Source organism: Bubalus bubalis, chromosome 5 (genome assembly GCF_019923935.1).
Source record: "Bubalus bubalis isolate 160015118507 breed Murrah chromosome 5, NDDB_SH_1, whole genome shotgun sequence".
Lineage (NCBI taxonomy): Eukaryota > Metazoa > Chordata > Mammalia > Artiodactyla > Bovidae > Bubalus > Bubalus bubalis.
This window is the reverse complement of record NC_059161.1, coordinates 68654055-68726143: the sequence shown is the minus strand read 5'-3', so window position 1 is coordinate 68726143 and position 72089 is coordinate 68654055. Positions and strand designations below refer to the sequence as shown.

At 39.6% G+C, this 72089-nt stretch overlaps 1 protein-coding gene across 4 annotated transcripts; it reads right to left on the bottom strand.

The window, feature by feature from the left end:
• Nucleotides 1-34249: 34249 nt before the first annotated feature.
• RGS13 (regulator of G protein signaling 13) lies at nucleotides 34250-57562 on the bottom strand. 4 transcript variants are annotated; one of them, XM_006046814.3, is made up of 8 exons: nucleotides 57386-57562; nucleotides 56046-56116; nucleotides 55511-55555; nucleotides 51872-51945; nucleotides 51301-51369; nucleotides 48019-48080; nucleotides 35583-35749; nucleotides 34250-34435 (listed from the first exon to the last, which is right to left on the bottom strand). In XM_006046814.3, exons 5-8 carry the CDS (start codon nucleotides 51363-51365, stop codon nucleotides 34250-34252), a joined length of 480 nt encoding a protein of 159 aa, XP_006046876.1. In that variant the 5' UTR covers nucleotides 51366-51369; nucleotides 51872-51945; nucleotides 55511-55555; nucleotides 56046-56116; nucleotides 57386-57562. The 4 variants fall into 4 exon arrangements, with proteins under 4 accessions (XP_006046876.1, XP_044799143.1, XP_006046877.1 ...); XM_044943208.2 differs by having other exon boundaries at nucleotides 55511-56116; XM_006046815.3 differs by lacking the exon at nucleotides 55511-55555.
• Nucleotides 57563-72089: the final 14527 nt, after the last annotated feature.

The window sequence follows — 72089 nt, the reverse complement described above, 5'->3', positions numbered from 1 at the left end:
CGAGGCTCCTCTATCCATGGAATTTTCCAGGCAAGAGTACTGGAGTGGGTTTCCATTTCCTTTGCCAGGAGATCTTCCTGACCCAGGAATTGAACCCAGCTCTCCTGCATTGCAGGCAGATGGTTTACCGTCTGAGCCACCAGGGAAGCCCATTAATTCGTTTAGTGGCTACTAAATACTATTTTTTAATCCATGAAATGAGGGCTGATCAGTCTAGAAACCTTGTACAGGCTTGGCAGCTGTGGCAGAAACAAGGCACAGAGATCCCACGGATACATGCTGCGGATGATACCTGGGCTCAGGTTTCTGCACCTGACTGGTGTTCATTTGTTGAGCAGAGGATACTGTTACTCAACCCTGACCAGGTTAGTTGCATCCTGCCGTTAGAAGAGTGTACAGGGTGGAGAATCCCAGGGACGGGGGAGCCTGGTGGGCTGCCGTCTATAGGCTCGCACAGAGTTGGACACGACTGAAGCGATGCAGCAGCAGCAGAGGGTGGAAAGTGGAGAGATGCTGGTTGAAGGGTACACACATCCTGTTACAATCAAGTAAGTTCTGAGGACCTAGTGTACAGCATGGTGATTGTAGTTGGTACTATCCTATTATATACTTGAAAGTTTCTAAGAGCGTACTGTTCTCACCCCTCAAAAGAAATGGTAATTATATTATGTGAGGGAAGCATTCACTAACATAATGGTGGGAATCATTTTGCAATATATATATGTATCAAATCAACCTGTTGCACACCTTAAACTTACACCGTGCGGCATATGAATTATATCTCAATAAAGCTGGGGAAAGAAATAATGGGGTAGAATCTGCTTTAGGTGAACTTTCCGTACTGAACACCATGGAACACCAGGAAGAATAGAGGATGTGCCTCCACCAGCCTTCTGGGATGGGTGGCATGATTAATTTGGGATCAGTCACTGTTTGCATAGGTGGCACGGGCAGCTCTCAGACTTGCTCTCATTTTGGTATAACTCTGAGTGCTGGAGCCTTGGAAGGAAGACTTACAGCTCCATCTCCCTCTAACCACTGGTTGCTACTGAAAATGACAGAAAAGAATCTATTGTGTGTTACCAATGCATTTAGGTTGTTTTAGTGGTGTCAGGTTGCAGAACAACTTGGCAGTGAGGCACAAGAATGTATTCAAGCCAGGAACTTGAAGTGATGAGAAGTTGAAGTTCAGTTCACTTGCTCAGTCATGTCCAACTCTTTGTGACCCCATGGACTGCAGCACGCCAGGCTTTCCTGTCCATCACCAACTCCCGGAGTTTGCTCAAACTCACGTCCATCGAGTGGCTAATGTCCTCCAAACATCTCATCCTCTGTCGTCCCCTTCTCCTCCTGCCTTCAATCTTTCCCAGCATCAGGGTCTTTTCCAGTGAGTCAGCTCTTCACATCAGGTGGCCAAATTATTGGAGTTTCAGCTTCAGCATCAGTCCTTCCAATGAATATTCAGAACTGATTTCCTTTAGGATTGACTGGTTTGATCTCCTTGCAGTCCAAGGGACTTTCAAGTGTCTTCTCCAGCACCACAAAAAGCATCAATTCTTTGGTACTCAGCTTTCTTTATAGTCCAACTCTCATATCCATGCGTGACTACTGGAAAAACCATAACTTTCACTAGACAGACCTTTGTTGGCAAAATAATGTCTTTGATTTTTAATATGCTGTCTAGGTTCAGCATAACTTTTCTTCCAAAGAACAAGCATCTTTTAATTTCATGGCTGCAGTCACCATTTGCAGTGATTTTGGAGCCCCCGAAAATAAAGTCTGTCACTTGTTTCCATTATTTCCCCAACTTTTTGCTATGAAGTGATGGGACCAGATACCATGATCTTAGTTTTTTGAATATTGAATTTTAAGCCAGCTTTTTCACTCTCCTCCTTCAGTTTCATCAAAGGACTCTTTAGTTCTTCACTTTCTGCCATGAGGGTGGTGTCATCTGCATATCTGAGGTTATTGATATTTCTCCTGGAAATCTTGATTCCAGCTTGTGCTTCATCCAGCCTGACATTTCGCATGTGTACTCTGCATATAAGTTAAATAAGCAGGGTGACAATATGCAGCCTTGACATACTCCTTTCCCATTTCGGAACCAGTCTGTTGTTCCATGTCTAGTTCTAACTGTTGCTTCTTGACCTGCATACAGATTTCTCAGGAGGCAGGTAAGGTGGTCTAGTTTCCCATCGCTTGAAGAATTTTCCACAGTTTGTTGTGACCCACACAGTCAAAGGCTTTGGCATGATCAATAAAGCAGAAATAGATGTTTTTCTGGAACTCTCTTGCTTTTTCCATGATCCAGTGGATGTTGGTAATTTGATGTCATTCCTCTGCCTTTTCTAAAGCTTGAATGTCTGGAAGTTCATAGTTCATATACTGTTGAAGCCTCGCTTGGAGAATTGTGAGAATTACTTTGTTAGTGTGTGCTGCCGCTGCTGCTGCTGCTAAGTCACTTCAGTCATGTCTGACTCTGTGCGACCCCATAGACGGCAGCCCAGCAGGCTCCGCCATCCCTGGGATTCTCCAGGCAAGAACACTGGAGTGGGTTGCCATTTCCTTCTCCAATGCATGAAAGTGAAAAGTGAAAGTGAAGTCACTCAGTCGTGTCCGACTCTTAGTGACCCCACGGACTGCAGCCCACCAGGCTCCTCCGTCCAAGGGATTCTCCAGGCAAGAGTACTGGAGTGGGATGCCATTGCCTTCTCCTGTGTGTGAGATGAGTGCAATTGTGTGGTAGTTTGAGCATTCTTTGGCATCCCCTTTCTTTGGGCTTGGAATGAAAACTGACCTTTTCCATTCCTGTGACCATTGCTGACTTTTCTAACTTTGCTGGCATATTGAGTGCAGCACTTTAACAGCATCATCCAACATTCTCCTGTCAGTGGTTGTTCAGCAGTGAGTTGTAATTTTGGAGTTCTCTCACGAGAAGATGAGTGCATGTCCTTTTATTTGGCCATCTTGAAGATCCCTGGGGAGGTTGAAAGCAGGAGATTTTTAATTGCTAATGTCTATCACTTCATGGCAAATAGATGGGGAAACAATGGAAACAGTAACAGACTTTATTTTGGGGCTCCAAAATCACACAGATGGTGACTGCAACCAAGAAATTAAAAGATGCTTGCTCATTGGAAGAAAAGTTATGACCAATCTAGACAGCATATTAAAAAGCAGAGATATTACTTTGCCAACAGAGATCCATCTAGTCACAGCTATGGTTTTTCCAGTAGTCATGTATGGATGTGAGAGTTGTACTATAAAGAAAGCTGAGCGCTGAAGAATTGTTGCTTTTGAACTGTGTTGCTGGAGGAGACTCTTGAGAGTCACTTGGACTGCAAGGAGATCCAACCAGTCTATCCTAAAGGAAATCAGTCCTGATTATTCATTGGACGAACTGATGCTGAAGCTGAAACTCTAATACTTTGGCCACCTAATGCAAAGAATTGAGTCATTTGAAAAGACCCCGATGTTGGGAAAGATTGAAGGTGGGAGGAGAAGGGGACAACAGAGGATAAGATTGTTGGATGGCATCACTGACTCAATGGACATGAGTTTGACTAAATTCTGGGAGCTGGTGATGGACAGGGATCCCTGGTGTGCTGCAGTCCTTGGGGTCGCAAAGAGTCAGACATAATTGAGTGACTGAACTGAACTGAAGATGAAGAGGAAAAAATTGATTGTAAGAAAACCAGTGGGAAAGCTCTCAAAATGGGAGGTGTGAGGTGATGAATTAAGGCTCTGTTGGAGTCAGCAGCAGTTGAGAAGAGGCAGAATCTGAGAGACCTGTTGAAGGGATGAATAAGAAAAATAGCTAAAATCTGTAGTTCTCTATTTTTTACTTACTGTGCTTACCCCTTTTCACGTACTGTCTTAAACCCCTGAACAACTCTAAATGCTAGGTATTATTATCACCATTTTTGGGTGAGACTAATACAAGAGTTTAAATGTCTTCTTTATGACTTTAATACTATTAAGTGATGAGCCAGAACATTTGGGACAGATTAGCACAGGTTTTCTTGGTGAGCCTGGTGTGATGCCAGCTTCCAAAATGGATGTGTTGGAGATGGAGCCAGTTACCACAGGGAAGAGAAGAGGGTAGGTGTGGACCTGCCAGACCTGCCAGGGCAGAGTGTAGTAGGAGGTGTTGGCTTATGGAGGATCTACTGGAGGATCCATCGAAGCTGAAGCAGAATAGACAGAGCCAAAACACGATAATTCCATGGAGTTAAAGTGTCCTGTGTTCCTGGATCTGCTTGGGTTTCTGGAGTAGATTTATTTAGCTTTCAGTGCTTCAGTAATTCTGCATTGCAACTGCTGATGAGTTTTGGTTTGAGAGATGCTTTGGACTCTAAAGACTTGTATCAAGAAAACATTTATTCATGATTCTTAAGCATGCGTATATGATATTCAGACCTACTAAAATTCATCATTTACTAAATGATGACTCTCTGATGGTCTAAACCAGAGCTTTCTGCCAATTGTAGTTCCAGACACTTTGGGTTAACTAGAACTTGTAGCTTTTAAATTGTCGTCTTGATAGCTTCTGTTCTGTGATTTTGTTCTTGACCTCAGAAACTCAGAGAAAGAATCTATCTTCCTTAGGATTTTGTGAAAGATGGTTACAGATTAATTTATAATTTATACTATAATAGATTAACTGATTTAATCTATAGATTCCCTCCAAATTCATGATGGAAAAAAGGGTAAACCACTCCATCCAACCTTTCGCCCTCAAACCTGAGTACTGAAAAGCCAGTGGATATTTCCAGGGGTTCTTCCCATAGTGTCTTAGAGCCTTTGCTAGACATTTTACAAAAAAGAAAATTTTTATTATATTTCCCTCATGAATGACCTCCTCTACCATTCACTTCTCTAGCAACCTACATTACTTTAAAGGATTTGATCCATGCAATATCTTTTTGAAGCTTATTTTTCTTGCTGGAATAGAAGCTTCTTGAAGATAGGGAACTTGTCTCGTTTGCAGATCTACCTTCAGTGCCTAAATTAACGTCTGACATATTGCAGGAACTGAGAATTGAAACAAATTCTAGTTCCTATGTTAAATGATAATGGGGCCAAACAAAATGTATTGGTTTTGTTTGTTTCATTCCAGGAAGTTAAGACTATAGACCAGTTAAAATGGATATCATAGCTTGTCCCTCAGTATTGCTTCAAAAACAGCTTGTGTATCAGCACCCATCCCCAGACCTCACTTCACTGTGACAGAGTACACACAGTACTGTACAGAGTTTCTGTGTCCTTAATTCTGCCCAATCCTGGATGTTTCTCTGCTTTTCAGAAATGATCTTAAAGTTCTGCAGCATGGGTACTATAAGCAACCTTCCTTTATTTGTTTCCTTTGGAGATTTCTAACACTGTGTCAAGGTGGTGTCCTTATTTGCTGCAGTAAATTTAGGAAACTTCTTTTGATCAGTAAGCATTTTGGATTGTCTTCTTGGGGGATTTCTGCTGAGCTAACACTGGCCAAGGGATCACTGGCATTGATCCTTCTATTTAATAGGTATGGATGCTAAAGCTCAGAAGGGTGAAGTACTTGATTAAAGTAAGTAGACTGTGTGTTCAAATTCATTCAGTCTTTCTGCAAAGCACTATTTGCACATGGCTCTTCTGGGGTTTCTGTCTTCCTTCAAGGTTGCCTTGAGGTTGTCTGAACCTGATCCAGGGCTGTGTTATGGGCAGGAGAGAGGAAGGGGGTGAAGAGCATTTGTACCCTGTGTGTTGTCTTGACCACCTTTTTAAGGGGAGGACCTAGATTTGGGGTGTGCCTATTTCACCAGTTTGTATGGGAAACATGAGATATGGAGTAGCTCTGTGTCCAATGAGAATATGTAACTTAGACAATGAAGAGGTGGGTAGAATGAAGCCTCTGATGAACACAGTCTCAGCAGGGGTGATCTTGTTCCCAGGGGATGAAAACAAGTTCTTGGGGGATAAAGAAAATCTCAGGTGTTACAGGTTTGTGGTCCTATAAAGGGCCATAGTACATAACCAGCTATAGCGTATCTGAGGTATTAAAATCTTGTGAGGAGGGGACAATTAAGAAAAAAAGTCTAAAGGGGGGGTGTTAATGAACAAAAGGTTGAGAAACACACCTCTAGTGACAATTTCTTCTAGATGACCATGATTCAAAAGAAGTCAAATACTGTTCAAAGATTGCAAATCTAATATTGGATCTGGTGCAGCCACTCATGGACTCAGAAAAGGCATTTAATTTCTTAAAAACAAACCACATTTAAAAAGACATTCTTAAGTAGAAAGAAATAAAAGTACATACATACGGTGACTGGGATCTCTTAGCACCTCAGTAGGTTTGGTTCTGTATGCTGTTAATTCTGAAACTGAAGTGTGTGTGTGTGTGTGTGTGTGTGTGTGAGAGAGAGATACAGAGAGAGACAGATAGACAGAGAGACAAAACAGAGCAACTTTTCTGGTAGAGGACCCTGAAAACTTAGGTTCCGCTAGCATGAACTTCACTTGGTAAAGAGATTAAGTGGAGTCTAGCATCTCTGGCAGATTGCATAGCTAGCTACAAATGAAGCAAGTCATTAGAGACCATGATTTCCTAGCCCTGGAAAACATAACAAGCCCCAATATTTACTGTCGTCTATCACATTAACAAGATGTACCAGTCAAAATTAATCACAGCTGCTGGAAAGCAGATAATTAACATGTCTCATATTATTCAGCCTCTCAGCTCGTGGAGAGCTGATAATGGGGTCCCTTTGTGCTACTTGACTGTTTGCATTTAATTTGAATTCTAATCAGAAAATGCTGAAGGATTCCTGAAACATTAGATGGCATAATATACTAGCTTATTGACACAGGATCTAGTGTTTCTTCCTAAATAATCAGTTTCCAAGAAATATTAGATAATAAAATAGATAGTGTCTATATAAACATATTCCCTTGTGGCTCAGACAATAAAGAATCTGCCCACAATGTGGGAGACCCAGGTTCAATCCCTGGGTCAGGAAGATCGTTTGGAGAAGGCAATGACAATCCACTCTAGTATTCTTGCCTAGAGGACTCCATGGATAGAGGAGCATGGTGGGCTACAGTTTATGGGGTCACAAAGAGTCAGACACAACTGAGTGACCACATTTTCACATAACCATATATATTGAAATAAAATTATCATGAAAATTGGTCCTTCAAACACCTTGACATTGGTAGGTGTGATTTCAGAGAGAAGACTTAGTCCATAATATAATGTAATGAAGATCATAATAATCTGGATATTTATGAGGTTATTTTGCTTTTTATGCAGTCTTGGATGTAGGTTATTACTGTAAGCAATGCAGACTAGTAGGCCTATATCATTCTTCAGTTTGCAGACTAATGGTTACTGTGTTTCATACTTCTCAGGGGATGGAATCATCACATTCTAGGCAGTTAACACTAATTTTATTTAATTTTTTTAGGGCAGTTTTAGCTTCACAGAAAAATTGAGAGGAACGTATAGAGATTTCCTGTATGCTCCTTGCACCCCCATGCATATTCTCCCCCATTATCAACCTCCTCCACCATAGTGGTGCATTTGTTGCAACTGATAAAGCTGCACTGACGTATCTTAATTGCCCCGAGTCTGTACAATTCACTACAATTCACTCTTGGTATTATACATTCTATGGGTTTGGACAAATGTACAATGACATGTGTCATTATACTATCATACAGGGTGTTTCCACTCTCCTAAAAACCCTCTGTTCTCTGCCTATTCATCCCTCCTTCTTCCCCCAACTACTAGAAACTTAACCTTACTCTCTCCATAGTTTTATCTTTTCCAAAATGCCATATAGTTGGATTCACACAATATAAAGCCTTTTAAGATTAGCTTCTTTCACTTAGTAATCAATGCTTAGGGTTGCTCCATGTCTTTTCATGGCTTGATAGCTCATTTCTTTTTAGCGCTGAATAATGTTCCATTGTCTGGGTGTACCACAGTTTACCTACTGAAGGACATCTTGTTTGCTTCCAAGTTTTGGCAGTGATGAATAAAGCTGCTATAAATATCTGTGTGCAGGATTTTGTAAGGATATAAATTTTCACTAATAATACTTTTAATCCCTAGCCTTTCTTTTTGGCATCCCTACTTCATGAATTTTGCAATTGCATTTTTGGACAACTGCATTGTTGAGAAGTTTGCAAAATGACCAAAATATGTATACATTAAAAAGTATTCTTTGCTTATTTATTTATTGTAGACTCCTATTTTAGACTCCTGAATTTGTTTATTGTAGACTCCTAAAATAAGCATCTCAAGAGCTTATTTTAAAACATATACCATATATTATAATATACATTAAAATAACGTATTAGGGGTTGACAAGTGTTGTGAAGAATAATGTCAGGGAAATAGAAAGAGGTGGTGGTGATAATGTTATTTTAGGTAGGGTGACCTGAGAATGTCTTCCTAAGACATTTGAGCAGAGAACTGGACTGAGAGCATTCCAGGCCCAGGGATTAGCAAGTGCAAATGTCTCGGGGTATAGGGAGAAGAGAATGATGAGTTCATAGAAGAGCAAGGAGATCCCAGTGTCTGGAGCAGATGGAAGAGTGATGATTTTGCTGGTGGTGTTAGAGCAGTAGAAAATGGTAGGAGGAAGATTAATTAGGCTTGTTGTTGAGGTACTGGTGGGTCTCACTGTCCAAAGTAAAGATTCAGGGTTTTTTCCTGAGTGCTACTGAAATTGCTGGAGAATTCTGAAGAGTGACATAATCGGACACATTTTTAAAAGAATACTCTGGCTCATGCGTGTGTGTGTGTGTGTGTGTGGGTGTGTGTGTGTGTTGGGGAAATGATGGCAGTGAAGAGGTAGAAGCTGTATGGCCAGCTAAGTTAAGAGTCTACTGCAATAGGGCAGGCACCGTGTGACAATGGCTTTTGGTCAAAGTCGTGGCAAAGGAACTGATGACCAGACTGACTGATGCATTGCATGTGGGCTCTGACAGAAAGAGCAGAGTTCAGGAAGATTCAAGGATTGGGGTCGAAATTTATTATGCCCATGGATCACATTGATGATGATTACTGTGGGCACTCAAGAGGTGGGAGAGGGATAGTGCTCTAACCTGGAGTGATCATGAGGACTTTGGGAAACATGGTGGGATTTGAACTGGATATTGAGGGAGGTACAGAGTTTGTTTAAAGCCAAGAGGAAAGGGGCAGGAATTTAAGGCTAGTGAAACAGGGCCTGGAATAGGGGAAAGTGCAGAACTTGGAAAAGGCAGTGGTGTTTCCTGAGATGAAGAAAATTGGGAAGGAATAGGTTTTGAAAGACTATTGAGAATTCATTTTTGGACATATCAGTTTTGTAATGTCTTATTAAACATCTCAACTATTTTGGGTCCTTTCATATTTCATACTCTTTTTATGTATAATAGTTCTTTGTCAGAAGCAATAAACCAAGAACAGATAGTGTTGTACTCAAAGTACTTTATAATCTCCGTGTCTTTATCTTCTTTAGTTATGATTCACATGAAGATGATGTCACCAATTCCAGATCCCATTAGGAGGTTTAAAAAAAAAACACTTTTCTCTCTCACAGTGATTTAGTTGACAATAATTATTTTATTCCATGTTGAACTTCCAAACTGCCTAGTTGTTTTTCAGAATTATCATTAGCTCTAATGTTTAGAAAACTTTGTGTAATATTTATCAGTTCTTATTAGAGTTCTGGTTCATTATGTTTTCTTTTAATGTGATTTAGTTTTTGTTTTCCATGAAAATTTATGTCACTTCGTTAAAGCCATGAAATACCTTTCACAGCATGTACTTCTTACTTGTGGAAACCATTACGGAGGGCCTTCCCGTTGCTTTCAGATGTTATAGATACTGGAATGCAGATCGGCTTTTGATGAAGAGTACTTTTTGTAAAACAATGACATCAAAAAACAGATGATAAATTTTGTCCACCTGAGGAAGTCCTACATGTGGGTTCCTACAAGTAGAAATTTAACATTGAGGATAAAACTAAGTTATGATTTTTCTACTTCTACCTGTGTGGCCTAGAACAAGTTAAATGACTTAACACTTTGGACTCTAAAGCCTGTTTTATCTGTTAAGCAAAAAAGGTAATAATGGAACCAAATTCCTAAGTTTGTAGGAGACTTTAAGGAGATAATCCACATGAAGAAACTCGTACAGCACAAGGCACATAGTAAATGCTTAGTAAATTATTACTATAATCATCATCACCAAAGATAAAATACCATATCAAATGTGCTTTTAGTATTTACTGCTTGCAAACAAACCAGTGATGCAGTCTCTGGTGGATATAAAAATGGAAAATATGTTTAGTTCCCTCCAAAAATTTATACTCTAGTTGCAGAAATAAGAGTACTATTTTCAAGAAGAATATGATAATAAAAATATTAAAATGTAGTTCAATAAAGAAAACTTATGGCAAAATAGCACAAGATTTATGGCCCATGGATTTCATTGAGAATAGTGGTTGAGGGCATTCAGAGGTGAGAGAGATGGCTTTCTAGCCTGGGGTGATCATGAAGCACTTTAGGAAAACATAGTGGGATTTGAACTGGATATTAATGGAGAAACAGGATTTATTTAAAGCCAAGAGAAAAGGTCCAGACATTTCATACAGGTGAAATTTAACAGGGATAAGTACAAACTGAGAAGAGTCTATAGAGACAGTGTTCATAATATAGAGAGCTATGATTTATATCAAAGTAAAGTAGACTTTTCTGATGAGCTCTTTTTAAAAGTTCTATTGACAAAATAAAGTATAAAAACTAGAAAGAAAAGTGAATAGATGTATAACATAAACAAGAATTAAAGTTTTCCTTGCTAAAGACAGAAAGTTTCGAAAATGTCAGTAAAGAGTGATTCTCAGTTCAGTTCAGTTGCTCAGTCATGTCCGACTCTTTGTGACCCCATGAATTGCAGCACACCAGGCCTCCCTGTCCATCACCAACTCCCGGAGTTCATACAAACTCATGTTCTTTGAGTCAGTGATGCCATCCAGCCATCTCATCCTCTGTTGTCCCCTTCTCCTCCTGCCCCAATCCCTCCCAGCAACAGAGTCTTTTCCAATGAGTCAACTCTTCACATGAGGTGGCCAAAGTACTGGAGTTTCAGCTTTAGCATCATTCCTTCCAAAGAACACCCAGGACCGATCTCATTTAGAATGGACTGGTTGGATGTCCTTGCAGTCCAAGGGACTCTCAAGAGTCTTCTCCAACACCACAATTCAAAAGTATCAATTCCTTGGCGCTCAGCTTTCTTCACAGTCCAATTCTCACATCCATACATGACCACTGGAAAAACCATAGCCTTGACTAGATGGACCTTTGTTGGCAAAGTAATGGCTCTCCTTTTGAATATGCTATCTAGGTTGGTCATAACTTTCCTTCCAAGGAGTAAGCATCTTTTAATTTCATGGCTGCAGTCACCATCTGCACTGATTTTGGAGCCCCAAAAAATAAAGTATGACACAGTTTCCACTGTTTCCCCATCTATTTCCCATGAAGTGATGGGACCAGATGCCATGATCTTCGTTTTCTGAATGTTGAGCTTTAAGCCTTTTTCACTCTCCTCTTTCACTTTCATCAAGAGGCTTTTGAGTTCCTTTTCACTTTCTGCCATAAGGGTGGTGTCATCTGCATATCTGAGGTTATTGATATTTCTCCCAGCAATCTTAATTCCAGCTTGTGTTTCTTCCAGCCCAGCATTTCTCATGATGTACTCTGCATATAAGTTAAATAAGCAGGGTGACAATATACAGCCTTGACTTACTCCTTTTCCTATTTGGAACCAGTCTGTTGTTCCATGTCCAGTACTAACTCTTGCTTCCTGACCTGTATATAGGTTTCTCAAGAGGCAGGTCAGGTGGTCTGGTATTCCCATCTCTTTCAGAATTTTCCACAGTTTATTGTGATCCACACAGTCAAAGGCTTTGGCATAGTCAGTAAAGCAGACATGGATGTTTTTCTGGAACTCTCTTGCTTTTTCCATAATCCAGCGGATGTTGGCAATTTGATCTCTGGTTCCTCTGCCTTTTCTAAAACCAGCTGGAACATCAGGAAGTTCACAGTTCACGTATTGCTGAAGCCTGGCTTGGAGAATTTTGAGCATTACTTTACTAGCGTGTGAGATGAGTGCAATTGTGCAGTAGTTTGAGCATTCCTTTGGCATTACCTTTCTTTGGGATTGGAATGAAAACTGACCTTTTCCAGTCCTGTGGCCACTGCTGAGTTTTCCAAATTTGCTGGCATATTGAGTGCAGCACTTTCACAGCATCATCTCTCAGGATTTGAAATAGCTCAACTGGAATTCCATCACCTCCACTAGCTTTGTTCATAGTGATGCTTCTAAGGCCCACTTGACTTCACATTTCAGGATGTCTGGCTCTAGGTGAGTGATCACACCATCGTGATTATCTGGGTCATGAAGATCTTTTTTGTACAGTTCTGTGTATTCTTGCCACCTCTTCTTAATATCTTCTGCTTCTGTTAGGTCCATACCATTTCTGTCCTTTATTGTGCCCATCTTTGCATGAAATGTTCCCTTGGTATCTCTAATTTTCTTGAAGAGATCTCTAGTCTTTCCCATTCTGTTGTTTTCCTCTATTTCTTTGCATTGATCACTGAGGAAGGCTTTCTTATCTCTCCTTGCTATTCTTTGGAACTCTGCATTCAGATGCTTGTATCACCTCTTATTGAATCTTTTATTTACTTTTCTAATGGTATAAACACTATGCCTGGGTTTTCAAGACAACTATACAACCATTTGAGAGCAGAAAACTCTGTGCTTGTAGACATAAATCTTTAAATTTAAGGTCTTTGGCTTTACTACAAGTTTCAGGTCTTTATTTTAGAACTCAAAAGCCAAGACTTTGACCGTTTTGTTTTTGGGGCTCTGTTTTCTTGAGCTATTGTTTGCTGCTGACAAAATAGGAGAGGGCCATAGAAATGCAAGTAAAATGTATTTTTAAAAATGGAGATATAATTGATATATAATATTATATTAGTTTTATGTATACAACATATTTGATATTTATTTATATTGTGAAATGATCAGCATAATGTGTTTTGTTAACATCCATCACCACATGTAGTAACAAAATTTATTTTTCTTATGAAGAGAGCTTATAACATTTACTCTCTTAGCAACATTCAAATATGCCATACAGTATTATTATTATTGTTGTTAACTAGTCACCATGCAGTACATTACATCTCTGGGACTTATAACTGGAAGTTTATACCTTTGACCTCTTCACCCATTTCATCCATTTGTGATACCCACAAATTAAAAATCTTGGTTAATATCTCACATATTATTTTTTTTGCTACAAATGCTACCTAGCAATGAAGGTCAGTACTCTTGCCTGGAAAATCCCATGGACGGAGGAGCTGGTAGGCTGCAGTCCATGGGGTCGCTGAGGGTTGGACACAACTGAGCAACTTCACTTTCACTTTTCACTTTCATGCATTGGAGAAGGAAATGGCAACCCACTCCAGTGTTCTTGCCTGGAGAATCCCAGGGACGGGGGAGCCTGGTGGGCTGCCGTCTATGGGGTCGCACAGAGTTGGACACGACTGAAGCGACTTAGCAGCAGCAGCAGCAATGAAGGTCAGATCAACTAAAATGTAAAAATAATAACAGATAAGGTAAAATAATTGGTTATATTTAATGCAAGCACTAAATTTCCATATTTTGAACATGTAAAATTAGGTACATATATTTTAATGATTAAAAGTTTTATGCAATGGATCACATGTTTAAGGACTATCACTTTGTTTTTTATTTTTATTATTTTTATTGAAATATAATTGACACAATATTATATTAACTTCAGATGAATAACATAGTGATTCTACATTTATATATCTTACAAATTGATCACAATGTCTAGTAACTATCTGTTACCATACAAAGTTATTATAATATTACTGACTATAATTCAGTGCTGTACATTACATCCCCATGACTAATTTATTTTATAGCTGAAAGTTTGTACTTAATCTTTTCAGCTGTTTCACCCAATTCCCACACTCTCAGCCCTCTGGAAACACCCAGTTTGCTTTCTGTATCTGAATCTATTTTATTTTTTCTTTTGCTTTTTAGACTCTACATATAAGTATTGTATGGTATTTGTACAGTATTTGTCTTTGATGACTTATTTCACTTGGCATAAACCCTCTAGATTCATTCATGTCTCAAATGGCAAGATTTCATTCTTTTTTATGGCTGGGTAACATTCCATTGTTTGTATATATACCACATCTTCTTTATCTGCTTTATATATTTAAGTTGCTTCCATATCTTGGCAAGGAAATGGCAACCCACTCCATTATTCTTGCCTAGAGAATCCTGTGGACAGAGGAGCCTGGTAGGCTGATGTCCATAGGGTTGCATAGAATTGGACACAACTGAAGCGACTTAGCATGCATACATGCATTGGAGAAGGAAATGGCAACCCACTCCAGTATTCTTGCTTGGAGAATCCCAGGGACAGAGGAGCCTGGTGGGCTGCTGTCTATGGGGTTGCACAGAGTCGGACACGACTGATGCAACTTAGCAGCAGCAGCAGCATATCTTGGCTATTGTAAATAGTACTGCAGTGAACATAAGAGTACATTTGTCTTTTAAAATTAGTCTTTTTGTTTTCTTTGGATATATACCTGGAGATGGAATTACTAGATCATCCAGCAATTCTGTTTTTAATTTTTTAAGGAATCGCCACACTTTTTTCCCTAGAGGCTGCACCAATTTACATTCCCACTGGCAGTACCTGAGAATTCCCTTTTAATCTACATCCTCGTCAACAGCTGCTATTTGCTGTCTTTGTCTTTTTGATAATAGCCATTCTGTCAGGTATAAAGTGATATATCATTTTGGTTTTGATTTGTATTTTCCCGATGATTAATGATTGTGAGCATGTTTTCATGTGATTTTGACCATCTGCATGTCTTCTTTGGAAAAACGTCTATTCAGATGCTCTGTTTGCTTTTCTTAATATCGAGTTGTGTGTTTTCTTTATATATTTTGGATATCAACATCATTTCCCTTTCAGAAGCTGCCTTTTTATTTCATTGATGGTTTCCTCCATGGTGCAGAAACTTTTTGCTTTGATGTAGTCCATTTTTTAAATATTTGCTTTTGCTTCCTTTGACGGAGGAGACAGATCCAAACAAAATATTTCCAAGACTGATGTCAAAGAGCATACTGCCAATGTTTACTTCTAGGAGTTTTATGGTTCCAGTCTTAAAATTAAGGTTTTAGGTCTGTCTAGTCAAAGCTTTTGGAGAAGGCAATGGCACCCCACTCTGGTACTCTTGCCTGGAAAATCCCATGGACGGAGGAGCCTGGTGGGCTGCAGTCCACGGGCTCACTGGGAGTTGGACATGACTGAGCGACTTCACTTTCACTTTTCACTTTCATGCATTGGAGAAGGAACTGGCAACCCACTCCAGTGTTCTTGCCCTGGAGAATCCCAGGGATGGGGGAGCCTGGTGGGCTGCCGTCCATGGGGTCGCACAGAGTCGGACACGACTGAAGCGACTTAGCAGCAGCAGCAGCAGTCACAGCTTTGGTTTTTCCAGTGGTCATGTATGGATGTCAGAGTCAGACTATAAGGAAAGCTGAGCACCAAAGAACTGATGCTTTTGAACTGTGGTGTTGGAGAAGACTCCTGAGAGTCCCTTGGACAGCAAGGAGATCCAACCAGTCCATCCTAAAGGAAATCAATCCTGAATATTCATTGGAAGGACTGATGCTGAAGCTGAAACTCCAACCCTTTGGCCACCTGATATGAAGAATTGACTCATTTGAAAAGACCCTGATGTTGGGAATGACTGAAGGTGGGAGGAGAAGAGGAAGACAGAGGATGAGATGGTTGGATGGCATCACCGCTCAATGGACATGAGTTTGAGTAAACTCCGGGAGTTGGTGATGGACAGGGAGGCCTGGCATGCTGCAGTCCATAGCGTTGCAAAGAGTCAGACACCACTGAGCGACTGAACTGAACTGAATCTATTTTTAGTTTATTTTTATATGTGATGTAAGAAAGTGGTCCAGTTTCATTCTGTTGCTTGTAGCTTTTCAATTTTCCCATTGTTATTTGTTGTTGTTGTTATTTAGTCACTACATTGTGTCCAACTCTTTTGCGACACCATGGACTATATCCTGTCAGGCTCCTCTGTCCATGGGATTTCCCAGGCAAGAATACTGGAGTGGGTTGCATTTTCTTCTCCAGAGGATCTTCCTGACCTAGGGATTGAACCCATATCTCCTGCTTGGCAAACAGATTGTTTACCACTGAGCCACCAAGGAGCCCTTGTCATACATTAGTTGACCATATATGCATGATTTTTATTTCTGGGCTCCCAATTCTGTTGTTTCCATTGGTCTATGTATCTGTTTTTGTGCCAGTATCATATAGTTTTGATTACTATAATTTTGTAGTATAGTTTGAAATCAGGGAGCATGATACCTCAGCTTTCTTCTTCTTTCTTAAAATTTCTTTTTCTGTTCTTACTCTGTTTTCAATACAAAATTATGAATTATTTGTTTCAATTCCATGAAAAATACCATTGGCATTTTGAGAGGTATTAATTGAATCTGTAGATTGCTTGGAGGTAGTATGGACATCTTAACGATATTAATGCTTCTAATTCACTAGGACAGTATATCTTTCCATTTGTTTGGTTGTTTTCACTTTCTTTTGTCAATATTTTATAGTTTCCAGAGTATAGTTCTTCACCTTCTTGGTTGAATTTATTCCTAAGTATTTTTTTCTTTTTTATACAGTTGTACATGGGATTTTCTTAATTTATCTTTCTGACAGTTTGTTCAGTTCAGTTCAGTTGCCCAGTTGTGTCTGGCTCTTGGCAACCCCATGGACTGCAGCACACCAGGCCTCCCTGTCCATCACCAACTCCCAGCGTTTACTCAAACTCATGTCCATTGAATGGTGATGCCATCCAACCCTCTCATCCTTTGTCATCCCCTTCTCCTACTGCCTTCAATCTTTCCCAGCATGAGGGTCTTTTCCAGTGAGTCAGTTCTTCACATCAGGTAGCCAAAGTATTGGAGTTTCAGCTTCAGCATCAGTCCTTCCAATGAATATTCAGGACTGATTTCCTTTAGGATGGACTGGTTGGAGCTCCTTGTAGTTCAAGGGACTCTCAAGAGTCCTCTCCAACACCACAGTTCAAAAGCATCAGTTCTTTGGCGCTCAGCTTTCTTTATAGTCCAACTCTGATATCCATACATGACTACTGGAAAAACCATAGCTTTGACTAAATGGACCTTTGTTGGCAAAGCAATGTCTCTGCTTTTTTATATGGTATCTAGGTTGGTCATAACTTTTCTTCCAAGGAGCAAGCATCTTTTAATTTCATGGCTGCAATCACCATCTGCAGTGATTTTGGAGCCCCCAAATATAAAGTCTGTCACTATTTCCATTGTTTCCCCATTTATTTGCCATGAAGTGATGGGACCAGATGTCATGATCTTAGTTTTCTGAATGTTGAGTTTTAAGCCAACTTTTTCACTCTCCTCTTTCACTTTCATCAAGAGGCTCTTTAGTTCTTCTTTGCTTTCTGCTGTAAGGGTGGTGTCATCTGCATATCTGAAGTTATTGATATTTCTCCCAGAAATCTTGATTACAGCTTGTGTTCATCCAGTCCAGAATTTCTCATGATGTACTCTGCATATAAGTTAAATAAGCAGGGTGACAATATACAGCCTGACATACTCCTTTCCCAATTTGAAACCAGTCTGTTGTTCCATGTCCATTGTATAGAATTATAACAGATTTATGTATATTTATTTTGATCCTGCCACTTTATTAATTTATTTGTTAGTTCTAATAATTTTTTGATGGACTCTTTAGGGGGTTTTCTGTATATAGAATCATGTCATCTGCAGATTTACTGCTTCCTTTCCAATTTGAATGCCTTTTATTTCTTTCCTTTTCTCATTGCTGTGGCTAGGGCTTCCAGTACATTGTTTAATAAAAATGGAAATAATGAGCATCCTGATCTTTTTCCTGATTTTAGAGGAAATGCTTTCAGACTTTCACCACTGAATATGATGCTAGCTGTGTTTGTATACAGGTTTTATTATGTTGATACATGTTCCTTCTATGCCTAATTTACTATGTATTATTAACTTATTAAAATTTTTTTAAAAATCATGAATGGATGTTAAATTATATCAAATGGTTTTTCTGTGCTTATTTATATAATCATATGATTTTAATTATTCATTTTGTTAATATGGTGCATCACATTGTTTGATTTGCCTGTATTGAATCATCCTTGCCTCTATGGAATATAAATAATCACTTGATAGTGAATAATCCTTTCAATATGTTGTTGAATTTGACATGCTAGTATTTTGTTGAGGATTTCTGAATTTATGTTCCTCAGGGATTTTCACCTGTAATGTTCTTTTTTTTTTTTTTAACTTCTTGGATTTGGACAACTGTTTTCTTCACCAGGTTAGGAAGGTTTTCAGCCGTTATATTTTCAGATGTTTTCTGTTGTTGTTTCTTTTTTTCTCTCCTTCTGGGATCTCTATCATGTGACTGGTAGCACACTTGATGTTGTCCTGCTGCTGCTGCTGCTGCGTCGCTTCAGTCGTGTCCGACTCTGTGCAACCCCATAGATGGCAGCCCACCAGGCTTCCCCGTCCCTGGGATTCTCCAGGCAAGAACACTGGAGTGGGTTGCCTAGAGGACCCTTAAACTATCCTCATTTTTTGGATTATTATTATTATTATTTGCTCTTCCAGTAGATGAATTTCCATTTCCCTATCTTCCAGATTGCTGATCTGTTCTTCTGCATCCTCTAACCTGCTGTTGATTCCCTGTAGTGTAGTTTTCATTTCAGCTATTGTATTCTTCAATTCTGATTGGTTCTTTTTTGTATTTTCTATCTCTTTGCTGAAGTTCTCACTGAGTTCATCCATTCTTCTACAAGTTCAGTTAGAATCTTTATGAATATTTATTTTGACTCTTTACCTGGTAAATTTTATATTTCCATTTTGCTTAGTTCTTTTCCTGAAACTTTTGTCTTGTTTCTTTTGTTTGGAAGGTATTGTTTTTGCCTCCTCATTTTGCTTAACTGTTTGTGTTTGTTTCTATGTATTGGGCATATGAGGTATATCTCCCAGTCTTTGAAGAGTAGCCTTATGTAGATGTTGTCCCGTGGGGCCCGGTGATGCAGTCCCCTGGTCACCAGAGCCAGCTGCTCCCTGTGTATCCCCTGTGTGGGCTGTGTGTGTCCTTTTGCTGTGGTTGGACTGTGATTGCTGCAGGCATGCTGTTTGGCAGGCTTGGCCCTCAGGCCAGCTGGCTGAAAGGTCTGCATGTGATTGCTGTGAGCTTGTTGAAATGTGGGACTGGCCCCCACTGTGACTGGCTCTGAAGCCTTGCTATGGCTGTTGTGAACATGCTGTGCTGGGGGCTGACCCTCTGGAGCAGCAGCTGCTTTGAAGGAGCCACTGATGCTGGTAGAGGACACTTGCTGGGTGCGTGGGCTGGGAGCTGCTTTGGAGAGGCCCTCTGGGATGGGTGTGTTGAGCAGGAGAACCTTGGGAGAACACTTGGGCGGGAGCATTTTTTAACCAAGATGATGAAATGGCACCTGCCAGTGCCAGGCCAGGCAGGTAGAAAGAGAGCAAAAGAAAGTGGCACCCACCAGTGCTTCTGCCACGAAGAAAGTTTTACCAGATCCCTGCCACTCCAGCACACTGCCTAAATTAGTCAGTTGATCTTGTCTGACCCAGGCAGTTTTCAAGTTGCTTCTTCTGTGCTAAGACACAGCGCGAGTCTGTACAGACACTTCAGGGGAAGAATCTTGGTTTTCCACAGCCCTGTGGCTCTCCCTCAGAGAAGGCAATGGCACCCCACTCCAGTACTCTTGCCTGGAAAATCCCATGGGCGGAGGAGCCTGGTGGGCCGCAGTCCATGGGGTCGTGAAGAGTCGGACACAACTGAGCGACTTCACTTTCACTTTTCCCTTTCATGCATTGGAGAAGGAAATGGCAACCCACTCCAGTGTTCTTGCCTGGAGAATCCCAGGGATGGGGGAGCCTGGTGGGCTGCCATCTATGGGGTCACACAGAGTTGGACACGACTGAAGCGATACAGCAGCAGCAGCGGCAGCAGCGGCTCTCCCTGAAATAAGTCCCCACTGGTTTTCAAGGACTGATGTTAAGGGGCTCATCTTCCCTGTGCAGGTCCCCTGAGACGGGGACCCCTTGTTCCTCAGGGGCATCTGTGATTGTGTCATTGCCCGCCCCCACCCCACCCTGTGGGCCACTGCATCGGGAGTGTGTGTTGTGACTAGACTGCATCTCTTCTCTTTCTACCCATCTCCATACGGCCTTTTCTTTATATCCTTAATTGTAGAAAATCTGTCCTGTTAGCCCTCAGGTTGTTCTTAGAGATAGTTGTTCTATGTGTGGTTGTGGTTTGTTGTGTCTGTGGGGGGAGGTGCACTCAGGAGCCTCCTACTCTGCTATCTTGATTCACCAGACGTGAAGACTGTCACTTTAAAAGGGTGACAAATTATTAACCTTTGACTGGCCTTTTATTTTTATTTTTTTTAAATTTTATTTTATTTTTAAACTTTACATAATTGTATTAGTTTTTTATTTAGGAATGTATGAGGTTAGTAAATGGAAAAGGGCATTTCTTGTGCTGGAAACCGTACAGTGGAGAAAAGTCACATAGATCTAAGGGGCTTATAAGCATTTTATAATGGCTGGATCATATCCTTTGTGTATATGTGTTTGTGTGCGAACGTGCAGCTGTGGGCGGTGGAGAAGGGGGCGAGACGGAGGGAGGGAGAAGGCAAAAGAGAGCCAGTAAATGCTGAGGTTAGAGTGGTTTGCAAGGGTAAGAGCTCTGAAGAGACATGTATCATGGAAGAGGCGATGAATTACTGAAAAACTGGGCCACACTTATAGTGTTTTTGATGGGAATCACCTCAGAGAGAAGGGTGTTTCCATCATTCAGAAGAAAACTGTGGCAATCCAAGCAAGAGTGGCAGAAACCCATATCTAAGTCAGCCACGATGAAGAACTGAAGACAGCATCATAAGATATTTAAGTAATAAAGATACTTCATTACTAACAGGTCTTGGGGACAGGAGAGGAATGAATCTTGATTGACCTGTGGAGTTCTGGTTAAGGTGACTGGAAAGCATCATTTACTTCACAAATAATTATGTATTAGTGTGTCAAACTCTTTGCCAGCCTTTCTGAAAGGTTGTAGGCACACAAGGGTAACTGAGAACTTACTAGAAGAGAAAGGTAAGTGAACATACAAATATATTACAGTTTGCAAGTGATGCCATGCATCCTAAAAAGGAATCCAGGAGAAAAAGAAGGCAGAGATAAATTAAGGAGAAACAGTGGCATTCAGTTATAGACACAAAAAAATCAGGAGAGCTCTGGAACTGCTAAGTGGAAATTGAGAAATATACGAAGAGGCAGCCAGGACATGGGGCACAAGAATCCACCTTGGAATCAGAAATACCTGGGCTTGAATTGCTGCCTGGCTCCATCAGTTGTTAGGTTTATGACTTCAGGTTTCATCATCTGGTTTATGATTTTGGTTTCATCATCTGAAAAATGGGATTCAGGTCACCCCCCTTTCAGAGTTATTGAGGATGAGGGATAATAATCTCTTCCATCTTCAGTGCAGTAAGTGACAAAGAGGGTGCAGGGTACATGGTGGTTCTGAGGTGTGGTGGCCTTGCACAGTGCTGGTCTGCAGTCCAGGTGGGACTCTCAGCTGGGGGAAGCAGATGATTGGCGATGCTGCAGCAGGGGAGACCGCTCCAGAGAAGTCTAGCGAGAAGAAAGGGCATGACGATTGCTAAACATCCTTCTGTTTTCTGAATGGTTACTCAGTTCCAAAAGTTCAGATTATTCAGTTCAGTTTATCTGGATAATTTTCTTGCTTTGGGGAAGACAGGGAATTACTAAAGATAGTCATGTCTTTTAAAATTAAGTCTTTATGTTTTTTCCCTTAAAATATGCCCAATCAATCACTGTTCCATATTCCATACAAAGAACTCTCTAACTTGTCCATCTTTAGGATGATGAATGAGACCATCCTTACAGTATAATTTAATGATGACAGTATCTCGTTTGAGATTTATTTTTTAAATCAGTCATTTAGTCACAAAAGAGTCTCCTCAATTTCAGAGGCTGAGTTGTAAGCATGTGACTGACTGAAAAAAGTTGCAATTTTGGTCTTTAATCAGCAAAATCTTGTTTGATTTATGGGACAATTGGGTATTTCAGAGTCAGAATGTTCCTAGGTTTAGTTCTGGCTTGGTTTCCTAGTTCCTTGAGGGAACTTGGACAAGTTTCTAATCTCTCTGAACCTCAGTTTTCTCAAGCTTAAAATGCAGTTAATAATAACTTCATTGCACATTTATTGTAAGACTAAAATGAGACGAGAAGTGCAAAATGACCATCGCAGTGCCTGGCACCTAGTAGTGTCCAAGTTCTTTCCCTGGGCACAGCATGTCAGCAACTTTTTTTTTTTTTTTCTGTTTCCTCTTCTCAAAGAGTAAGTATCAATGTCACTTTTCACCAGTCCTTTGAGTTAATAATAACATTCCTTTGTGGCAACTCTGTAAACAAACTGTCACACTAAGACACAGAATCTGAGCTAGCACGTATAGCCAGTTTTAGGGTTAGTTGCTTTGGATGTAACTTGCGTATGAGTCACTGAAGGGCTGGGGTGGTAACAGCTGAACAGCAGGCTGTATTTACCTTGACTGTCGTTTATTATCCCTCTTACTAGCAGAGGTCGGTGATAAAGAACTCAGTTACTGCTGCTGCCAGAAAAACACATCTAAATGTCTAATAATATAGCTAAATGCATTATTAATTAGAAGCAACAAGATGAGCTATAATCCTATCAAGAAGTCAAATGATCCAGTAGGTTTTCCCACCTCCTAGGGAAGCCCTCTTTCTGTATACCATTCCTTTTAAAGAATAAGTTTCAAACTAAGTATGTTTATAGATCTGGAAGGTTCTTTTCTTGTATTGAAAAGTTTCCTTTCCTTATTAAGAGTGGAAGCTCTCTAATGAAGAGTTTATCACTGTTAGTGCTGCTTATTTACTATCATTGCACTTCTGCATACAGCTTATTTCTTCATTTCCCCCTCCTCCTTTCTGGCGTTTGCCATCTGAGACTGCTGCTCCCCTGCATTTACAACACTGCTTCTCTTGTTCTAATTTAGTGTGTTTCATTTTATTTTTCTTTAGCATTGCATCTGCAGCTTTCCTCCACTTTTGTTCTCACATGCCATTACTCTCTAAAATCCCACACTCTGTCTGAATAACACCCCTTTTAGGCTCACGGTGACCTGCCAGTTACAGTGATCTGGGCGTCTGATCCATCAACTCACTTCACACTGCACTTCTATGGGGCAGTTCCAGTTACTCCCTGCTACTGCATTTTTGTTTGCAGTTAGGACTCCTCGCCCCCAACTCAACCACAGGCCCACGTGCTCTTTGGCCCTCACCATTCTCCTTTTCTATACTTGAGGGGTAAAAATGCATCATGGTAGGATTGTTTTGAGGCACAAGTAAAATTAATGGATATCAATATTTTTCGTGAACTCTGAAGACGTCACTGATTATTGAAAAGGAGTTATTCTTTCTAAGCCATTCTGCCCATAAAGTGTTCAAATTTGAAAATACCACTGGTCAAATCCTTTTAGCAAACACATCTCTTTCTAGTTAGGTAAATGATCTAATCCCCTAAGTGACTGGTTCCTAGTTTTAAACAAAACCATAGGACACAGTGACTGTGATAGGTGCCAGATGTTGGGTGGTGTCTTCAGAAAGTGGCAAATGCTGCTGCATGTATGGCTGACAGATTTTTTTTTTTAAATGACCGCAGATGAGAAAGATGCTGCTTGTTAAAATAGATAAAATACACTCATGATTTCCTACTTTATTTTCTCTAAGTTCGTCAGCTGTAGAGCCTAGATTCCTTCAGCACTTTCTTTCTTTGGTTTTTGTTGTTTCTAAAGACATTTTTCCGGAGAAGGCAATGGCACCCCACTCCAGTACTCTTGCCTGGAAAATCCCATGGGTGGAGGAGCCTGGTGGGCTGCAGTCCATGGGGCCACTAAGAATCGGACACGGCTGAGCGACTTCACTTTCACTTTTCACTATCATGCATTGGAGAAGGAAATGGCAACCCACTCCAGTGTTCTTGCCTGGAGAATCCCAGCGACTGGGGAGCCTGGTGGGCTGCCATCTATGGGGTCGCACAGAGTCGGACACGACTGAAGCGACTTAGCAGCAGCAGCAGCAGCAGCAAAGACATTTTTCATTATTTGCCTACACCTGTTTCTCCAGGCTTTCAAACTGAAGATGCAGCTGTTACTACTGACAGGCAATGGCTGTGATCCTGAGCCTGGGTCTCCTGCTCATTTCCACCCAGGACAGTGGTGAGAGCATGGGATGCTGCACGGTGAGTACCATGACCTCCAGCCTCTTGCCAGGCTGATAACTTGGCTCCTCTTCAGTCTCCTGCCTTTGCTTTCATGAATATATGCTGACTACTCAGTATGTGTGTTTCAGTTCCTGGCTTAAACATTGTATTTGCTAACCAAAGAGAGGAGGTTTCCTCTTATTATTGGAACTTGGGCATCATTACATCAATCAGTTGCCTGGTAATTCTTCTTTCTGGAAGAGACCTAAGCCTCAGTGATGTTTTAAACCCACCTGTGTGAGTTTATTAGCAGCAGTGCCTGGTGATGGCTATGACAATGTGACAGTGATCTTCCATGTTAAAACTGTGTGTAGGTAATGGCACTTTATACCTGAATGCGTATTTTAATATATTTATTGTGCACTTACTTGCCATTTAGCTTGTTTGCAGGAGGCTGTACTTATTGTGGTTATGGTATTGGTTAGAAAAATCTGAAAAAGTTATTTAATTTCTCAGAACTTTGGAGTCAGCCTCAATTAGGGTTGTTAGGATGGAGGAGCACATGAACTGTATAGAGAAGATCCCCTGACCTTTCTCTAGCTGTCCCCGTCCTACTTATATCATATTATTTTCAGTCCCTTTCTTTGTAGCACGTGTCATAATCTGATGTCATATGCTTTATTTGTTAATGGTTTTGTTATACCAAGACGATGCAAGCGATAGCCATGTCTTCTGCTTGGCTTGTTGGTGAATCTCAGGTTCTCTCCTGAGAACCATGTTGACAATTTGACAGGTGCTCTGTGCCTGTTGAATGATGAATAATGTAACCAAACCCTTGGCACAATATCCACAGTATCCACAGAGTAACTCAATAAATGATCATTATCATTACTGTAAATATGATGAGCTTACAGTGAGAATTTAGGAGTCATTTGTATGTTATTTTTTTTCTCTAAGGTTTAGGTGAGTGCTTTGGGTTTCTACCCTCTGTTTCCCTGTTAAACAATCTCTGCTCAGGGACTCAGCCATACTAACAACGCCCAGATCTGCATTTCTGCCTCCCTCTGGATTCTTCGGTGTGGCTTGTGGACACTCATTCAGCAGGTCTCAGTCCTGCTCACCTTTCCCAGTCTGCCTCTCTCTGTTCATGGCACAGTACCAGCCCTGATGTTCAAATTAGGATCTTCAGATCAGCCTTGATCTTTCCCTGATTTCCCTTGTCTGACCAGTTCACAGTTTCTCCCTCAAAAACATCTCTCTTTTCCTCACTTGCCTAGCTCTGACTACATTGCCTCTCATCTGGACTTTGAAGGCAGTTTCATAATATGATTAAATTTTATTGAACACAGTGTCAAGACTTGATATACATTTAAACATAGAGAAGCCTATAAGGTGAATTTAAAGTGAAGTGAAAGTCGCTCGGTTGTGTCCAACTCTGTGATCCCATGGACTGCAGCCTGCCAGGCTCTTCTGTCCATGGGATTTCCCCAGCAAGAATACTGAAGTGGATTGCCATTTCCTTCTCCAGGGGATCTTCCTGACACAGGGATTGAACCCGGGTCTCCTGCCTTGGAAGCAAATTCTTTACTGTCTGAGCCACCAGGGATGGGGTATATGTTATTAATATTATCATTTTACAGATGCACAGAAAAAAAGTTCAGTGAGGTTAAGTAGTTTCTTAAATTCCCAGAGTCACTCACTGTTGAATTTGAGCTTAGATCTGATTTCAAAGCCTCCACCAGCTTTTATACCTTCCTCAGTGCTGCTGAATTCCCCATCCTGAGCCCTTGTTTCCGTCTACACTGCCTTTCCCCCTTCCTCTGAATGTTCCCTTAATCACTCTTCAAGAATCATCTTACACAGCATCTCTTCACCTCTTTCCAAATTCTCCAGGGTAGAAACAGATGCTTCATCAGGGTTCCACAGCACTATGATACATGTTAACCTTGGCCATCATTTTGCATTTTAATTGTCAGCTTACATGTCCTTCAGAGCAGAAACCTCATCTAATTAATGTCCGTATGTATAGTATCTGTACTCAGTAGGAACTGGATAGGTGTTTTGATTAAAGGAATGCTTCTATAAATACTATTTGTTGGGGAATATAATACTTGGTATTTTATTTTTATAGGCATGCTATTCATTTTTTTATATTAAAATGTGAAATTAACAGGAAATAACTGCCTTTTATTCAATCATTCAACATCTCTTTATTCAGTGGGAAATAGTATTTCAAAATAGCCTGTATAGGCAGATTTTTTCTCATATATTTTATTATTATTAATTTTTTTACTGAGGTATAGTTGACATACGGAGAAGGCAATGGCACCCCACTCTAGTACCCTTGTCTGGAAAATCCCGTGGATGGAGAAACCTGGTAGGCTGCAGTCCATGGGGTCGCTAAGAGTCAGACACGACTAAGTGACTTCACTTTCACTTTTCACTTTCATGCATTGGAGAAGGAAATGGCAACCCACTCCAGTGTTCTTGCCTGGAGAATCCCAGGGACAGGGGAGCCTGGTGGGCTGCCGCCTACGGGGTTGCACAGAGTTGGACACGACCGAAGTGATGCAGCAGCAGCATAGTTGACGTATGGAGAAGGGAATGACAACCCACTCCAGTATTCTTGTGTGGAGAATCCCACAGACAGAGGAGCCTGGTGGGCTACAGTCCGTAGGGTCACAGAGAGTCAGACATTACTGAAGCAGTTTAGCACAGCACAGCACAAGTTGACATAATATTCTATTACTTTCAGGTGTACCATATTAGGGATTCAAAGTTTTAATACATTACACTCCATTTGAAGTTATCATAAAGTATTGGCAATATTCTCTATGCTGTTCAACATATTCTTATAGCTTATTTATTTTATATATAGTAGTTTGTACCTCTTAGGAAATGACAACCCATTGCAGTATTCTTGCCTGAAAAAAATCCCGCTGACAGAGGAGCCTGGCAGGCTGCAGTCCAAAAGGTCACAAAGAGTCAGACACAACTGAGCAACACCACAGCACAGTGCAGTTTGTACCTCTTAGTCCTGGCTTTTTAAACTAACTCCCCTTCCCCTTTTGGTTTTCTATTAGCAACATAAGGGGATTTTAATAAGAAATTCTTTTCCACTTGTCCTCCAAGTTCCCACTTGTGTTTGGTATGTGGTAACCTCTATTTATCCTGATATCTTTGTGCTCTCAGCCTTTTTTCCCGTTTGACCTTATATGCCTGTGCCTATTTTCTCGGAGTTTTGCTTTCTTCTGGTCAACAGGTAATATGTCAGCACTAGTGTTTCATTCTTCACTTAAAAACTTGAAATCAGATGCCATTTTTAATCTTTTATGATCATGATGGAAATTTCAGGCCCTAGATATGGGAAGACTATTTTGGGGCTGTGGAATTGTATGATTTTCTTCAAATCACACCCTATTATGTGTTTGGAGAAAGCTTTGTACATTTCTTTTCTGTAATCATCCTTCTAAAATTGGTTAAAAAGTCCTCTGTAGTTGACGAAAGTATGGTGTGGCTGATATATTATAAACAGGAAAGTGTTCATCTCTGCCAAGATGCTTGAATCTGAATTGTACAAATCTTTGTTGTTATCTTTTTTGGAGAAGATAAGACTTTATTTTTTATGAGGAAACAATGAAGGCTTATCTTGTGTCTCCAAAATTTGAAAATATATATCTAAAAATGGGAAAAAATTATAAATACATCCAGGTTTTTACATCAGAACTTGAGTATATGTTTTAAATTTATTAATCTGAAAATACTACAGATAAAACAAATGTGTAAAAATGCAAGAACATGTCTACATAGCCATTTGAGAAATAACATCAATTTTTGAATTATTTTAATATGAAATATTTATTATTTTTTTGAATTCTGAGAAAAACAAGCAAGATTTAAAATATTAAGTTAAAATGGTATTAAAACTATTTTAACTATCAGTCACATGAAATATATACTTCCATATATTCTTGAATGGATGGCACTTTAAATTCTCTGTTCCTAAGTAAAAAAATTTAAAACTCCCTCAACTGGTGTTAAACATGAAATAGTTCGTTATCCACTTCCCCATGGATATGTCAATTTTTGGAGGAATTACTTTTCAAAATGACTTCAAACTTGAAGGAAATGATGAATACAGTAGTAATCAGATGTATTAAGGCATACTGCATGGGGTTCACTCCATCAACTAGTCCCGTTTATAGATGAGGAGACTGAGGGCTGTTGGTACTAGAGGTGCAGAGACTTCAGATGCAGGAACAGACACTAGCCCAGTGGCTTTGGCCGAAACTTTTTGTTTCTTGTTACCACATAGCATTGGGTTTCCCCAGCATGAGATGAACATGCTATGAGGGCTGGGCAGAGGGAGTGTATTTAGAAGGTAATGTCAGCACATAACAGCCTTATCCTGTATTGGAATACAAGGGGGAAAATAAGTAGCAAACAATGCTGATTATTCTGTTTGTTAGTCACATTAGTGTCTGGCTGATTTAGTATAATTGCATGAGAAGGGATCAAGGTGTCCTGAAACCACATGTCTCAAGGGCATGGGTGTATGACTTTTCTGATTTGTCCATAAATATATTCATTTGCCAGTGGAGTAAGTTGATGAGATTATTTGACACATGTGGAAGCATTTTTATTTTTCCTGGCTTCTTGTGCCTGTTGCAGTGATTTATTCACTCAGTTGTGTCTGGCTCTTCCATCACCCCATGGACTATAGTCTCCCAGGCTCCTCTGTCCATGGGATTCTCCAGGCAAGAATACTGGAATGAGTAGCCGTTTCCCTCTCCAGGGGCTCGTCCTGACCCTGGGATTGAACCCAGTCTCCTGCATTTCAGGTGGATTCTTTACTGTCTGAGCCACCAGGGAAGGGATCTATTGTGCCTAGGGATCATTATCAAGTTCAGATATCTAAGACTTAAATGTGAATTCTTGTATTGGTATTTTTAAAAGAATGGGGCTGGTACACTGGGATGACACAGAGGGATGGTATGGGGAGGGAGGAGGGAGGAGGGTTCAGGATGGGGAACACATGTATACCTGTGGTGGATTCATTTCAATATTTGGCAAAACCAATACAATATTGTAAAGTTTAAAAATAAAATAAAATTAAAAAAAAACATATAAGATCTGAAACTTGAAAAAAAAAAGAAATAAATTCAATTCAGTGGATTAGACAAAATTGGACTACTGTTGTAACACCTTCTACAAGCAAACTAAAGCCTCATTAATCAACTCTAAACTTTCAAAGAAAAATTTTTCTTTTGCACAGCTAAACCCCAAAGTTAGTAGAAGGAAAGAAATAATAAAAATCAGAGCAGAAATAGCTGAAAAAGAAATAAAGGCGATTACAGCAAAAATCAACAAGACTAAAATCTGGCTCTTTGAGAAGATAAATAAAATAGACAAACTATTAGCCCAAATCATCAAGAAAAAAAGGGAGAGGAATCAAATCAATAAAATTAAAAATGAAAATGGAGAAATCACAACAGACAACACAGAAATACAAAGGATCATAAGAGACTACTATCAGCAATTATATGCCAATAAAATGGACAACTTGGAAGAAAGGCACAAATTGTTAGAAAAGTATAACCTTCCAAAACTGAACCAGGAAGAAAAGGAAATCTTAACAGACCCATCACAAGCACAGAAATCTAAACCATAATCAAAAATCTTCCAACAAACAGAAGCCCAGGACCAGATAGCTTCACAGATGAATTCTACCAAAAATTTAAAGAGCTAACACCTATCCTACTCAAACTCTTCCAGAAAATTGAAGAGGAAGGTAAAGTTCCAAACTCATTCTATGAGGCCACCATCACCCTAATCCCAGAACCAGATAAAGATGCCCACCCACACAAAGAAAACTACAGGCCAATATCACTGATGCAATGGATGCAAAAATCCTCAACAAAATTCTAGCAAACAGAGTCCAACAACATATTAAAAAGATCATACATCATGACCAAGTGGGCTTTATCCCAGGGATACAAGGATTCTTCAGTATTCACATATCAATCAATATGATACACCATATTAACAAATTGAAAGATAAAACCATATGATTATCTCAATAGATGCAGAGAAAGCCTTTGACAAAATTCAGCACCCATTTATGATACAAGCTCTCCAGAAAGCAGGCATAGAAGGAACATACCTCAACAAAATAAAAGCCACCTCTGATAAACTCACAGCAAACATCCTAAATGGAAAAAAATTGAACGCATTTCCTTTAAAATCAGAAACAAGACAAGGATGCCCACTTTCACCACTACTATTCAACATAGTTTTGGAAGTCCTAGGAACAGCAATCAGAGAAGAAAAAGAAATAAAAGGAATCTAGATTGGAAAAGAAGAAGTAAAATTCTCACTGTTTGCAGATGACATGATCCTCTACATGGAAAACCCTAAAGACATCACCAGAAAATTACTAGAGCCAATCAGTGAATATAGTAAAGTTCAGGATATAAAAGTAATGCACAGAAATCCCTTGCTTTCCTATACACTAACAATGATAAAACAGAGAAATTAAGGAAACAATCCTATTCACCATTGCAATGAAAAGAGTAAAATAGTTAGGAATAAATTTACCTAAAGCAACAAAAGACCTAGATATACAAAACTAAAAAGCAGTGATGAAAGAAATCAAAGATGATACAAATAGATGGAGAAATATACTAGTTCATGGATTGGAAGAATCAATATAGTGAAATTGAGTATACTACCCAAAACAATCTATAGATCCAATGCTATCCCTATCAAGCTGCCAATGGTACTTTTCATAGAACTAGAACAAATAATTTCCCAATTTGTATGGAAACACAAAAAACCTTGAATAGCCAAAGCAATCTTGAGAAAGAAGAATGGAGCTGGAGGAATCAACCTGCCTGATTTCAGACTACACTACAAAGCTACAGTCATCAAGACAGTATGGTACTGGCACAAAGACAGAAATATAGATCAATGGAACAAAATAGAAAGCCCAGAGATAAATCCACCTACCTATGGACACATTATCTTTGACAAAGGAGGCAAAAATATACAATGGAGAAAAGACAATCTCTTTAACAAGTGGCGCTGGGAAAACTGGACAACCACCTGTAAAAGCATGAAACTAGAACATTTTGTAGCACCATACACAAAAATAAATTCAAAATGGATTAAAGATCTAAATGTAAGACCAGACCAGAAACTATAAAACTCCTAGAGGAAAACATAGGCAAAACACTCTCTGACATAAATCAGAGCAAGATCCTCTATGACCCACCTCCAAGAGTAATGGAAATAAAAACAAAAATAAACAAATGGGACCTAATTAAACTTAAAAGCTTTTTGCACAGTGAAGGAAACTATAAGAAAGGTGAAAAGACAGCCTTCAGAATGGGAGAAAATAATAGCAAATGAAGCAACTGACAAAGAATTAATCTCCAAAATATACGAGCAGCTCACGCAGCTCAATACCAGAAAAATAAATGACTTAATCAAAAAAATGGGCCAAAGATCTAAACAGACATTTCTCCAAAGAAGATGTACAGATGGCTAACAAACACATGAAATATGTTCAACGTCACTCATTATCAGAGAAATGCAGATCAAAACCACAATGAGGTACCATCTCATGCTGGTCCGAATGGTTGCCATCAAAAAGTCTGCAAACAATAAATGCTGGAGAGGGTGCAGAGAAAAGGGAACCCTCTTACACTGTTGGTGGGAATGCAAACTAGTACAGCCACTATGGAGAACAGTGTGGAGATGCCTTAAAAAACTGGAAATAGAAATTCCATATGACCCAACAATCCCACTGCTGGGCACACACACTGAGTAAACCAGAATTGAAAGAAATACCATGTACCCCAATGTTCATCGCAGCACTGTTTATAATAGCCAGGACATGGAAGCAACCTAGATGTCCATTGGCAGACAAATGGATAAGAAAGCTGTGATACATATACACAATGGAATATTACTTAACTATAAAAAAGACTGCATTTGAGTCAGTTCTAATGAGGTGGATGAAACTGGAACCTTTTATACAGAGTGAAGTCAGTCAGAAAGAGAAACACTAATACAGTATATTAACACATACATGTGGAATTTATAAAGATGGTAATGCCGACCCTGTATGCAAGATGGCAAAAGAGGCACGGATGTAAAGAACAGACTTTTGGACTCTGTTGGGAGATGGCGAGGGTGGGAGCATTTGAAAGGATAGCATTGAAACATGTATATTACCATATGTGAAATAGATGACCAGTCCAAGTTTGATGAATGAAGCAGGGCACTCAAAGCCGATGCACTGAAACAACCCAGAGAAATGGGATGGGAAGGGAGGTGGGTGGTGGGTTCAGGACAGGGGGACACATGTTCACCCATGGCTGGTTCATTTGTCAAAGTATGGCAAAAACCACCACAATATTGTAAAGTAATTAACCTACAATTAAAATAAATATATTTTAAAAAATAATAAAAAAAGAAATGAGCCCCTAAATATTGATTCTATGTTATAATAATTCTTTGTTTAATGAGAATGATTCCAGTTAATCCTTACTTTCATGTGATACAGCTTAGGTTTATAGGCATTTTATAATAAATGCTTTTGCAATCAAATTTGAGACCTGAGAAATACTTTTCCTACTAAAGCTAAAAGTCTCAATGAAAACTTTCCTACAGTTAATTCTTTGGAAAAATGATATTAAATATTTTAAGGAACTTATTCTCTATCAAAAGTAAAGAATGTTTATCCATTCCTATGGCACATTTATCTTGTGCTATGTGCTGAACAAAGCAAGTCAAACAGACATATGAGTTCTTTCTCTGGAATCTCCTGACAGAGTCTGAGAAGCTTCTATAATAGGGCAGATAAAACAGTCTTTTAGCTGGAAAAATAACTTGATCATGTCTTTGAAAAAAATAGCATACTTATAAAGTTTTTAGTTTATATTTGTATTTATTGATTATCAGGATTGTGATGGATTCACATTGTGAGGCAAAAAATCTCAAAATATAGGAACCAAATTTCCTACCCTATAGCAAGATAAGTATAGAAATAAATGAGGAAATTCATACATTTAAATAGCTTAGACTCATTTGGAATTTTTTACATGTGGAAGATATATATGATATAGAAGTAGAGTTATGAACATAATATCAGGAAAATTTAAAAATATCTTTCAAGAACACATCTTTTTATATTGCTCATGATATAATACTATTGATGATACTCTGAGCACCAGGTTTGTCTACTAGTTATTAATAAAGTTACTATAAGCACTCTGTATAAAGAATACATTTATGCTAGAGACACAACTCATACAGCTACAATTTTTAAAGAGCTGAACTATCTGTGCATTATGACAGCAAAATCTCATTAATTAAAAAATCCACTTAGTTGATTTGCATGGCAAAAACTTTATCATTTAGTTGATTTGTACAATAAAAACCTTATCATTTAGTTTATTTGTACAGTAAAATCCCTTTTTCATATTTATTTGTTATTTATGATACATATGTTATTTATGAAGAAAGACCTTCCTTCTCCGTATATATTAAGTGAGCTACATAGGTATGCCATAAGTTGTGTTATTCATGTTATAAGAGTTCTGTAGTCCATCCATTTCAGGATCTGTTTCTAGTTGAGAACCAGAAATCAATGTATGGCTTGATTTCTTCTATTTCTTTTCTACTATATTTCTGATTTTGTTTATTTAGTTTTATATGAGAAGAACAAAACCAATACTTTCTGTATACCATCTTCAGTTTAAACTTTTGAGTGGTGGTCAAGAATTGTTGTTGGCTTGAATAGTCTTCAGAAGTTTCTGGTACATTTCTGACTTCAGAAACCTGGGATAGGAATCCCTTTCCATGTGCATGTACACTATTTTTTGAGCCTCTTCAAAACATGTTTGAGTGGGTTCTTGAATATTTTTGATGATAGCTTCTCTTGTTGAACTGTCAATGTTAATCTGCAAAGTAAAATTACATGTGAAGCATAAGTAGGCATAATTGAAGATGAAAATAGAATGGAAAGGTTTAATTTATTTCCTGCTCTACTTTTCAGTGGACTAGGGTAATTTTGTCTGCACTTTCATAGACATCTTAAAAGACTTGTATGAGATAAGCTCCTTGCTTTTTTAAAAAATAAACATCCAACTCCACATCCCAGATTAAAAAAAAAAAAAAACCACACATACACACAAAACATGAAGCCCATGACCAGGGAAATCTCAGAAACCACTGCTTACTTAGGCGGATGCAAGTGGTTTGTTAGTGGAGTCTGCAAAGAAGGACGTTTATGAGATGGAGTCCTCTTTTAAAGGAAAGGGAAGTTGGTGCTATTTTAAAGTTTACCTTCCTTAAATAGTCATAGATGTTGATTTAACTGAACATCTCCTGAAATGGGAAGAAAGTGAAGAGAAATAGAAAAATAGGGGAGGGAAGTGGTTATTTCAATAAACCAAGTATTTTCCAGACAAGAGTTTTGAGGAACAAGTCAATTAATGTCGGACTCTCCTGAGAGACAGGAATCTCATAAACCATCTGTCCTCATCCTCATGATCAGAATTTTCACTCCTGGTTCTCTCTCCACCAGGAGGAGTCTCAGTGTATCTATTTCATGGTAACTCTATTTTCTTTCTGCAGTTGTAAGTGATGGGCAGTAATAACAGTGTGACCCCTCTGCTGGTTTTAAACTAAGCAGAGCGGGAGCCCTGGTGGGGTGGGCCAGACTCTGCCCACTCTGCCCACCCTACTAGGGAAGTCACCACTATGGTATGTGTATCTGTAGGTCTTTGTAGCACAGTCAACTCTTCTTACAAGGACTTCTTTTTATACTTTCCTGAGAATTAAGATAATTTAATGAGGAGAGGCTTTGGAGCCAGACAGGCCTAATTTTCCCTCTTAACTGCTGTGTGATACTGGAGAAGGTATTAATAAATTAACTTTTCAGATTCTTAGGTTTCTTATCTGTAAACTGAGGTTAACAATACCGACTTCATAGCATTATAGGAGGTACTGGGTGTAGACTGCTGGCACATATGTGTGCTTGACAGACACTAATTCTTTCCTGGGAGGTATTGATTTCCAGTTTCCAGCATAATCAGGTATGGTTACCTCTCTAGGGGACTGTGGCTGGATGTAAACCTTATAAAGCTTCTTTGCTCTGGAAGTTCTGCTCCACTGTGAGGCAGTTTTCTTATAGGTTTCACATGCCATCCAGAATTTAATATTCTCGTCACTGTGCTCTGTTTTTAAGTACGCTGCATAGACCACCGGGCCATCTAGAAGTAGAGGAGAAATCAGTTTATTTTCATGGGTCAAAATCATACAAAAAAAGTCTGAACAATATGTAGTACAATTTAAAACTAATGCTGAATCAGAGACCCCAAATTATTTAACAATATATTATATAATGATACACACACACATTCCACATCTCACTTAGTTCTATGCATCGGAAGCATGTTTTGACAACGCCAGTCAGTGGTGGGGTCATTCCTTCATCCCTTTATTCTGTGTAACTCAGAGCAAGATGCCTACTGGTGTGGCTGGGAGAGGTCACAGGGACCCAGAAACAGGACTTAAATGGGATCAGTGGGCAGAGCTCTGATCATGAAACTGAAATGAAAAATCTAAAACCTTGAGACAAACTAGAGGATAAGAGCAAGGTTTAAAGCTAAACAGGCCGGTTAAGGTTGAAAAGAAAATATCCAGTCCAAGTAGAAATGATAAAGTGATCAGGCTGTATAGCCTGGGATGTGTCTCATATGCAATTAAAGCAGGAGAACATGGATAATGAAATTGAACTTCATGTTCACGGTTTAGGGTTCACACCAGAAATGAAGGACTAGGCAATGACTGGAATTCAGATGGGGTGTTGGAAACTGTCCCAGAATCTACAACAGCACAGTGAGGATGTGCAGAACAACCATTAAGTGACACTTGATGCCAGAGATGGCCGTCCTGTGCTCTGGTCTTTTCTGAAGTGGGAAGATAAGAGCAGACACGTTGGAGGAACTTTCTCCATTAAGCCACTATTCTGTGGCTGCTCGTGTTTGAAGAAGAGAGTTAAGTGAGCTTTCACAAATCTAACACTTTAGTAAGAATCTTTGAGGAGATCAAGTATTGTGAAGATTAAAGATGAACACTCTGAGGAAAACATAAAACTTCTTTTGGTGGCTAGGAAGTCTCTTGGCACATCTGAGAAAATGAATTGCTAAATGTAGGTAATGGGGTAACTTTCCATTGATAGAAGAAGGCTATCAATGAAGAAGAAACATAGGCTTTTGATGAACAATAACTTAGAATCATTAACTGTTACAAGAAATAATAGTAATCAGAGGGAGTGGCTATGGTGAGTAAAATCATATTTTCCTAAATCTTCACATGAGACAGTGGATCTAATGAGTTTCCTAGCATAGAAACCAGGCTCCTTGACTCCTGGATTCTACTGCTTGTTAGCACATATACAAAAATGAAGATGACAATTAAGGTATTTTGTGTTCATGAGAAAAACTCAAATGGAGACAGATTTTAATAATGCCTTCTGAGGAAGCTTTAGAGTTCAGGAAAGTTGGTGATCTGTAAGAGGAAGCTTTAGAGTTCAGGAAAGTTGGTGATCTGTAAGAAATGTGCTACCCTAGGAAGACACAAAATTAGAGCTTAGTTCATTATTATTATGGAAGCAAGTGTAGCCTTCAGAACATTGGGTGGAAGATGGTTCAAAAGAAGCATGTTTGAATTGAGAGGACAGATGAGATGGGGGTAGGGCATATATGAAAATGTAACACAGGAAAGGATATGGGATTCAATATTTCTACCCTTTGGGGAATATACCTTAAACTTAAAACAAGAACGTTTATTTTCACAGCAGTTTAAGATGTGCCTAACCTCATCACAGGCACAGAAAACTGGGGTCAGAGAATACAGATGTAGCAACTGGCATTCTTGTTAGAGAAAGAGCTGAATGGGCAGGCACATCATGAAACAAAACAAATCAAAATAGAAAACCATTTCTGGCCTAACAAGTAAAGCTGGAAGCCAATAATTTGCAGTATGCATTGAAAGAACTGGAATTCTATTTAAGAAAATAAAAAGCAATTTTTTATACTCTGTACATGGAGAAATTTTGACTGAGTGCTTCATTAGGAACAGAAAATAGGATCCTAAAATAAACGAGTTGTGGAATAGGGGAAAAATGAGCTGCCAGATGAAATCTACAGACCCTGGTATGAGACTTAGCCACCAGGCTGGTTGCATGGGTTGAGTGGATGCAGTGGGGTAGGGGGATAATTTGGAAACCAGTATGAGATTCCATGTTATAGTATTCTGAATTTGTGTTTGTCTTTATGTTTAGTTTCATTTTATAGTGAAGAGTTTATTCTAGAACTTGCCTGCATCTGTGTCTTCCTTAACTTCCCTCCTGATTGAGCAGAGGAAGGGTCTTTTGGGGCCAGCTAAGTAGTTCAACAATTCTCAACATTCCCAAGTCCTCTGCTGATGAAGCCATCTCTGTGTTGCCACGTGTATTTTTCTAAAGGTATCTAATGTGGTAGACAGTGATAGTTCTCAACTATCCCTGCCCTTCTTGCAGGAGAACTGTACTTTCACATCCCCTTTGTACCAGCCCTGCTCACCGAACTTGTGTCAGCGATGCACAGAGCCATGTGCGGGTCAGACAGAAGGCTCGAGGCCCATCAGGCGGTTCCACCATTGCTCCTCTCCCCACTGTGGGCAGGACACATTCTGGGAGAGCTGCTCCTTTAGTCTGAACGCCAGAGTAAAGACCTGTACCAGAGCTACAGTTGACCCCAGTCATTGTGTAGTGTGAACAAGAAAGACATCTTTCTTGTAATAAATTAGGGGGTTTTCGTACCATGTGTTACTGTATCATAACCTAGTGAAAGCTGACTGGGACCATTTGAACTTGTCTGAGATTTCTGATATGATTGATGTGTAGAACAAGTACTCACATGATGGGTATGTTTTATAGGATTTTGTCTTTCATATGATAATTTTTTATGTTAGGCATGTTAAGCAGCCTACAATGCATTTGTACAAAAGAGTTCCAGGAATCCAAGCTATTGTTAAAGTCAGAACTGAGATGCTCACTTTAGCATTTTTGTTGACTCTACAACAGGAGGATTACAAGGTGGGAAAGCTTTTTCCAAATCAGGTGATGCAGCTCAGTGTGGCTTGTTCTGGTCCATTCTGAGCGCTCTGCTGCAGAGATCTCGATTCTGCTTGAGCAGACTAATAGGGATAAACAGCAGAACTGCTCATTAAACTGAGAAGATGAAAGAACTAGGCTTATCTCACATGTAGTGTACACTGTTTTCCTTGAAGAATGAGAGTGGTGTCTTTAGTACTCCCTAGTGTGTTCTTCATAAACTAGTCACCAAAATTAGTATTTCCACAATAACAAGGTGAGACATGCTGGTATCTCGATGTAAGAAACTAATGTGACATTGCTCTTGTCTGGGTCAGAATGGTGGCCCATCTATCCCAGGACCATTTTCTGCAAGGTGGCAAGGCTCATGGCATGCATTAAATCCTAAGAGTGAGCTGTGTGGCTGTCTGCCTTCGGAAATGTTTCTAGAGCAATATTGAATTCATTTTATTTTTTAATATAAACCACCAGGGAAAATGAGCTCCGTAATTCTACCAGCCTCTGCATGAAGTTTTAAAATAAGTCTGTTTTATTAAAATTCTCTGATTTGACTTCTATGACATTAATCATTTCTGGTTTTTCTCCTAACTTTTTTTAGCTGTATTATTGTACAGCAAAAGAACTTAAAGTACTATTAAGTGTTTTTTAAATACAGAATTTAACAACTTGATATACTTCCTTTTGCTTTCAGTCTTTTGCTCATGTTTAAGTTTCTATCTAAACAGTATTCATTCATTTTCATAGACACACTCTCAAATTACCTTATTGACATTATACAGTAACAGCAATTTTGTATCACTCTTGCAAACACTTTCTCTTTACTCCTTTATTTCTCCTGTTTACTCTTAAAATTAAAAGACCCTTGCTCCTTAGAAAAAAAGCTATGACCAACCTAGACAACATATTAAAAAGCAGAGGCATTACTTTGCCAACAAAGGTCCATGTAGTCAAAGCTATTGTTTTTGCAGGAGTCATGTATGGATATTAGAGTTGGACCATAAAGAAGGCTGAGTGCTAAAGAATTGATTCTTTTGAATTGTTGGACCATAAAGAAAGCTGAGTGCTGAAGAAATGATGCTTTTGAACTGTGGTGTTGCAGAAGACTCTTGAGAGTCCCTTGGACTGCAGGGAGGTCAAACCAGTCAATCCTAAAGGAAATCAGTCCTGAATATTCATTGGAAGGACTGATGCTGAAGCTGAAACTCCAATACTTTGGCCACCTGATGCAAATAACTGACTCATTGGTTGTCTGAGGAGGCCTTACAAATAGCTGAGAAAAGAAGAGAAGCTAAAGGCAAAGGAGAAAAGGAGAGATATATCCATTGAATGCAGAGTTTCAAAGAAAAGCAAGGAGAGATAAGAAAGGCTTCCTCAGTGACTGAACTAAACTGAACTCTTCAAGGTTGCAATGATCCACTGCAGGGACTTCTGCACTATATTATATTTATCCAGGTTGTCATTGTTGAATGTTTAGATTATTTACCCTTTATATGATGTAACTTGTACTACAATTGAACATTTTGGGTTATAAATCTTTACATCTCTAATTGTTTCCTTAGAAATGAAAGAGTAGAATTACTAGATTGATGATGTAATAGTTTTGGAGATTCCTGATACCCATTATAACATTTCTTTCAGAAAGATTTCATTATTTTTCATTAGTAACAGCAGTGTTACTCCTTCCATTCCAATCAGATTGTGTAAAACCAGTGACTTGTAATTATTTAAATTTGTATTTTAAAATATTAATGCCTAAGCATGTTTTCTTTCTTCCAGCTCATTTCTTTTCTTTCTGTGAATTTCAAATCTTCTGTCTAGTTTTCCTTTGCATTGTTAGTGTATTCTTGAATTTCTAGATCTTTTTGTATATTAAAGACACTATCTGTTTTATTTATGGCATTATCTTCTGTTTACTTTTATATGTTACTTTTGTTTATGATTTGAGGGGAGTATTTGTAAACTCTCTAACCTTAAAAAGTCAAGTTCATCCATCCGATCTGCTTTCAGTCTTTTCTGCACTTTTACTAGAGAAAAATCTCTGAATCAAAAATCTGGCCATGACCTGTTATTTACAGCCTTCAGCCTCTCCCATTGCTCTGATGGTAAGTCCCCACCTCTCCAGCCTCCTCACGTCACCCCTGAACACCGTCCTTGTTGTTCCTGGCCAGGTAGCGTGTGACCACCATGCTGCTGTGTATGCAGTTCTTTGTGGCGGGCTTTGTACCCTGATCTCAGACCCAGGTTCGGTATCTCAGTCTCCGAAAAAAAAAAATCTCTCTGAAGCCCCTGTTCCCCCATTAGGTTAAATAGGTACTTCCTGTCATTTGACAAATAGCACATCATCCACACTTATTTTCATTCTCATTCTATTTCCATCTGTGTCCGGGTTTATTCTGTTTGCTGGGTTACTTCTTACGCTCCCCTCATCTGCCAGCCCCTTGAGAACGAGGACTGCCCTGCCCTCACCTTTGCATGCCCTGTGCCAACCTGCTGCGTCATAGATAATGTTGGTCCCAATAAGGAAATGTTGGTCCATCCAGGCTTTTGGATCCCTCATGCGTCTGTATTTTAAAGAGACTGTCTATAGGTTTAGGAAAGTAAAGAGACCGCCTTTAATTACTTAGCATCCAGGAAGTACCAAAGACCAGAGGCTTATAGGAGGCACTGTTGCTACTTTTGGTTTATTGAGAGGGAAATAGAAGATGTACTAACTGAACAGCGAGGTCTAGAAGAGGCCAGGTTTTGTTCGATTGTTTTCCCAGCAAGGTGAGCATTTGCATGAGAAGTTAGAGAAACCTAAAGTGCCAAGCAGGAAGGACTGGGCGTGGCAGCATTGGGAGAATGAGCTTGAGGAGGGCGACCATTGGCAACCACAGTGGGTAGCGAAGCGGAGAATAAAGGATGGTGGAGGAAGCTGCCAGTCCCCAGGGAGCAGCACAGATGTGGAGAGCTGAGGGGACACCCAGGAGGGACGACAGTGTCCCTCAGTGACTTGCAGGGTCCACCCTCTGCCGTGATAAAGTTTCCCCAGCAGCGTAGGCCTTCACGGCGCGGAGCAGCTGCTGTGTCTCCAGCACTACGATAAGCCTGTGCTTTCCACCTGGCGTTTCCAAGGCTGTCCGCGGTGGCTGTAACCACTTAGAAACTGAGGGAAGCATTCAGTACTCTTGAGGATGATTTTGACCAAAATTAAGATTGATGCCATCTTAATTCAGAGTCAGAACACGTGCTGATCCAAAAGTGCTTAACTATGTGTCTCTTCTCGTGTTTGTGCCCCAGTGAACGAAAACAGGCCAAGGAAAAATATACAACGTGCTTTCTCACTTAAAATCATCACTGAAAAATTTTAAATGGGCACTCAGTATCACCCTGAGTGATAGTCATCCTGCTATCTTCCGCAAATATTGTGCCTTTCCAAAATCTCAAGAAACGATTTCCTACCCTTTTAAACTGATGCTTTTGAACTGTGGTATTGGAGAAGACTCTTGACAGTCCCTTGACTGCAAGGAGATCCAACCAGTCCATCCTAAAGGAAATCAGTCCTAAATATTCATTGGAAGGACTCATGCTGAAGCTGAAATTCCAATACTTTAGCCACCTTATGCAAAGAACTGATTTATTGGAAAAGACCCTGATAAGGTTGAAGGCAGGGTAAGATTGAAGGCTGTGTAAGATTGAAGGCAGGAGGAGAAGGGGACGACAGAGGATGAGATGGTTGGATGGTATCACCAACTCGATGCACATGAGTTTGAGCAAGCTCCAGGAGTTGGTGATGGACAGGGAAGCCTGGCGTGCTGCTGTCCACGGGGTCTTAAAGGGTCGGACACGACTGAGCGACTGACCCTTTTAAAATGCCAAATCATCCTCTCCTTAGTTTGCTGCCTCAGACTTAGCTGAGAACACACATTTAATTAGGTGGAGATTCCCTTATCTTCCCTCCAGCAAATCAACCAAGCCCCCTCCACTGTACCTGCCCTTTCTAACTCTCTTCCTGAGGGGAAGGATCCCAGCTCCTTTTTGGGTTGGCCAAACAATTCTTTTGTAGCTCCGACCTAATTCTGCTTTCTCGGTTACCTTGTGGTTCTCCTTTGCTCTTACAGTGGCGCCCCCCTCTGTTCTATGCCATCAGTTTCTTGCTCACTAACGGTTGCCGTCATCTGCAAACGTGCTGCTCTATTTCCCAAGTAAGACCAGGAACAACCCCGAGACTCCTCGAGTCAGGGCACCATTGATCTCCATGTTGCCACTCCCCATGGTCACCCTTCCTTCTGCCTCTTCCCTGACTCCCCTGCAGCCTTAGCCAGTGCACACCTCCAGAAGTGCTCTCTTCTTTGCCTCCAGTGAAAATAAGCCATCCTGGTCATCCTTCACTCACCTGACCCTCCTTTTGTACCTCCTTCACAAACTCCTCCTCATCTCCAGATTTGGAAATATTCTTGTGCACCTAAGCCCCTTGTCTGGATCTCTGCTGACCTCTCTGAACTCTCCCTCTAAGTGATCTCATGGCCCTGTGGCTTTGATTAACATCTATATGCTAATTATTCCTAGTTTTGTCTTCCCCACTGAATTCCAGTCCTAGTTGGTTTATTGAAATAGCCTTCTAACTAGTCTCTCAGCTTCTTTTTTTCAGAAGAGAACCAATGGGTACTTTTATTAACGTTTTAATGGACTTGTTACATTACCGTCAGGGATAAAACATAATGATTTGATATTTTTATAGATTGTACTCTGTATAAAGTTATCATAAAATATTGGTAATATTCCCTGTGTTGTACACTGCATCCTTGTATCTTATGTATTTTATACCTAGAAGTTTGTACCTCTTAATACCCTTTCCTCCCTTACCTACCCACCCCCCCAACAAAGGGTATTTGTAAAAGTACATTAATGCTCATTACTCTGCTGTTTAAGGATGTTCATGTGGCCTGTAAGGCCTTGTGCTCCTGTCCTACTAAATTTCTTTTGGTTGATTGAAGATGCTAACCTCACTCATATTTCAGGGCCTGTCTTCTGCTTGGGTTTCTCTGACCCCAGTGCTACTGGCGACTCCTCGTCATTCAGTTCTGAGCTCAAAACTTGACACCGTCCTACAGTTTGTCTCTGGGAGAAGGCAATGGCACCCCACTCCAATACTCTTGCCTGGAAAATCCCATGGACAGAGGGGCCTGGTGGGCTGCAGTCCATGGGGTCGCTAAGAGTCGGACACGACTGAGCGACTTCACTTTATTTTTTCATTTTCATGCATTGGAGAAGGAAATGGCAACCCACTCCAGTGTTCTTGCCTGGAGAATCCCAGGGATGGGGGAGCCTGGTGGGCTGCCATCTATGGGGTCGCACAGAGTCGGACACAACTGAAGTGACTTAGCAGCAGCAGCAGAAGCAGTTTGTCTCTAATCATGTCATTGAATTTCCTTCTTACTCCTGCCTTTCTTTGTCGTACAGCCTGGCTTATTCTCTTCAAAGCACTTAACTGCTTTCTGGAATTAATTGATCTATTGCGTGGCTTGCCTGTTTGTCTCTCTCCTCCCTCTAGAGGGTGCACGTGAGCTGAGCACAGTGACCCTCTGGGCCTCTCACTGCACTGTCTGGTGCCTGAAAGGGAGCCCAACACACGGAAGGATTGAATGACTCACCCAAGGGCATTAGTTGCCGTTTTAAACTTATTTTTATTTATGTTTACTCGAACACAAATAAACCTCTATCCTCACCTTTTGAGATTTGGTCAATAAATATATGTATGAGCCTTCTGCACTCTTTAACATTTTAATCAAAATAATAATAAAAACTTTGGTTAAACAAAAGTTTTGATTTTAATTCTTTTTCAGTCTTGACCTTCCAGCTTGTAGAGCCCTCAGGTTTTAGGTGACCACTGGCCCCCTGGTCTTTTCAAATGTACATTTCTGTGTCTTTTCTAGTTCTACTGGATTTAGCCTTCAGAAATACCCACAGGGTTGTCTTTCTACTTTACATCTTAGTGATGCCTCTCACTCTGGTAATAGTTTGGGGTGCAATGACATGTTTTAGGTCAGCTTCACTCAAGGAAAATCTTTGATAATACTCAGGTGTTTTTATGGGGCAGTGAGTAAATAGTTCAGACAAATTATTTCCTGATCCATTCAAAAAGTTACTACTTTTATGCCATTTGAAAATAATTTTTTTTTTCATAAAATCGTTGATGTTTGGAAACTTGAAGGACTTTCTATCCTCTTTTGAAGGGTACTTTCTATTTAATTCATTGTGGAGATTTTTTAATGAGACCAGTTTTCACAGCCAATCCTGAGGAATCCTATACCTTCATTGAAAGAAGCACTCATTAGTCTTTACTTCTAAAACTGTTCCCTATCTTTAACATACTTAGAGTCAGAACTCTTTATCAAATTACAAAAATTTGAGTCATTTAAGCCTCAGCTCAAAATTTGCCCCTTGAGAGAAACTTTGCCCTGTGGATTTCTGAACTACATGTTGTTAGAAACTGTCTTTTAATCTATATGCAGGCATCTACACGTCTTAGCTAGAGGAAGCATTTTACTCCTGTCCTTGGTTAATGTAAACACACTCTATTCTCTGGCACATTTAATGTTTATATTCTTAGTTTTATCTTTCTGATTGAATGTCTCAGAAAAGGATTTGTTTTATCAGCTTTTAATTGTGTGATTGTTGAATTTGTACATGAATTTCACAGTAATTCAAATTCTGGTAAGATTCCTACCCTGTTTTGGTGATTTCTGTAAAGAGCAGTACGCTGTCTCCCTCTGCTCATCTTTTCTTTAGATTTAGTCTCATGATGCTAGATCTCGAAATTGCAAAGTCTAGCCAAGATCCCACTTGAAATTTTTTTTCCAAGTAATTAACTTCATTTACTTTGTTTATAAGGCTGAGAAGACTGGCACAGAAACTCTTACATAATATGGTTTGGTGTTTTGATCTTTTCTTAGTAGCATTTGCCTCGTATTTATTCATTAAACATTTGTTGCATGCCCATTAGGTACAAAGCACGCTTTCAGGCTCCGGGAGGAAAGATGAAAGGTGAATGAGAAGTGATCTGTGCTCTTAGGAATTTATAATCTAGTGAGAAAGGGGATATGGGAAAAAACCCAATACACAAAACAGCTATAATTAGAAGCAAAGTAAATAATGATATTAACTAATAGAAGAGAGAGAAAAATATATTTCCAAGAGCTTTCCAAGAAGAGAAGGTGGCAGTTGAATGTTTCCTTTAAGGATGGGCAGAGTAGATAAGGAGCCAGAGAAGATTTAGTGCAGAGCTGGACCAGGGAGTCATGGATATAGAAGGTGAAACAGTCATCACATGGGCAGAAGAGCATGTATGTTAAGGGACAGAGCTGGAGGTCCGTGTTAGCAAGAACACTGGGGTAAGGTACAGAGCTGAATCAAGTTGGAGATTTTGGACTTCTGAGTAGGCAGCAGAGAAAAAGGAATGATATTCAAAACAAGCACTTTTTTACTAAGAAAAGTAACTCTCAATCACTGTGTGCCTCATCTGTATCAGGCACTGAGCGAGGGGGTGTATATCTAATCTGTGCAGCAATGCTGAAGGGAGAGGTGACATCAGACCATTCTACAGATGAAGAATAATAAACTCCAGGAGGGAAATTAATCTTGGCAATGTTGCACAATGTGGATTGCTGGTGGTTAGGACTGAACTCCAAATTATTAACAGAGGATTAGTCAGTGTAGTCAACTGAACTTACACCTTTGTCTCTTCCTCCTATACCAGTGTCCTAAAATTGACCAGAAAGAGTATCTTAAAATCAGCAATCATGCTGGCAAACTGGATCACAGACTATGAGGTCCCCCTGAAAAGTGAGAGGCGAGGGTGATGGCATTAGAGAAAGAAGGTGTGGGCTTCCCTGCTCACCAGGAAGGGCTGCTGCATCAGGTGGGCTTGGGGTGACAGAGCCCGGGGCCGTGGGTCCCAGCCCTACCGGGCTGTGAGAGCCAGGGCAGCTGGCCAAGGGTCCAGGAGGCGGGGCAGGCCTCCGCGCCTGTGCCGTGGCCCTGCAGGCCGGGCAGCAACAGCAGTCTCCAGACTAGGTGGGGCCCTGGAGTCAGAATAGCATGGTGAGCCCCTGGGGACAGGAAATACCCTGCCCAGAATAACTGCAGCATGCCAGGCTCCTCTGTCCATGGGCTTTCCCTGGCAAGAATACTGGAGTGGGTTTGCATTTCCTACTCCAAGGGATCATCCCTACTCAGGGATTGAACCCGGGTCTCTTGTGTCTCCTGCATTGGTGGCAGGTGGATTCTTTACCACAAGCACCATGTGGGAAGCCCAAATTGGAAGCACAGCCAACTCCACTTCTGCAGTCAATAGGTGTGAACAGATTCAACAGTCACAGAGAGGCTAACAGGGACTCTCAAGTAAGAGATATAAATCATTAGCAGACATTTGAGGGGAACAAATGGCATTTTGAAAAAATTGCCAAGTTCAGCAAACAAAGGAATTTTCTTTGCATTTCCCCTAATTGTTCTTTGTACCTGTCTTCTGTGTTTATCATTTCCTCTGTGTGTGTGTGTGTGTGTGTGTGTGTGTGTCCGTGTGTGTGTGTGATCAGTCACTCAGTTGTGTCCGACTCTTTGCAACCCCATGGTCAGTAGCCCACCAGGCTCCCCTGTCTATGGAATTTTCCAGGCAAGAATACTGGAGTGGGTTGCCATTTCCTTCTCCAGGGGACCTTCCTGACCCAGGGATCAAACCCACATCTCCTGCATTGGCAGGTGGATTCTATACCACTGCACCATCTAAGAAGGCCCTTATCATTCCCTGTAGCCTCCCAACTTTCCATCCAAATGCAGTTGACGGCTCCTTCAGTTTCCTGTGTTGAGCCTCTGACTTTATCTTTCTCACATCCACTGCTATCATCTTCCATTTATGCCATCTGAATGCTGACACATATAACTAAATATGGACTTATATAAAGTCTCACTTCAGTCAGACACTGATAAAGTTAGAAGCAAACTTTGAGGAGTTTTAGAACATCAAAACTCAAATTTATTCTACTTTTCAAGACACTGAGAACAGCAAATTGTCAGGTTTTTTTTTTTTTAAATTATAACTTTAGAAAGCTGGGGTAAGGCAGTATATTTCAGTATGTGTTACTATTTAAGCATATTTCCATGGGATTTTACACATATACCTGTGAAGAATAAACATTCACAGTGACTAATCTTGCTTTAATTAACACCAAAGAAAGTAATCGTGGTTGACACGACAAACTATTTTCAGGTTTCTTGTTTTAACTGGCCGTTGCCATTTAGAAGGATGTGAGAAGAGCAGCACATGTACAGCATCAAGTGCCTCCTTTCCTCCAAGCATAAAACTGACGAGTTATTAACAAATGACATACACAGGATACTCACATTTTGTAGCCATCAGTGTTTCAAAAGACTGGGCCCACTGTAATACCTCTTCCAGAGTAAGGCTTTGAAAAGAAACAAAAGGTTCTCATTGCACTAAAATATTCTCAAGTGTTTTTTTTTCTGTAAGTAGAAATACGGTATCTTGAAAATAATGTCACAATATAGTTGTACTCTCTTTTTCTATAGATTTGGATGGAAATTTGTTTCCCAGTGATCTTTTACATTTTATTTTTACTAAGTGGTTAGAATGATAAAAATATAAAAGTAGAATAAACTTGAAAATCTGATAAGATGTTTTAAGATGAATTTTAAAAGGATGAAGAATCAGTGTTCTACAATCTACAGTCTCTGTACCCCTAATTGCCATTGTTAATGTTTTGATGTATTTCTTTTTAGTATTTTGGTTGTAGGCATGTTTGTGTGCTTTTAACCAAGAAGTAATCATTCTGAGCATGTGTGTATGTGTGTTGTGTATGTGTGTGTGTGTGCGCATGTGCATGCTTTATGTGTGTGTGGGTATATATATACATGTACACATACATATGTATATACACACACACACCCTTTTAATCAGCCTTTTCTGTCTTCACAATTGTCTTAATAACCATTTATAGCATTATAATTTATAACTGTAAATTTATAATCACTGACAGTCACTATCCTTTGCAGTGACCATGCAAGGGGGCACTCCATAGTGTATGTAATTATTCTCAATGAGTGTTTTGATAATTTCTAATTTTTTTACCAATAAAACCAAATACGCCCCAGCTGTCATTGAGGCTTGCCATGCCCGCGGGTAAGGTAATTCCTTGCGAGATTAACAGGAGTAGAACCAATGCTTTAAAAAGGATCGTCGGTCTTGTGCTGTGGCCACCAGCCATGTGTTTGCCCACGTGTTTACTAGAATCTTAGAGTTTATCCACAAAACCTATTGGCCTGCATTCATGTGATAGGGTTAGTAACTTTGTATTTACTATGTATAAATATTTCTTGGTTGGTTATTTGATTTTTTAAACACATTGAGGGTTTTAGTTTTTATTACTCTGAATGATATGTCAAGTTACATTTGATCCAAACAATATGAGAAAAGCTATATACAGTTTTGAAAATATCCGTGGAAGATACTGGCTTCAGGACTTCATTTCTGTTCATTTTAGTGGGCTTTTTGAGGTGAACTGGTACGTGACTGTTCTTACCTGTGAGTCATTTTATTTCTCCCCTTTAAAATACTCAATGCATAAATTGCCATTCAGTTTATGATACATTCTTAATTTTCCTTGGTGTAATGACTGCATCTAATCAAAGGCCACTGCAGATACCAGCAAGGACTGCCCATCGGCTGTTACCTGGTATAGTTAGCTCAGTACTCAGTGTTGACGAGACAGCCATCAGCATTAGCAGGTACTTAACACAATGAAGGCAGATTAAAGAGGCTAAAAAAGTAATCTGGGACGTGGAAAATGCTGGGAGTCCTAAAATGGTCCAATATCCTTTGTTTTCTGAGCCTTCAGATGACATTTGCTAGTTCTAGATGGACTGTTTGCATCATTGCTGAGGCTTAACAGCACACTACCGTGGAGATCACTTTCAACAAACATTTCCATGAAATGGTGTCTGACTCATTGTTCTCTTATTAGAACTCTAAAAACAGAAGCCTAAAATAACCTTTTCAATCCAGTGAGATGAAAAGCGTTTGGCAAGGTGTAAAGCAGACCTAATCATCATGTAGGAAAGAAGAAGACCTTCATGATGGGAGGAGAGGCTGTTGCTGTCTTGGAGTAGCTCGGAGTTTGGTGTTGGTGATCGTTGGCAAGGGAATTCCTGTGCCTCTAAGGGGCATGAGATTTATGGAGATAGATCACGATTAGGGTGATTATGGTTAGGGGTAAAGTTGTGAAGCTAAATTTGGTTTTGGTTTAATCCCAGTTTTGCTTGTGGTTTTTCCTATTTCATGCTCTCCCATGGCTACCACTTTCCCTTATCGGAGTAATCCTAATCGGATTTGTTCCCTCTACCGAATTCTCTGATAACATGATCCACTTCTGTGCTCCCTCCTTCTTCTGGGTAGAGAGAGAGCAGGTACCAAACAGATACAGGAACATCTGAGCTGTTGCAACATTGTGCAGAGAGGAATGAGGAGTGTTTGGAGTCTGACAGTCCTTGGTTCTAATTCCTATGCTGGACTCAATAGCTATTAGTCTAAATTAAAATTTACAAGCTTCAGTTTTATTATCTACAAAGTTATCATGAAAATTAAGTCAGGTCAAGAATGTAAAGCATTTATCAAGTAACCGTTATGTCCTGGTTTGTGAGGAACATGAATTCTCTTTCCTTGGCCTTCGCCTTCCTGGAGGATGGGTTTCCAGGGGAGGTAGAAGGGAGCCAAGCATTGATGGTGATGCTCTATGAAAATTATCAGCAGAAGTGAAGGAAGCTGTCCCCAAACCAGCCTTCTCTTCTTTCTTCTCACACAGGTCTGTGCAGTTCAGCAGCGTCAGCTGGTCAGTTGAAATGCTGAGCTTTGGGTCTTCCCACTTCTCCCACCCACCACCAGAGACTCTCCATTCCCCATCAGTGTGGTAGTTGGTCAGCATCTTTGGATGTCTGGGCACTTCAGGGCGGGAGCCTGCACTCCAGGGTCTCCCATGGTAATGGGGATGGGGAAGTGTGTCCACAACTGAGTCTCCAATGCAGATGGTCGGGCTCCCTGGCTAACCTCACAGGGATCCTCCACCTGGGGTTTCTTTGAGGTGAGCAAATCCGCTCAAATGGTTTGTTACCCTCCTCAGGCATTACACTTTCCACTTTAGTGTAGCCACTGCCCCATCCAAACAGCTGTGTTTTGAGTTATGACAAAATGTAGAAGAGACCTGGACAGTTGATGAGCATTTGGTTATCCCTCCAGTCTTGCCTTTTCCAACCAGGGATAAGGTCTGGCACTTTGTAGATAAAGGACTGGAACTATGTAAATATTTTGGATCAAAGAATCTCATCTTAACATGTAAAGTTTTAGCTATATAGGACTTAAAAAAAAAACTAAGAATATTTGTTCATAATAGACTCTAAAAACATTAACTTGCTGAATTCTCAAGTGTAAACCATGAATAATGAAAATGAAACTTTAGTGTAATACATGATTACCCTTCTGGTGGAATTACTCATGTATAAATGCAAATTTTACTTTCTGAGCAAAATGTATTGACAGAAGTTGGATAAACATACACCTGCTTATCATGTGAAAAATATGCATTAAAATGGTAATAGAATTTACATGTGACTTACTTTGAAGGGGGTCTCTTAGATTCATCTCTGCACATCTTACAAATCCAACAATTCCGCCTGCTCATTTTTCTAGAGAAATGCAGCATTTACTTAGTATAATTTAGTCATTTAAAATTACTATATGTTAGAGTCTATTTCTAGAGAACACACAAAGTTTAATCATAAAAAATAAGGCTGGGCTCTTGAAGTTAATGGAACACAACTACTGTGGGAATGAGAAGGAGGGACGAGAACAAAATGACTCATAAATATGTCATAAATAATTTTGAAAATATAGGAATATACGCACTTTGAGTTGTGACTTTAGAAGCCATCTGGCCCACCTATTCTCTAATAACAGCTTTACAAAAAATACAGCTCTTCCAAAAAAATCTTTCCATGTAGGGCCTCCCAACAATGAATTCACCAACTTCCAAGTCTTCTCATGTCAAGTAATTCATTTTTATAGGAAGATCTCTCAATATATGGAACAAGAGCTGGCCTCTTTGTAGTTAACCAAATAAAACATTGTAAATAGCCAAGTAAAAAGTAAGATTTTTTAAGGGCAAATTCTGAGTGGAGTGTTGCTTACCTGACTTTCCCCACTCCGGTCAGTGTAACTTTGACTTTAAAATTCAGGTAGAGTTTAGTCAGCCCAGGCTTTATCTGACAATGTATTGCATAGAAAGTTTTTAATTCTGGATTTTGAGAAAAAAACTCAAACACTTGTTAATAATTAAATCTACACTTTATAATGAGGGCTGGAAATATTTTGCTAAATATATATTCACACTTAACTACAATGAGTTATTAAGAATAAACAGTTTTATATCAGTCTTTATTGACTCATGGGAATCCTCTGTTGAACACTTGTTATGTGTCAAGTTCTGGCTGCCAGGGGTCTACATAGATCCTGTCTTTCCTCTTCCCATCCTCACTCACAGGCAGTGAAAATTTATGCGGTGGGGACTCTGGGACAGAAAGTACAGGGCCCATGAGTACACATGGAAGCAGAACCTAACCAGACCTGAAGGTGGTGTGAGAAGGCACTGAGGAGAAGTGGAACCTAGGGGATGAGCAGGGACTGCTGAGTGAAGGAGAGATGCAGCTTGGGTCCAGGTCAGGAGGCAGTGGGTCAAATCCTCGCTGAGGAAATGAAAGGATGTGGTCACTGTGTGAGTCCACAGTGTGGCAGGGAGAGAGCTCGAAGAGGTTCTGAAGTGTTACACTGCAGCAGGAGCGTGGCAGGAGAGAAGTTATTAGGGAGGGAGAAGCCAAGCACCATAGGCCTTCCATACCATCAGTTTCATAATAAGAAGCTGGAAGTCAAGTGAAAGTTTGAAAATATGGAATAGGCGTGTTAACATTTGAAATTGGTTTTGTGAAAGAATGGATTGTAGGCTGGCCAGGGTGGAACTGGGGAGACCAGTTAGGAGGTGACCGCAGGAGTCCAGGGAAGGGACAGTATAGGCTTAGATGAGGAAGGCGGCATCAGAAATAGTGGGAAGGGATACATCAACATGTTATGGTAATTCCTCCTCCCAAACATGTTGATGTATTGGCTCTTCCTGGTGGGAGAAAGAAAGGAAAAAAGGTCAGGTAAGAGATTCAACCTCAAAGTAAACATGGGCAGTTTTCAAAGAACACATAGGAGAAGCCAAAAGTAAAGGGGAGATGGTCCAGGAGACAGTGTAACCTGAGAAAAGCAGGTGGCTCCAGGCAGATGAATGAACACACATATTTCAGAAGAAGACTGATAAAGAGAGGCTTACAGGAGGAAAATCAGAATAAGAAAGTGTCACAGAAACCAAGGTATGAACTATCAAAAGGGAAAAATGGCTAACTCTTAGAGATAGATGGGTAGAAATTCAGAAAACAAAGGGCTGAAACTGTCCATCAGCAGCAAGAAGGTCATCGATAACCCCAGTGAGTGTGGTTTCAGTGGAGTGGCAAGGGGCAGGAAGAAGGAAGAAAATAAGAGGAAATGGAGACCTGGACACACAGGCCTGCTTGTATAGACTATTTGCACTTTCTTTCCCTCCTTTCTTCCTTCCTTCTCTCCCTCCCTCCTTCTCTCCCTCCCTCCTTCTCTCCTTCCTTCCCTCCTTCCTTCCTTCTGAGAGCTGTAGATAGAAAGGCATACTGGAGATGAAGAGGCAGGGCTGTGTTGTGTGGCCATCCTGACCCACACATTTCTGGGGACATCATTCACAAAGTCAACACTGGGAGTGGTTCAGCCTGAGGCTGGCCGTGGTAACCATGGGCAGAAGATGAAGACATAGGAGAAAGAGAGAAAATCAGTAGAATTTCAGGTTTCTGGAAAATGAGGAGGAGGAGGGATTCAGAATGTGGGAGCTTGGACTTTGAGACGTCTTGGTGGAAGCACAGGAGGAAGTTACTCTCTCCTTGTAACTGGGAGGGGTGGGGAAAGCAGGAGCAAATCTGAGTATTCGCAGGTTTGGGTGAGAGCTTATGGATGCTGTGATCTGATGGACTCCACTATCTGTATGAGTCTCTGCTGTCAGGGGGACCAAGGGACAGATTGTCAAATATCTCTGTAGGATAGGACAAAATTAGGACTCTTGAGTGCAAATATAGATACATGCAAATTAAAGCAAAGGGAGAGTTTATTATAGGGATGTGTTTCCTCATGCAGGTAGATTCTGGATGGCCTTCAGTGCTGGGCTCTACTCTGTTGGTAGGAATAACTCACTGAGGACTTTAAATAATAGTGTGATGAAAATAAGTCTTTTTCTAGAAGAACAAATCTGACTGAAGATGACTAACACTGAAATAATGGAGGCTGAGAAACCATTGCCGTGACTGGCTGTACTTAACTGATCCTGTGTGTAAATCAGACAGACCCTGAACTATGTTAATGTTGTCCAGGTTTCAAGATTCTCCATCTCTGCAATGGCCTCTAAGACACAGATTCCCCGATGACTCTCTGCCTGTCTTGTAAGTGGGAGGATGGTGGAGGACTTTCTTCCTTTGTGTGCCTTTCCTGTCAGTGTTGCGGGTCATCTCTGCCTTCCACTGGCCTGGATTTATGATCCCAGCTCTACTTTACCCATAATTTTTATACCTCATTGTCGCCTTACTTGATCTACTGGCTCTATGTGCATACATTGGTGATCTGTGTTTCTAAAGTTCATGTCTGTTGATAAGTCATCCTATTTTCTTTTAAAAATTTCATGGACTTGTTTGATAAAAGCAAAGCAGTTCTAGTGTGTAACACCCACAATGTCAGAAGCACAGCAAAGGTTAATTTCCAGGCACACTGGCGTTTAGGGGGGTCCTGCAGCTCCTGAGAGGTGGCAGGGTGTATTAAAGTAATCCTGGGCTCTGAAGCCAGACAGACATGTGCTTGAGTTCAGGCTCTTACTAGCTGTGTGAACTTAGGTATATTAACTAAACTGTCAGTTGCCTAATTTCCTTTTCTCTAAAATGGAACTGCAAATATTAGGAAAAAAAGCACACATGCATAATCTTTCTGTTCCAGTTAATCTGATTGATCCTCCTTCGGCTTCTTATACCCTACCCCTCAGAAAGTATTTCCTAAGTCTTCTGCACGCGCAGGAGGCATGCGTTGTCAGACTGCCTTCCTTCCTCTTTGTAAAGTTTAGCTCAGACTTCCTAAATTGTTCTAGTTAATCTTATTCGTGTTTCAGGGTGTCAGCATACATTCCCTGTAATCTTCCTTTGTAAATATTTAGTGACAAAGTTATGTAGAAGATATATTTTACATAGAAAAATTCGATCACTAAAGCTGTGTTTGGTGACGTTTTCTGGTTTTCTAGTCCATTAAGAGATGGAACTTGTTGGTTACTGTCCTGGTGCCTGGAATCACGCTGTTCATCTTGTAAGATGCCTGGGACTGCATGTCCCTTGCATGCCTGTGTTCCCCCTTTCCATTGCTGCTGGATTCATTGTCAATATGCACCTCCACTTTGCTGGAGCATCACAGAACACTCCCCATGTCCTTGTAATGCCTTTGACGTTGAAACCAAGAGATAGATGCACAGATATTTAGTTTCTAGTACTAGAACAGATTGAACTTCTGAGTTTATTACTCCTTCCAACCAAGACTACTAAAATTATAGGAAAGGAATGTATAAGGCTTAAACATGAAGGAAAAGGGAGATTAAACAAGGGGACAGAAAACAAAGGATTTTAAACAAATTCTGGAAGATGGAGAGCAGGTAAACTTTAGAAATTATAATTCTCATACCTTTTTCTAAAAGGAGAATAGAAAAGGCAGACTTTGGAACTTCATCTGACAAAACGAAGAAAATACAATTCACAGTGTGAGGACAAAGAACTTCCAAAATAACTAGTGCAGTCTTGTGTTCAACAATATCTATCATTAAGGAGCGCATCCATGTCTAGAGTTACCAATACATAGAGTGACAGAGTTAAACACTTTCCTATTTACAATTGCAAACTTTTAAGAAATATTTTTGTTCCCCAAAGGAGTAAATTCTAAAGAAAATTTAAAGTATAGCTCTTGACAGTTAGAATTTGATTAAAATATCCTGTTGATAAATCATATTTGTCTTGCGTATTGTTAAATCCAATTAAGAACATTTTTGGTGAAATTAGACCCTTTAAATCAGAGCACACATGGTCATTTACTGGTAAAAATAAAAATGAGCCTCAACTATTCCCTAGAACTACAAGTCTATTTTGACAAGAAAAAGAGTTTCCTGTGAAAGAGTGACTTAAACTGAGAAGGTATAGAATTGATTTAAATTGGAGAAACTCACCAAGCTTCACATCAACAATAATCATTTTTTTCTCATACTGGTGGTAAGATATGTGGAAAAATTCCATTGACCTAAAGATAAAAAAATAACAAAAACAAACAAAAAATTATCACGTGCTTTATGGAGAACACATTTGGCAAAGATTTCTATAAATACCCTGCCTTACATTTTAAGCAAATATTTTTTCCACTTTGTAACTACTGGATTATGATTATCCCCATTTTTGATTTATTAACTCCTTATTTAGGTTTTTTTTTTTTAGTTTCATGCATTGATATTATAAAAATTCCTATACTTTTAATTTGTATTTTCCATTGCTTTATTAAATTTTTTTTTCTTACTTAATATTGTGTGTAAATTTACCTATTATTTAATATCCTCTGGGTAAAACTAGTGTGCACTTTTACTATCTAAGCAGAGAATATTTAGAACAAGTTTAGGTTTCCATTTGATTTTGCCTTCAACTTTTTTCCTGATTATTTTAAAGAAAGACTATTTTTTATCTATGAGATTGAATTTGTAGACCGGTTTTAAATGCATTATTATTAATAGAGTCAGATATATAATATGCCAGGAATAGATTCAATTTCCTCTAATATTTAAATGAAATTTCTCAAACTAATAGGAAAATAAATACATTTTCTTAAAGGGAGGCTTTAACATATTTAAAAACATTTTTATTATCCTGATAGTCTTTCTGTTCATAAGTTGTGTTGGCATTTAAATGCATTTATTTTACAGTGTAACATGTCATATAAGATTTAGAAAAAATTTTTATCTTAGTGAGATTTTGTTTGTAAAACAAAATTTTTTTGTTTGCAAAAAAATTTTGCATGCAAAATTATTGCTTTTAAAAAAAAGTAATATGTGTAGTTGTGCTTAGGCATAGCATTAAAGAATGATGAAATTTCATAAAATCAAGTTAATGCTTCATAGAAACTAACAACCTATACCTGAAATCAGTACAGCTTATTATGTGATGGAACTAATCATTTAGTAATGCATGATTTTTGAAACAAACAATTTTGAAATACCTGACTTTATATTCTTATCTAAACATATACACACAATCACTCAAAAAACACATGAAATGAAAGACCATACTCTAAAACTGTAATATTTCCTTTGTTGTTCAAGTTAGAAGCTTCATTTATACACATGTCACTTTAAGTTTTAAGTATTCAAAACCTAGGCCACGCAAATGTGTGTTTACTAGTTTGTTTCTTTGTTTCTGTAGAAGGAAACTGCTAACAGTTCTGCTGTTGAAATAAACATCCAGCAGTCATTTATATCAAGCAAACATCATTGTATTCAACTATTTTACAGAATCTCATACTTACAAATACATGCTGTAGAGGAGTCCACCATGCTAAATTTTAGTTCCTCCCTGTATGATCCTTTTGAAATCAGGTTCTGAAATTCCCTGAAACACCCAGTGTTTTTGCTGGCATAAAGGAACTTTACTCTCCCTGTAATTACCTTCGATGGCACTCTGGCCTCTGTACTGAATGTTCTGTTTTTACATACATATCTATGCAAAGAGAGGTTTTGTCGTCTATGGAAATTAGTGCTGCGGGGTGCAATGCATTGCTGATAAAGAGGTTCTATCTGACATTGTCAGCCCATCTGAAATGATCAGATGATTGGAAGCCGTAGCTCCATGAAATCTTCAGTGTAGTAGTCAACTTCCCCCCCCCCCCGTTATTCATTTTCCTAGTTTTAAAAAATGTATAGCTTAAAGTTAAAATATCCCTTTTAAAAAAGGGATCTGAATGCCAGTAAGTTGGCTGCCACAGCAAACACTTGCTATCAAATTATCAAGAACTATTAAAATCAATCTGGAGCAGTCAAATTACTAAAGACTTATAACAAGGGAAAGATCTAAAGAGGCCTGTTTTCTAGTTAAATCTTTCTAGTTCTTTTAACTGGTCCTCACAGGGTAGTTTTGGGACTTCCCATTATTCTCCAGTTTGTTAAAACACCTGTTAAAATCTAAACAGCACAGCGCTGCAGATGAGGACTGGTGAATTTAGAGGGTGGTGAGATTGCCAGTGTCCCTGTCCTATGTCTGATGTAAATGTGTGTGTCGGGGGGCGGGGGAGGAGTAGGGTGATGGGGGGAGAGAAATGGGGGGGTGGAAGAATGCTAAATAAAACAGTAGGAAAGAAGAGCAGGCTGTGGTTGATGGAGTGTTTCTTAAAGTAATTAGGAGCCTAATGATGTAGAAGGTTATCTTTATGTGTATTTTATGGTTTTGATGTTGAAACCCAGGGAAATTAGTATGTCAAGCCTAAACGGTAAGTGTGGGAGTAGAAAAGGCAGACAGACTTCAGAAAGTCAGAAGCTGAATAGATGTAGCAATGTTGCAGGAAATAAAGGGTGACATTCGGATTAGTTGGGAACCATCCAGGTTGTTTGCTTAATGCAGTTATTTTCACTGGCTTCTAGATATGCAGTTCCTTCCCCAGCTTAGAACGTTTGAGAATCTCCAGGCACCGAGCCGGGGATTCAGGAATGACTCCTCTTTCTTGTGGTTTGGGTGCAGGAAGCGGGCAGGAAGTTTCTGAAAGTAACACTCTGAATGAGTGGCAGTTTCAAAGACTGTTTAACCCAACAAAACTGGAGCATCTTCCTCTAGAGTGAAAACTGGGAATCAACAGGGGCTGGGGAACAAAAAAAGCCGGTGGAACAGAGTAACAGAGTGGGGAGTTAGAGGGCAGTCCTGGAAGGATTCCAGAACAGGTGGGGACACTTGTGGTAGATCCCATAGCGTTTGTGGCTTCTCTGGAAAAGTGTAGGTCAGGACAATTAATGGGTTGGAGCAGTGCAGCTCTTGGTGCCTAAGAGGGTGTGACTGATTCAGTGGTGTCAGGTCAAGGCGTACCAGGATCCTGGGGCTTCTGATGGTGCAGCTCTGTATCACCATTGCCTTTGAAAGGCTATTTTTTTTTTTTTCTGATTAACTTCGATCTGCATTTACTATTTCTATTTCAGCCAAACTAAGTCTAAAGTCACACAAGTTCAAATGCGTACGGTCAGTTAATATTTAATATTTTTGTATGGTTAAAATTAAAAATGAACTTTATAGGAATAAAATAATGAAATAGTGGATATTGATTGTTGTTCGTGGTGGTGGTAGTTTAAGAAATAAGCCTACTATTTGCAGTGCGTCCTACTTATATAGGTGTTGCCGTTCGTTCATAGGGTAGCACTTCTTAGCATATTCTAGACGCAAAAGAAATGCCTAGTGTCTTGACTACTGGGCACTGGTGAGTTCTTCAGAGAAATGTACCCAGGAGTGGACAGTTTGTGGCAGTGTTTTCATTCCCGTAGAGGAGATTTTCTGACATATCCACAAAACCTGCTTTGAGAGCATATGCAATGGTTACTACACTTACTGGTGTGAAGAACTTCTATGGAAGTACAGACTTTTATTTTCCACCTGCCCACAGAGGTATATTTCTTTTCAAACCAAATTTTATAATCATATTCAGCAGTTATTTCTAGCTGTGTTCATCTGATACTTAGAAAAACTCAATTAGAATGTGTTTATTTCCTTTAAACTGAAAATTAATTGGTTAGATGATAAGTTATAAAAACATTTACAGTGATACTTAGTACTGTATAAAAATGCTCATTCCTGTTTGCTAATTCAAAAAGACAAATGAAATGAAAAGTGAATTGGAACAATCTGTCAAAGCCAGCCTCCGGTGAGGTGAATATGCCAGACATAGCCTATTTAGACTTTCACAGAAGCATTTTTTAAGCAATTATTTTAGCTCTACATTCTTTCATTAAAGAATTTAAAGACATTTTATTCAAGTTCTTATCTACAAAGATACAGAATTTTTACTAAAAATTTAGGAAACATGTGAGTTCTTTGTCGTTTGTACATAATATCTTGCTCTAAGAAACTCCCCAGACTGCTAGTCTCTTAGCCACAGTCCTGATTGTATCACCAAATAAGAGATGAGGCCCTTTTTCTGGGGTGAGCACATATTCATGATTTGCATTTCATGAGGGATTTCATTTCATTGCATTGCATTGCATTGCATTGCCTCTCCCAGATTCCCTTGGTTTCTGAGTGGATTTCTGCTCGTTCCACCTGTGCCCTGGTCAGGATGACTGGAGTCTGCTCCTGCTTTCTTTCTACTCTGGATCTGCCGCTAGCCTGGCACCTGACCCTCTCTGCCTACACTGCCTTCCCATGTTGCATCCTGGCAGAGCCAGGATCTGTCATCATGCACTCAAGGTCAATGTCCTAGTGTGTAGCCCCGTGTCTGCCACCGAGCCCTGCCTCACTTCCTGGTCTTGTCGGCTCTGGTTTGCTGCCAATTTAAACACAATCTAATTTTGGCTTCTCCCCTGTGTGAGCCAGAAACATAGTGACAACATATACTAGAAGCAAGTCAAGAGAGCATCAGACACTGTTCCCAGGACAGAATGTGCTTAAATAGCACTTAAAACTAGCTTTTAGTTTTGTCTGCATTCATTCAAATGATTGAAGCTAAAGATGCCTTTGTTACAATCATGGTTCTGCCAGCCAGCCTATAAACCTCAGTCACTAATGTGCGATCGTTAAAAAGCTCAGTCACTAATGTGCGATTGATACTATTTCCACGTGGCGGCTGTTCGGAATCTGTTCTCTTGGCCTCCCAGGAAATCAGTAATGCTCTCAGGACCCTAATCTCCAGTTCATATTGCACAGCGACAGCAGCCCTGCTTGGTTTCCGTTCTTTGCTGAGCATGTAGCCATCAGTCTCATTCTGTCCTCACCAATTAAGCTCCAGGGACCAGTAAGAAGTTTATTGTTTTTCCCTGCTATATTTAAAGCAACATTAACTTAGCTAGGAAAGTGATGTTCTTTTCCTGGAAAAAAGAGGACATTGCACAGTTGCTTCATTTGGACTGGGATTCATCTGTTAGGTTTATTGTACATTCACATTATCTGTGGAAGCCTCTGCTGGAGGTTGAGAGTACACCCCTTTAAAGAGGATTTGCATTGGCTCTGTCAAGGGGCCCAGGCCCTTCCAATTCAGGACAGCTTTGTTAGTTTTTGACTTGGGGTTTGGGGTGGGAGTGGGGGAATGTTCCTGGGCCACACAGATAGGGTAAGTTTAAATGATAAATCCAGCAAAGCACACACCTGGTAGTGGGCTGAATCCAGCACTCTTGCTCAGTTTTGTCCTCAGTCTTTTCGGCTAACTGGACTTTCCTGCCTACTCTCTCACTGAAGATGCAGCATGTTGAGGGTCTTTGACTCATCTTCCTGCCTAATACAGACTGGGGTCTCTCTTTCTGGCCTTTGAAGGACTCCTAAGAGCTGGCCTTCTAGATAAAGGAGATTAGCAAATGCTAAGCTCAGCTATACATTTCATTCTAGTTTACAGCCCTGCTCTGGTTTGGAATCCCTTCTGTTTTTCCTTGGGGGTTTCTCTTACCTTTCGTGAGCTCAACTCTGCGTTTAAATGGGGTTATTTGTTATAAAAAATTTTTTAACCTCACATTTCTATGTGTCTGGTAGTGAGAAGATCTTTTCTTTTGTATGTATATATAATATATAATGCATTTATTTTTTCACAAAGTTAAATGCAATGAAATAGCAAGGAAGCTGGAACTCCAGTATTTCCTTGTTGTCACAGATGGAAACACCATCATTTGCTTCTTTAAGTGAGAAATGCCAGAGGCATACTGGGCGTGCTGGACATGGTTGCAGAGCTGAGGCCCATCTGGTTTCTCATCATCTAAACAATTCACCTCACTACCCTTATTCTTTATACAAGCTAGGGATTTCCTGTGAAGTGTGTGAATTTTCTGCTCTAGATGGGAGGAACAAACACACCTGGGCCATATTTCCTGTGCTTTGTTTAATTTTTTTTTTAATTGCAGAGATTAAAATGGCCCTTGTGCAGATCACTACTGCAAAACATGCTGACACTCTGGAAACAAAACACATCTGTCCCCAGGGCAGTGGCGAGTGGTGATGAAGACCTCCATTCCTCTATTGGCTGTCTCTGTGGTGTCCGGGGACTCAGGGAAGCAGCTGGCTAGGTAGCGTCTCAGAGGAAAGGTCAGTCTGAGAAGAAATGACTCCTTCCATGGCGGGGATGGAACTTCAAAGGGTAGAGAACTCAGGGTCAGCTTGCATGCCTGTCCTCCTTGACCAAAGAAATCCTGTCTTCTCACCCAGGCTTCAGCTGCATGTGTGGATGGGGCCCTGAGACTGGGGAAGTAGGTGGTCAGTCAGTATTTGAACGATTCATGAACGTATTCCCTTTCTGACAAGACTCATTGAAAATAAAAACTACCCTTAATGTTCTTTTAGCCAATGTTTACTTTTGTAAAAATTGTGGAATTCAGGGAGAAGGATTATATTGCCTAAGTTTTCACATCACAAACCCTCCTTAGAGACAGCTCTGTGTCTTCCCTGTAACCTTTTTATAATCTATAATTAGTGTAGTAGTTAATGACAGATGTCAGCAGATTTTGAGCTTTGTATGTATAATTTACTCAAATATGTACTTTTATGCAACATGCAAATTTGAACAATAGAGTCCTTGTGAGTCTATCAAATAAGGAACTAGAATAAACACAAAGGAAATGTTTGTCTTTGGATCTGAAAAATGAAATGAAACTACATAGTAGAACCTTTGGAATGATATTATGGGCAAATAAAATCAGTTAAAGTGCATTTAATTTTTAGGAAAAGCAGGAAATTAAAAAAATTGCAATCCCAGAGCTTTAGAAATCTACTTTGATGTCCCTTCCTCCATAAAAAAATACATATTTTCCTTCATCAAATTTGAGTATGTGGGGATTGCTTTAGCAACTGTAGAACTAGTCAATTAAATAGAAGTGTTTTTTCAAGATATAGAAAATCTATGCTTAAAGCATTTTTACACAAAGGTAAAATAATTTGGTCCAAAGAAAATTATATACAAAGAAAAATGAGAAGTATTGCCATTATAAAAAATATAATCCTGGGGACCTAGAATCATATGAGGCATTCTGAATATAAACACCATGACAGTATAGATTATTGAATGGTTTTTATAGATGAAGTCAAGGAAAGGGGCAGAATAGGAATTAGATAAGAGGGACTGAGGTGTGACAGAGTCTGAAAAAGAAAAATTTCTGGGTTGTCATCGCAAATATCCATTTTCCCCAGACATATTTTCAAATAAAACAGAAAATAATGTTTAATAAAACATGAAACTTGTTTAACTACTGAAAACTTTCAAATATAATAGGAAAGATGGCATTTTTTTCAGGTTAGTGGACATGTACCCCATTTTATTGCTTTTCTAAGTAGGCAGAGGGTAAATAGAAGTGTGAAAATTATATTAATTGGTTGTTTTCTTAATACCTTTGCTGAACAGCTTTGTGAATGAGACTTTTACAAGGGTGAAACTTCTATGTTTAAATCTTGGTATTCTCTGTGTAACGAGTTGCAGAGCTTGAACTAGAGCTGCTTCTCCAATCCTGTTTTAAAGCAGAAATTCTATCAAAGAAATTTACAGTTTAAAGGAACTTTGGAGATAGTCGAGTTGAAAGCTTCATTTTATTGACAGAGAAACTGATGTATTTTTCATTGTTCCAAATCAGAAGAAACCCAGGACTCCTAACCCCTGAACTTGGTGTTCTTTTTACTGTAAGGTCTCACATCCCTTTTCTGATTTACTCCTGACTGAGAACTAGAGAATTGCACGTATCTTACATTTTTATTTCAAGTTTTATGTAATAACTGAGAGTTTTCAGGCACATGTGTCCAGATGTCTTTCTTTACCAGAAAGCCGTGTGGAACAGATGCTGTAGTTACATAAGTCGTGTCCTATTCTTGCTGCACTGTATTCACTGTAGTTGATTCATTTCATATTGAGAACTTGGCCTCTGCACTGAAGTGTTAGTAACAAGGTTTCATAAGTTGAATAAATGGAATACAGTGCTTCAAATTTTAGCTCTCTGTCTCAGATGATGCAGCATGTGCAATGATGCTTTGACCAAGGACAGTATATGCTGCCTGCTGCCAGAATATGTAAAATATCTGACGAAAATATAGATTATGGGATGATTATTCATATTGAAAGCAGTGGTTTATTTTACAAAAGAATTCTGTAACGATTCCCTTAGTGAATTTCTCTAGTTTAAATTTATGAAACTCAGTTAATGTTCAATATTTCAGAATGTAACATAAAGCAAAATGTACTTGAATTTGACGACACTTGAAAAACCCCAGACTTTTCTGAATAACGCTGGCAGTTCAAAATGCTGGTCATGTTGGATGCTGTGAGTGGTGATAGACAGTACTTATTAAAATATGCATGTTAAGTCTCTTAAGTCGTGTCTGACTTTTTGTGACCCGCGCCACCCCCCCCCCCCCCAGACTGTAGCCTGACAGGCTCCTCTGTCCATGGATTCTCCAGGCAAGAATACTGGAGTGAGTTGCCATGCCCTCCTCCAGGGGATCTTCCCAACCCAGGGATTAAACTCACATGTCTTTTGTCCCCAGCATTGGCAGGTGGATTCTTTACCACTAGTGCCACCTAGGAAGCCCATTTCTTCTTCTTCTTTTTTTTTAATTTATTTTTTTATTGAAGGATAATTGCTTTACAGAATTCTGTTGTTTTCTGTCAAACCTCCACATGAATCAGCACATATATCCCCTCCCTTTTGAACCTCTCTCCCTTCTCCCTCCCCATCCCACCCCTCTAGGTTGACACAGAACCTCTGTTTGAGTTTCCTGAGCCATACAGCAAATTCCCATTGGCTATCTATTTTACATATGGTGATGTAAATTTCCATGTTACTCTTTCCATGCATCTCACCCTCTCCTCCCCTCTCCCCATTTCTGTAAGTCTATTCTCTATATCTGCTTCTCCATTGCTGCCCTGTAAATAAATTCTTCAGTACCATTTTTCTAGATTCTGTATACGTGTGTTAGAATACGATATTTATCTTTCTCTTTCTGATTCACTTCACTCTGTATAATAGGTTCTAGGTTCATCCACCTCATCAGAACTGACTCAAATGCATTCCTTTTTATGGCTGAGGTTCCAAATAGGAAAAGGAGTACGTCAAGGCTGTATATTGTCACCCTGCTTATTTAACTTCTATACAGAGTACATCATGAGAAACGCTGGGCTGGAAGAAGCACAAGCTGGAATCAAGAATGCTGGGAGAAATGTCAATAACCTCAGATATGCAGATGACACTACCCTTATGGCAGAAAGTGAAGAGGAACTAAAAAGCCTCTTGATGAAAGTGAAAGTGGAGAGTGAAAAAGTTGGCTTCAAGCTCAACATTCAGAAAACGAAGATCATGGCATCTGGTCCCATCACTTCATGGGAAATAGATGGGGAAACAGTGGGATCAGTGTCAGACTTTATTTTTGGGGGCTCGAAAATCACTGCAGATGGTGACTGCAGCCATGAAATTAAAAGATGCTTCCTCCTTGGAAGGAAAGTTATGATCAACCTAGATAGCATATTCAAAAGCAGAGACATTACTTTGCCAACAAAGGTCCATCTAGCCAAGGCTATGGTTTTTCCTGTGGTCATGTATGGATGTGAGAGTTGGACTGTGAAGAAGGCTGAGCGCCGAAGAATTGATGCTTTTGAACAGTGGTGTTGGAGAAGACTCTTGAGAGTCCCTTGGACTGCAAGGAGATCCAACCAGTCCATTCTGAAGGAGATCAGTCCTGGGTGTTCTTTGGAAGGAATGATGCTAAAGCTGAAACTCCAGTACTTTGGCCACCTCATGTGAAGAGTTGACTCATTGGAAAAGACTCTGATGCTGGGAGGGGTTGGGGGCAGGAGGAGAAGGGGACGACAGAAGATGAGGTGGCTGGATGGCATTACCGACTTGATGGACGTGAGTTTAAGTGAACTCTGGGAGTAGGTGATGGACAGGGAGGGCTGGCATGTTGGAATTCATGGGGTCGCAAAGAGTTGGACACAACTGAGTGACTGAACTGAACTGAATATTCCATTGTGTATATGCACCACTACTTTTTTATCCATTCATCTGTCAATGGGCACCTAGGTTGCTTCCATGTTCTAGCTATTGTAAATAGTGCTGCAATGAACAATGGGATACATGTGTCTTTTTCAACCCTGGTTTCCTGAGGATTTATGCCTAGGAGTGGGATTGCTAGGTCATATGGTGGTTTTATTACTAGTTTTTTAAGGAATCTCCATACCATCTTCCACGGTGGCAGTGTCAATTTACATTCCCACCAACAGTGCAAGAGTGTTCCCTTTTCTCCACACCCTCTCCAGCATTTATTGCTTGTAGACTTTTTGATGATGGCCATTCTGACTGGTGTGAGGTGATATCTCATTGTGGTTTTGATTTGCATTTCTCTAATAATGAGTTATGTTGAGCATCTTTTCATGTGTTTGTTAGCTATCTGTATGTCTTCTTTGGAGAAATGTCTGTTTAGGTCTTTTTCCCACTTTTTGATTAGGTCGTTTGTTTTTCTGGCATTGAGTTATACGAGCTGCTTGTATACTTTTGAAATTAATCCTTTGTCAGTTGTTTCATTTGCTATTATTTTCTCCCATTCCGAAGGTTGTCTTTTCACCTTGCTTATAGTTTCCTTTGCTGTGCAAAAGCTCTTAAGTTTAGTCAGGTCCCACTTGTTTACTTTTGTTTTTATTTCCGTTACTCTAGGAGGTGGGTCATAGAAGATCTTACTCTGATTTATGTCATTGAGTGTTCTGCCTATGTTTTTCTCTAAGAGTTTTATAGTTTCTGGTCTTACATTTAGGTCTTTAATCCATTTTGAGTTTATGTTTGTGTATGGTGTTAGGAGAATCCCAGGGACAGAGGAGCCTAAGTGGGCTGCCGTCTATGGGGTTGCACAGAGTCGGACACAACTGAAGCGACTTAGCAGCAGCAGCATGGTGTTAGAAAGTGTTCTAATTTCATTCTTTTACGTGTAGCTGTCTGGTTTTCCCAGCACCATTTATTGAAGAGGCTGTCTTTACCCCATTGTATATTTTTGCCTCCTTTGTCAAAAATAAGGTACCCATAGGTGCATGGGTTTATTTCTGGGCTTTCTATCTTGTTCCATTGGTCTATATTTCTGTTTTTGTGCCAGTAACATACTGTCTTGATGACTGTAGCTTTGTAGTATAATCTGAAGTGAGGAATGTTGATTCCTCCAGCTCCATTCTTCTTTCTCAAGACTGCTTGGTTATATGGAGTCTTTTGTGTTTCCATGTGAATGTGAATTTTTTTGTTCTAGTTCTGTGAAAAAATGCTGTTGGTAATTTGATATGGATCACATTGAATCTGTAGATTGCATTTGGTAGTATAGTAATTTTCACAGTATTGATTCTTCCTACCCAGGAACACAGAATATTTCTCCAATCTGTTTATATCATTTTTTATTTCTTTCATCAATGTCTTCTAATTTTCTGTGTATAGTTCTTTTGTCTCCTTTGGTAAGTTTATTCCTAGATATTTAATTCCTTTTGTTGCAGTGGTAAATGGGATTGATTCCTTAATTTCTCTTTCTGATTTTTCATTGTTCGTATATAGAAATGCAAGTGATTTCTGTGTATTGATTTTATATCCTGCAACTTTGCTAAATTCGCTGATTAGCTCTAGCAATTTTCTGATACTATCTTCAGGGTTTTCTATGTACAGTTATCATGTCATCTGTGAATGATGAGAGCTTTACTACTTCTTTTCCCTTCTGGATTCCCTTTATTTCTTTTTCTTCTCTGATTGCTGTTGCTAGGCTTTCCAGAACTATGTTGAATAATAGTGGCAAAAGTGGACACCCTTGTCTTGTTCCTGATCTTAGGGGGAATGCTTTAAGTTTTTCACCATTGAGAATAATATTTCCTGTAGGCTTATCATGTATGGCCTTTACTATGTTGAGGTAGGTTCCTTCTATGCCCATTTTTTTGACGAGTTTTAATCATAAATAAGTGCTAAATTTTGTCAAAGGGTTTTCCTGCATCTACTGAGATGATCATATGGTTTTTAATCTTTCAATTTGTTAATATGGTATATCACATTGATTGATTTGCATATATCGAAGAATCCATGCATCCCTGGAATAAACTCAACTTAATCATGAGCTTTTTGCTGAACTCTGTTTGCTAAAATTCTGTTGAGGATTTTTGCTAAAATTCTGTTGAGGATTTTTCTTATTTCATCAGTGATATTGGCCTGTAGTTTTCTTTTTTGTGTTGTCTTTGGATTTGTTATCAGAGTGATGGTGGCCTCGTAGAATGAGTTTGGAAGTGTTCCTTCCTCTGCAATTTTTTGAAAGAGTTTTAGAAGGATAGGCATTCAGTTCAGTTCAGTTCAGTTGCTCAATTGTGTCCGACTCTTTGCAACCCCATGAATCGCAGCACGCCAGCCCTCCCTGTCCATCACCAACTCCCAGAGTTCACTCAAACTCACGTCCTTTGAGTTGGTGATGCCATCCAGCCATCTCATCCTCTGTCGTCCCCTTCTCCTCCTGCCCCCAATCCCTCCCAGCATCAGAGTCTTTTCCAATGAGTCAACTCTTCGCATGAGGTGGCCAAAGTATTGGAGTTTCAGCTTTAGCATCATTCCTTCCAAAGAACACCCAGGACTGATCTCCTTCAGAATGGACTGGTTGGATCTCCTTGCAGTCCAAGGGACTCTCAAGAGTCTTCTCCAACACCACAGTTCAAAAGCATCAATTCTTCGGTGCTCAGCTTTCCTCACAGTCCAACTCTCACATCCATAAGTGACCACTGGGAAAACCATAGCCTTGACTAGATGAACTTTTGTTGGCAAAGTAATGTCTCTGCTTTTGAATATGCTATCTAGGTTGGTCATAACTTTCCTTCCAAGGAGGAAGCGTCTTTTAATTTCATGGCTGCAGTCACCATCTGCAGTGATTTTCGAGCCCCCAAAAATAAAGTCTGACACTGTTTCCACTGTTTCCCCATCTATTTCCCATGAAGTGATGGGACCAGATGCCATGATCTTCGTTTTCTGAATGTTGAGCTTGAAGCCAACTTTTTCACTCTCCTCTTTTACTTTCATCAAGAGGCTTTTTAGTTCCTCTTCACTTTCTGCCATAAGGGTGGTGTCATCTGCATATCTGAGGTTATTGATATTTCTCCCGGCATTCTTGATTCCAGCTTGTGCTTCTTCCAGCCCAGCGTTTCTCATGATGTACTCTGCATAGAAGTTAAATAAGCAGGGTGACAATATACAGCCTTGATGTACTCCTTTCCCTATTTGGAACCAGTCTGTTGTCCCATGTCCAGTTCTAAGTGTTGCTTCCTGACCTGCATATAGGTTTTTCAAGAGACAGGTCAGGTGGTCTGGTATTCCCATCTCAGGACAGGCATTAGTTCTTCTCTAAATGTTTGATAGAATTCTCCTGTGAAGCCATCTGGTCCTGGGCTTTTGTTTTTTGGGAGATTTTTTATGACAGCTTCAATTTCAGTGCTTGTAATTGGGTTGTTCATAATTTCTATTTCTTCCTGGTTCAGTCTTGGAAGATTGAACTTTTCTAAGAACCTGTCCATTTTTTCCAGGTAATCCATCTTATTGCCATATAGTTCATAATAGCCTCTTATAATCCTTTGTATTTCTGCATTGTCTCTTGCAACCTCTCTTTCATTTATAATTTTGTTGATTTGATTCTTCTCTCTTTTTTTTCTTAAAGAGTCTGGCTAAAGGTTTGTCATTTTTGTTTATCTTCTCAAAGAATCAGCTTTTAGTTTTGTTAATCTTTACTATAGTTTCTTTCAGTTCTTGTTCATTTATTTCTACTCAGTTCTTTATGATTGCTTTCTTTCTACTAATTTTGTTTTTTGTTGTTGTTGTTGTTCTTCTTCTTCTTTTTCCAGTTGTTTTAGGTGTCTATTGATGTTTTTCTTCTTTCCTGAGGTAGGATTGTATTGCCATAAACTTCCCTCTTAGGATTGCTTTTGGTGCTTGCCATACGTGTTGAATTGTCGTGTTTTCATTGTCACTTGTTTCTAGAAATGTTTTGATTTCCCTTTTGATTCCTTCAGTAACCTGTTGGTTATTTAGAAATGTGTTATTTAATCTCCATGTGTCTGTGTTTCTTACAGTTTTTTCTTGTAATTGATATCTAGTCTCATAGTGTTGTAGTTGGAGAAGATGCTTGATATGATTTAAATTTTCTTAAATTTACTGAGGCTTGATTTGTGACCCAAGATGTGGTCTATCCTGGAGAATGTTCCACGTGCACTTGAGAAGAAGGTATATTCTTCTGCATTTGGATGGAATGTCTTGAAGATATCAATGAGATCCATCTCATCTAATGTATCATTTAAGACTTGTGTCTCCTTATTAATTTTCTGTTTTGGGGATCTATTGATGTGAGAGTGGGGTGTTAAAGTATCCTACTATTGTGTTACTGTCAATTTCTCCTTTTATGTCTGTTAGTGTTTGTCTTATGTACTGAAGTGTTTCTATGTTGGGTGCATCAGTTCAGTTCAGTCGCTCAGTCGTGTCCGACTCTTGCGACTCCATGAATTGCAGCACGTCAGGCCTCCCTGTCCATCACCAACTCCCAGAGTTCAGTCAAACTCACGTCCATTGAGTGGGTGATGCCATCCAGCCATCTCATCTTCTGTCGTCTCCTTCTCCTCCTGCCCCCAATCCCTCCCAGCATCAGAGTCTTTTCCAATGAGTCAGCTCTTCGCATGAGGTGGCCAAAGTACTGGAGTTTCAGCTTTAGCATAATGCCTTCCAAAGAAATCCCAGGGCTGATCTCCTTCAGAACGGACTGGTTGGATCTTGGATCTCCTTGCAGTCCAAGGGACTCTCAAGAGTCTTCTCCAACACCACAGTTCAAAAGCATCAATTCTTCGGTGCTCAGCTTTCTTCACAGTCCAACTCTCACATCCATACATGACTACTGGAATTTACAATTGTTATGTCTTCCTCTTGGATTGATCCCTTGATCATTTTTTAGTATCCTTCCTTATCTCTTGTAATCTTCTTTATTTTAAGGTCTATTTTGTCTAATATGAGGATTCCTGCTCCAACTTTATTTTTCTTTCCATTTGCATGGAATCTATTTTTCCATCCTCTCAGTTTCAGTCTATATGTGTCTTTAGGTCTGAAGTGGGTTTCTTGTAGACAGCGTATATATGCGTCTTGTTTTTGTATCCATTCAGGCAATCTTTGTCTTTTGGTTGGAGCATTTAATCCATTTACATTTAAAGTAATTATTGATATATATGTTCCTATTGCCATTTTCTTAATTGTCATTGATTTTGTAGATCTTTTTTCGTCTCTTGTATTTCTTGACTATATAAGTCCTTCTAACATTTGTTGTAAAAATGGTTTGGTGGTACTGAATTCTCTTACCTTTTGCTTGTCTGAAAAGTTTTTTATTTCTCCATCAGTTTTGAATGAGATCCTTGCTGGGTACAGTAATCTTGGTTGTAGATTTTTCCCTTTCAGTATTTTAAATATATCCTGCCATTCCCCTCTGGCCTGCAGAGTTTCTGCTGAAAGATAAGCTGTTAAGCATATGGGGTTTCTCTTGTATGTTACTTGTTGCTTCTCCCTTGCTGCTTTTAATATTCTTTTTTTGTGTTTAGTCTTTGTTAGTTTGATTAGTATCTTGGCATGCTTCTCCTTGGGTTTATCCTGTATGGGACTCTTTGTGCTTCTTGGACTTCATTGACTATTTCCTTTTCCATGTTGGGGAAATTTTCAACTATAATCTCTTCAAAAAATTTCTTGTGCCCTTTCTTTTTCTCTTCTGTAGAAGGAATCAATAGCAGAATATCTGAAGCAGAAGAGTGAATCAATGAGCTGGAAGATAAAATATTGGAAATAACTTCCAGAGCAGAATAAAGTAAAAAGAATGAAAAGAACTGAGAATAGTCTCAGAGCCCTCTGGGACAATATCAAACACACTTCTGATTATTTTATTTTTACTTTCTGTCAAGGCCCTGGGTTGTTTAGTAGGATGAACAATACTGTCTGGAGATTAGAAACAGATTTAAAATTGCTGAATTGCAATGCCTAGAAATACCCTGGTGAGTCAAACATGCCTGA

Excerpts from the sequence above, each read along its gene's own strand:
- RGS13 (XM_044943207.1), bottom strand. The coding sequence starts at position 51,386 with ATGCTGCATTTCTCTAGAAAAATGAGCAGGCGGAATTGTTGGATTTGT. Across the intron at positions 48,081-51,300 it reads TCTAAGAGACCCCCTTCAAA|CCTTACTCTGGAAGAGGTAT; the intron begins GTAAGTCACATG and ends TTCTTTTCAAAG. Across the intron at positions 34,436-35,582 it reads AGCCACAGTCCCCTAGAGAG|ATTAACATTGACAGTTCAAC; the intron begins GTAACCATACCT and ends TTTACTTTGCAG.